Source organism: Arachis stenosperma, chromosome 8, assembly GCF_014773155.1.
Source record: "Arachis stenosperma cultivar V10309 chromosome 8, arast.V10309.gnm1.PFL2, whole genome shotgun sequence".
In the NCBI taxonomy this organism is placed as follows: domain Eukaryota; kingdom Viridiplantae; phylum Streptophyta; class Magnoliopsida; order Fabales; family Fabaceae; genus Arachis; species Arachis stenosperma.
The window spans coordinates 374,378-446,466 of NC_080384.1; the positions used below are offsets into that span (position 1 = coordinate 374,378).

General features: G+C 34.0%; 5 protein-coding genes across 11 annotated transcripts; 4 read left to right on the forward strand and 1 right to left on the reverse strand.

Annotated features, from left to right (window-relative positions):
• The first annotated feature begins 966 nt into the window (after positions 1 to 966).
• Positions 967 to 10,601, forward strand: LOC130943863 (multiple C2 domain and transmembrane region protein 7-like). Of its 7 annotated transcripts, none has more exons than XM_057871920.1 (10): positions 967 to 1,041; positions 1,367 to 1,592; positions 1,953 to 2,157; positions 2,362 to 2,635; positions 2,905 to 3,918; positions 4,190 to 4,315; positions 7,780 to 8,626; positions 8,749 to 8,791; positions 8,883 to 8,934; positions 9,387 to 10,601. In XM_057871920.1, the coding sequence occupies exons 7-10, from the start codon at positions 7,824 to 7,826 to the stop codon at positions 9,665 to 9,667; spliced, it is 1,179 nt and encodes a 392-aa protein (XP_057727903.1). In that variant the 5' UTR covers positions 967 to 1,041; positions 1,367 to 1,592; positions 1,953 to 2,157; positions 2,362 to 2,635; positions 2,905 to 3,918; positions 4,190 to 4,315; positions 7,780 to 7,823; the 3' UTR covers positions 9,668 to 10,601. The 7 variants fall into 7 exon arrangements, with proteins under 7 accessions (XP_057727903.1, XP_057727904.1, XP_057727900.1 ...); XM_057871921.1 differs by lacking the exon at positions 967 to 1,041 and having other exon boundaries at positions 1,064 to 1,592; positions 2,362 to 2,435; positions 2,582 to 2,635; XM_057871917.1 differs by lacking the exon at positions 967 to 1,041 and having other exon boundaries at positions 1,064 to 1,592.
• Positions 9,717 to 12,218, forward strand: LOC130944389 (uncharacterized). Its single transcript, XM_057872699.1, has 5 exons — positions 9,717 to 9,763; positions 10,012 to 10,162; positions 11,511 to 11,614; positions 11,769 to 11,911; positions 12,072 to 12,218. The coding sequence occupies exons 1-5, from the start codon at positions 9,717 to 9,719 to the stop codon at positions 12,131 to 12,133; spliced, it is 507 nt and encodes a 168-aa protein (XP_057728682.1). The 3' UTR covers positions 12,134 to 12,218.
• Positions 12,219 to 19,805: 7,587 nt separating this feature from the next.
• LOC130944391 (uncharacterized) lies at positions 19,806 to 20,585 on the forward strand. Its single transcript, XM_057872703.1, has one exon. It carries the CDS (start codon positions 19,806 to 19,808, stop codon positions 20,583 to 20,585), a length of 780 nt encoding a protein of 259 aa, XP_057728686.1.
• A 36-nt stretch (positions 20,586 to 20,621) lies between these two features.
• LOC130944392 (uncharacterized) lies at positions 20,622 to 21,790 on the forward strand. Its single transcript, XM_057872704.1, has 2 exons — positions 20,622 to 20,871; positions 20,964 to 21,790. The coding sequence occupies exons 1-2, from the start codon at positions 20,622 to 20,624 to the stop codon at positions 21,788 to 21,790; spliced, it is 1,077 nt and encodes a 358-aa protein (XP_057728687.1).
• Positions 21,791 to 21,829: 39 nt separating this feature from the next.
• Positions 21,830 to 22,369, reverse strand: LOC130944393 (protein MAIN-LIKE 1-like). The gene has a single exon (XM_057872705.1). It carries the CDS (start codon positions 22,367 to 22,369, stop codon positions 21,830 to 21,832), a length of 540 nt encoding a protein of 179 aa, XP_057728688.1.
• Positions 22,370 to 72,089: the final 49,720 nt, after the last annotated feature.

Genomic DNA, 72,089 nt, shown 5'->3' on the forward strand with positions numbered 1-72,089 from the left:
TGTTTCCCACCTCTTCAACATATAAATTGTATATAATTAAACAAATGTTTTACATAGAAACTATATATAGGATAAAATTACATAGAAACTATATATAAACACACACGATCCATGTTATAGCTTTAGCAAGATGGCATGCATGAAGAAGAGGACTAAGAAGTTGGAAAAGAAGAAGAAGAAGAAGAAGAAAAAGAAAAAGAATTTAGATTAAGATCTATTCTCACAAACACTGACTAATTAATAGTAATATATTTTTGTTGTAATAATAAATATTCTTAAAATATTTTTTTTAAAGATACTTATATATTACATTATTATTGAATGTATTAATGAATCAGTTATTTTTGAATTTTTTAATAAATTAAAATAAAACCAAATTTTTTATAATAATAACAATAAACCTAATTGTTATTAGATTCGGTCGAACTGATCAATTATATTTGTTATTATAAAAAAATTAAACATGATTCGATTTAAATTATGTAAATCCATCAGATTAAATTAGGTCTAATAATTACAATGCGGACAATTAAATTTATTATTTGTTATTATAATAAATCGATTTTATTATGATTTATTAAAAATTAAATTATTAACCAATTTAATAAAAATGTCTAATAATATCATAATATATGTAAATATTTTAACAAAAAATGATATTTTAGTGTTTTTATGAAAGTACTCTCCAAAATGTATTATATGTACTAGTATTTAAACCCTCTTTTATGTCTTAGTAAAAAACTGAAGTGAAAAGAGAAAGTTACGGTTGGAAGAATGGGCAGAAACAACAAAAATAATTTGTCCTATATTATTTTTTACTTATTTATTTATTTAAAACATGAAACTAAAGTGGGCCAGGCTGTAATATAATAGTTAATAATATAAGAAAAGAAGCAAAAAAAAAAAAAATAGATAAATAATGTGCAGAAAGAATTGAATTAAATTCATAAAAAGAAATTCTATAACAATCCTTTAAAAGAAGGTTTATGCGTTAGTGGAAATTCAACGTGGCTTGCTCCAGATTTTTTTCAAATTTTTAATGTATGATCTTTATTACAATAACACCCCATTATCAAACCATCCTCATTCCACATTTTCACTACTCTTCTGAACATTGTGTCTGAATTTTTTATCCTCTTTTTTCCGTTTGCTTTACATGTACACAACCTGAAATTTCAAAATTCGAATTTTGAATTCAAAATCAAAATTAAAAAAAAAGGGAATTCTATCCATTCTTTGTTTTCAGTTTTATCTCTTCCTCCTCTTCTTCGATTCTTCTCCTTCATCTTTTTCACCTTCAGTTCCTCTTCTTTTTTTTTGTCCTCAGTTCACTGATTCTGTTTTTGTATAATCTTCTTAATTTAAGTTGGAGGTGGAGATTATAGAGTTCATGTACGCACCAAGGAAGAGTTACGGCGGTGGATGAGGTTGCAACCGCTATGGTTGTGGATCATAATATGGCGGTGGAGTTTGTGATGGTCATCCATGATGTGATGATGGATACGGAGGAGGCAGCGGCGGAAGAAAGCAAATCGATGGAAAGTACCGCCACATAGAACACATGCAGTGACGCTATGAAAGAGAGCACAACAGTAATATGACATTTTTATATTTTTCTTTATCTTTCTATCTAGGTTATTTCCCCTGTTTATCTTTCTATCTACGTCCTTTTACAATTTTTTCAAATTTTAATTCCGATTAAATCTGCATGTAATTTGAAATTGAAATTTGAATTTTAAATATGCACAACCTTATCAAGCATTCAATCCATCTCTCGGATAATCAACTTTCGATTTTCTTCTTACTATAACCATCTTTCTTTCTCTATCTTCTCTCATGTCTTTCTCTCCTAGATCTATATATCTCTCTGCATCACTTTTTTTTCTTTTATTTTTTTTTCTCTTTGTCAAGCGGAGAGTTCTTGATGGTATTATGGCACGATTTTGTTGCAGGGAAGCAGAGGAAAGAAGTAGAGACACGACATGGAGGAGCGAGAGATGCATACTGGAGTCGACAACAATGGGCATGCAATTTGGTGCGGCTGAGATGATTTCGATGGCGATAGATGCCATGGAAGATAAGTCACAGTTGCAGCGCCGGAAGCGGCCAGCAACGGTCTTGGTGCGATGATTCTGTATACTCTGCTTAAGTGCTTATGTAAGTAGTAGTGGTCTTCTTCAAATGAAAGTATATATAAGATTTCTAAATTTATCCCTACTCATACTCCTCTTTGTTTCCTTTAATATTATTTTTTATATAAACTGTACCTTCTATGATGAAGTTAAGTGTGTTCTTTATTATTTGATCTGATTTATATGTTCTAATCTCGGTAAGATTTGAAATGTTATTGTTGTTGTGCAGAGGCGTCTTTGTCTGGTGTGGAGCTGTTAATGCAAAAAATCCAGAACCTCATTGTTGTTGCCGGGATTCTATTTGTATTTTGCTTAAATTTCATTAACCTCTTTCCCTCTTATATTCAATTTACATCCAATATACAAAACTAAATCAGATTTCAAAGTAATGCAGCATGAATTATTCATTTTTCCTTTAGTATTTGAAGTCCTGGCTTTTGTATTTTCAGAGTAATTTAGGAACTAAGGCAAAAGAAGTTCTTCCTGTGTAGCTATTGTGGAAGGTTTGCATCCACCCACTCTATTGTGTCTTTATTAGTTCTCTTTTTGTTCAATTGCTTAAATTTGTTCTTTGCTTTTCCTTATTATTATTCTACTGCTTATTATTACCTTATCCCTCCTCCTTCCTCTCAAGTTTGGCTATGTTCTTCACTCTTCAAGGGAGGTAGTTTCAATTCTCGATTTTTGGGTCATTTCCTCTTCCTCTTCAGTCCGTTTCTCGGTTCACTGATACTATTTTCCAATTTCTTTTTGTTCCTAATCTCCCCTGAAGGTGGAGATTATAGAGTTTGAAGGCAGTTGATGTCACTGTACCCGATGGCTCCAACCTTCAGCGAAGTCGTCGCGGTGGTGGTAAAGGTTACAAAGGTTGAAGCGGTGGCGACAGCGGCCATGGTGGTGGAGGAGTCTAAGGCAGCATGGCTCTGACTGGTCGCCGTGGAGTTTATCACAGTGGTGAATAAGGGGGAGGATGTGATGACAGTCCTGCATGCTAAAGCACATTGTGGAATGGGTCAAGGTAAGCAACCAGGGAGGAGGCGGATGCAGAGGCAGGTTCCGCGGCGGCATTTGTGCCAGCGGCAGATGCTACAACCATAGGCATCTGTGGGCATTTTGCAACAGGCTGCCCAACGTTAGTGAGTTTCAATTCTCGATTTTTTGGGTCTTTTCTCTTCTAAAATTGGGTCAAAATTCTTTTTTCTGCGACCCATTTCAGCTTTGTTGCTTTCAAAGGAAACTTTGTTAATTCTATGTTTATGTTAACCCGTCAATACTGAATTAGTACATGTCACTACTAGCCTCTATCAAGTATAAGAGCGATTTTGTTGTCGTTGATGTCATGTTTAATATAAATTTGAGTTGGTTCCAGGTTCTCCTTCCTCTTAGGTGAAGGAACTAATTAGCTTTAGGGCAATTTGTACCTTAGAAAACTTTGAAAATTCCACATATACGTTAACTTTACTATATGATTATGTTCTTCTTTCTGTGCTTACTATTGGGTCCATCATATTTTGAATTAATATTGTTACAATATAATATAAAATAGGGAGGAAACTATTCACATAATATATGATTATGTTCTTCTTTCTAGACTTGGTGTGTGCTATTATTTGGGAGAATCATTGGGCAGGTATTTTATTCAACCATATTTCTTTTAGGTTTTCAGTTTACTGTTAGAGTTTTCTTGCTGTTGTAGATTTCAAATGAAACGATTATTTGCTGTGGGCATTGGGCAATCTATTAGCATGTTTCTTTTAAGTGTGATGTAGCCCGTTTTCTTTATGAGGTACGGTTGTTGGTAAACATGATTTATATGTTCTTATATAAATCACAAACTCAAATTTCATTATCACCTTCCTTCTAATGAGGTACTCATGTCAATCTGTAATGAAGATCATCAAGTAATGCAAAAAAAGAAAAAACAAAAAAATCTGTTAGAGAAAAGTTTCTCAAGGTTGTGTTTGTGATGTACAACTAATTTAAAATTAGTGTGTAGCTGATCAGTTTTTCCTCTTTTAAATTTGTTCTTCATTTGGTCAAATTTTGTTCTCCTACAGATCGCGCATACCCTTCCAGTTTCACTTAATAACGTTGGAGGTGTATTCGTGGGAACCTGTTCCATATTAATGGGAAACTTTTGGGATGCTCATAGTACTGAAACTCTGTTGGAGTCAGATATATCGGTAGGATATCTTTTGCCAATCTGTTATTTTCAACGGAAATTTAATTTTTTGAGTTTTAAGACATGGTTGACTTCTTGGTCTCATATATGTGTTAGGTAGGTAGCATTGTATTAATTATGATCGCTCAGTTGAGTTTACGTTAATTTTCAGTAAGTATAGATGATTTGTGTGTGAACTGCTTTCATAAGAACAATACCTTGAGGTAAAGTCTAATTCTTTGTGTTTTTATGTGTTTGAATTAAGAAACAACAGGTTGAAAGCCATCTTTTCTAATTGGAATTCTAATTAGCCTTAGACATATATTTCAGCATCTATTTGTTGTGATGCTACGAGAACATGATTTAATAAGAAAAATGACATGAGTTGGATGCTACAAGAACGTGATTTAATAAAGAAAATAACATGATGTCGAATAATAAAGAAAATGACATCATGTCAAACAAAACGAGACACTTAAATGTTAATAATTTTAGAGATAAAATGGTCGGAGATGTTGGATTTTTCTTTGCTTAATTCATTTGAATACTACACCTTAAATAATAGTTGGAAGACTTATTTTTCTAATATATTTTTGATATACAGATTGATCATTTCATTATTAAAAATTTAAAAAATGAATAGATAATTTATATTACTATAAAATTTATTTTTTTTGTATTTAATAATAGAGTTCAAGTTATATAAATTTTGAAACTAAATGTTTGGAGTTTAAAGCAAGAACAACTTAACTGAGAATAATATAATAATATAAGATATGTTTAAATATTAAAAATTTAAAAAATGAATAGATAATTTACATTACTATAAAATTTATTTTTTTTGTATTTAATAATAAAGTTCAAGTTATATAAATTTTGAAACTAAATGTTTGGAGTTTAAAGCAAGAACAACTTAATTGAGAATAATATAAGATATGTTTAAAGAAAACATAAAATCTTAGTATTTTTTATTTTTATTAGTTTATGAAATTACATAAATTAAATTATTATAAAAAATAATTTATGTATTATAAAAATTAATTATTATATATATTAGTTAATAGTTTTTATTATTTAAGTTATCTTTAAGTTTTAATTAACATATATATATAATATATCTAATATTTTATTATTATTTTTGTGCCATCCCGTGCAACGCACGGGTCGATGCACTAGTAAAATTAAAATCTAGGTTCTGAAAATTCAAGAGAAAATAGAGAAAATTGTAAAAACAAAGTTGTAGTAGAAAGGTGGGGTGTGGGCCTGTGGGGCACAGGCATCCAATAACATGTGTTGTGTGTTGTTCAGAGTTTTTCTCATAAATCATAATGCTTGCTGCCGCATTTCCCTGTTACAACTACCGGACAAATCCAATACATCATACATCCTCGTCACACACCCCACACACTATTTTTTTTCCCCTTTTTTCCTAAGTTATCTTATTTTTAATCAGATTAATTTATCATAATCATAATAATAATATCACCACATACTGCTTCATATGCTAGGTATGATACTTACTCTCTTCGTAAAATTCTCATTCGATTAAAATTTAGATGATAATAATCCTATTAGATAAATAATAATAACATTAAGAATTATTTTGTGATAAAATAAAATGATAAAATGCTACTTTCTCTATATGGTATTTCTAAATTATTGTTATAATAAAAAATACTCCTATCATTATAGAAAATAAAATAGTAAAAAATAAATGATAATTTAAAAAATATCAGACAAGAGTAGGAAAATAGTATCAAATTTAGAAGTTATAATTATCATCTTTCTTTTAGAACTATATATAATATAATATAATATAATATAATATAATATAATATTTTTGGGTGTATTATATATAATAATAAGATAACATAAAAAAATTAGTGAAACTTAAAAGGAAAAAAAAAAAGTACACAGAAAAAATGCACACATATTTGTGTGTTGCCATGGCAAATGTCTCATGTCAAGTGCTTGACTCCTTTCCAATAACTTTCCTTTCTCTGACTCTCTACTTTCCCAGAAAGCCAATTCTTATTCATCTTTTTCTTCATTCTCTCTCTCTCCTTTGTTATTTATAAATTATAAGTTATAACCCTCTTTCTGCTGTTACTAAACCTTCAAGCTCCAAAAGAAAAAGAGAAGGAAAAAAAAGAAAAAATATTTTTGCCATTTTGTTCTGTTCTTCTTCAGCTTAATCAAAAGCTCAGGTACGTTTCCAGAATCACCATTTTCTTGTTCGTCATCTTTGATTTTGGTCTATTTGCAACCTTTGTATGATTTTCTTATCTGGGTATGTGGTTTGTTTTTCTGATATTCTGTTTTGGGTTTTATTCAAGTTTTGATAAAACCTTTCTGTGTCTTAAAAGTTATAAGCTTAAACTTTTTTACTCAAATCTGCTATTTTCATTGGAATTTTGGCCATGCAGATACTGTTTTCCTTCTGGGCTTCTCATAAATGAGCAAATAAATTCTCTCTTTTTTTGTATGGGAACTTTTAGGTGAAGTTTATCAAAGGAAAAGGCTTCTGCTAGCTTATTATCTATTTTTTTATGTATAAATTTTGGAAAAAGTTTTGTATAACTAGATCAGCTGGGAGTACTAACAATAATATGAACCTTTGGAACTCAGATCCTAGAATAACATAGAATAGTGACCCTTGGGGATACTGAGATGGTGACTTTCACAAAAAAAATAATGTTGGTATACATCAGCCTCTACTATGATTAAGTGTTCTTTTTTAGCAGAATTTAGGGAATACTTTTATCATCTGTTTGTAGAGTTGAAAGTATCCAGTATGTTCCCTTTTGATTCTTGTATTGCCTTTTTTTTGTTCATGAAGGGAAAAGGACAAATTTGTGGGACTGGTAGGTTAAGGTTTGATGCTTTTGGAGTCTACCTCTTTCTTGCTTGAACTTTACGAATTACTCTCTTTCTCTCTCTGATAATATCAACCTCCTTTATTTTTATGTTCTGGGTCCCTTTCATGCTGCCCTTTTGTCTATGATAGGTAGGTAGGAACCAACTGAATCATAATTGTTGACTTATATAGCTTTACTTCACACTGGCAAAATACTTACACTCATTCACTCACATGAATTCTTATGCTTTTAGCAAGATTTTAGTTTATATCTACATATTTGAAGCAAAACCTCTTGTTATTCAAGGACTTGTTTTATCCATTGGAAGTGTAAAAAGAAATTGATATTGATACTCTAACTTAAACAATTGTTTGCTTCCCCTGAATGATAATTGTGAATTCTTCTGCCCCTTAGCTAGCTATACATTAATCCGATTCCTTAAGCCAACTAGAACAATCAAAGTCTTACAGTTGCTATGGATGCTTGCTATTTCATTACTCATTAAACACATTGCTAGTGGCAGATAGTTGAGAATGTTGTGCAAATACATATATATGTAATATTAGGGTTATAAATTTATATATGAGACTATAGACTTTTCAACCTCATCTGTTTATTTCATTTTTAGGTATATAAGGTTGTCATAATTTTAGTGGAAGCTGCTAATTGGAGATGAGCAATCTCAAGCTTGGGGTGGAGGTTACAGGTGCTCATGACCTTATGCCAAAAGATGGCCAAGGTTCATGTAGTTCCTTTGTGGAACTTCACTTTGATGGTCAGGAATTTCGAACAACCACTAAGGATAAAGATCTGAGTCCAGTTTGGAATGAGAAATTCTACTTCAACATTACTGATCCAAGCAGATTGCCAAACCTCACTCTTGCCGCCTGCATCTACCACTATAACAAATCCACCGGTTCCAAAGTGTTCCTTGGCAAGGTCCACCTCACTGCAACATCATTTGTCCCGTATGCAGATGCTGCTGTTCTTCACTACCCTTTGGAAAAGAAAGTTGTTTTTTCCCGCGTAAAAGGAGAGCTTGGCTTGAAAGTATTTGTTACTGATGACCCTTCAATTAAGTCCTCAAGTCCTCTTCCTGATTTAGAACCAGTTACTAATACAGATCAACACACTGTTCAAGATCAAACACCATCATTCACAAGTTCAATACTGAATGTGTTTTCTCGAAAGAAAAATGACTCAAGGCACACATTTCATACAGTTGCCAAACCAAATGAAGAAAAACAGCATCAATCTTCTTCTTCAGCAGCTGCCAAGCCGAGTTCAAACTATATGATACATGAGATGAAATCTGGAATGCCGCCTCCTTCGAAATTCGTGTATGCAGGTTCATCTCCTTTTGATTATGCATTGAAAGAGACAAGCCCTTATCTTGGAGGGGGCCAAGTTGTTGGTGGGAGAGTTATACGTGGGAACATGCGCCCCAGCACCTATGACCTTGTTGAACCAATGAGGTACCTTTTTGTAGGAGTTGTGAGGAGGGGTGTTCAAAGCCGATCCGGACCGAACTAAACCGATCAACCGAACCAAAAAAACCGAAAATCAAATTAATTTTTAATCTCAATTGCTATTTCAGGACTATGGCTCCCAAAAGAAAGAAAACTGTCATGAATAATGATGTAAAAGTTTTTTTCTGATATTATTATTGTTTTTTCCTCTTAATGATATTTTGAGAGAGATATTAATTTTATTCTCAATAACATACTACAGATCAATAATTGGAAGGAAGCTTCAGAAAAGATGAGGAATCAAAAGGATTGCCGTAAGAATTGTATTATATTGTTTTCTTCTTCGTTTTGTTCTGAATAGACATTTGATATATTATTGATGATTCTGCTGAGTTTTGAGATATTAATTTTCTTAAGTTTTATTTGAATTCAGTCGGTTGATGTTGAATTAATTCTGTTGAGATGGAATTATAAAATGAACTTTTTTAAGTTTAATTTATTAATTATGCTGAGAATGATTTTTGCTGAGATTGATATGAATTAAATCTGCTGAGATTGAGTTATAAATCCAATCTGTTTTACTTGTTATTTTGCTGTCATTGATTCAAAAGAGAAACATGGCTGAAATTCTGCATTGGATTTTCTATATTGGATTTTCTTAAGTTTTATAATAATGATATTATTTTTTAGAATTTTATTTATTTTAGTATGGTTAAAAAGTATATATATATAAAATTACTTATTAACTATTAACTTTTAAATTTAGTGTGCTGCTGGGCTATAGTGGTAGCTGCTGCTATTGAAAGTCGGTACAATATAATTGACAAACCCAGTGGTGAAAATATTACTGTTTCACCACAGGATTTGTTGGATAATTATTTGACGGATGATCAAGCAGAACAACTCGGGAAAGACGGCACATGCCTGGAAGAAATGGGAGTTGGTGCAGTGGGTCCACGTGGTTGTTTTTCAGCAAGACCTATTGAAGTTTTAAGATGGGTGATTAAATATGGGTGTGTAATTGGTTCACGGATGATGTTTTCATAGCCATTCTTTTTCCTTCACAACTCAAATTCCTCCACAGCTTAAGACTGAGATGAACCAGCTTCCCGGGATGTACCAGCCTGAGATGTACCCTGGGATGTACCAGCTTCCTGGGATGAATAATGATACCAAATACACTCAAAATATGGATAAATAATAATTATAACTGCTCTAAATAATAAATTAAAATACAAGATACACTCCTCAAAATATGGATAAATGATCATACCTACTCTTCTATCTTAGAAACATCAATAGGAATTACTCCATGTGTCAATATATCAGTAGATATTGTGTTCCCTTCTAAATCCTCGTGTGTAATTGGCTCACGGATGATGTTTCCATAGCCATTCTTGGGGAACAGTATGGGGAAAGAATGGCTATGGAAACATTATCCGTGAGCCAATTACACACAAGGATTTAGAAGGGAACACAATATCTACTGATATATTGACACATGGAGTAATTCCTATTGATGTTTCTAAGATAGAAGAGCAGGTATGATCATTTATCCATATTTTGAGGAGTGTATCTTGTATTTTAATTTATTATTTAGAGCAGTTATGATAATTATTTATCCATATTTTGAGTGTATTTGGTATCATTATTCATCCCAGGAAGCTGGTACATCCCAGGGTACATCTCAAGCTGGTACATCCCGAGAAGCTGGTTCATCTCAGTCTTAAGCTGTGGAGGAATCTGAGTTGTGAAGGAAAACTCTGATGCTGTTATTTGAAAACTCTGATGCTGTTATTTGAATTGTGATTTTTCAATTAGTTGTTTTGCTTCTGATATTTGTAATTTAAGTTGGAGATGAGAAAAATTGGTGCCAAAAATTGTTTTAATCAATATGTTCTGTGATGCGGTGTCAATTATTTTGTTTTTGGCACCCTTGACAAGATTTTTTTATATAAAAGTCGCAATTCTATTCTATAAGTGAGAGTGGTTTTATTAGTGAGTGATTTTATTATAATTTTATCATAAATGGAGTTTATTACCTCAAGAATTTTAAATGTTATAAAAATTAAATACTTATAAGAAAATGCTTTATTTTGAATTAAAACAAAATATTTATAAAATTTACTTAGATTTTGCTGAAGTTTTTAGAAGACCATTTCTAGTTTGAGGATTTAAAAAGTAAATTTTTCTCCTCAAATATTCATTTAATAATAATTTAGTATTTGCTAATTTTGTGAAGTGTTTTAAATTTAGATCAATAAATCTTTTCACCCTATCACAATTTATATCCAAAAATATTAAATTGTTCTACCAGTACTACAATGGTTGAACATGAGAAAAGATATTAATTAACGTATTTGTTATGTTTAATCAAATTTTTTCCTTGAGATTAACTGTGTGGCCAATAACAAATATTTTACCTACATTTTTTTACTAACTCATTTTTTGTCCTAAAAAAATTTTGAACCAGTCATGTTGAGATTCTCTCAATTTATTTATATAGAAAGCTGCAGATAAATTAAAGCTAGAAAGATAATGTAAGACTATTTGAAGAGATATTTGATTTGTTCAGTCAAAATTTTAAAGTTTCAATTAACTCAAATTGGACTAGCCAATAATATTGAGCTAATCCATATGTATCAATGGGCTTTTTTATATAAATAAATATATGAGAAACTTCATTTCCAGAAATACGCATGCGTTGAAATATTTTTTGAAATACGTATCACCAATTCAAGGGCATCGCCCACGAAATGGAGTTACCCTTCATGTCAACCATGGCGCCCGCGAAACGGAGGAAAAAGCTGCAACCCCATTTCAGCTGCGTCGGACACGAAATGGAGGAGCCCCCAATTTGTAGCTGCCATCCACGAAATGGAGACATCAGGGGCGGCGGACACGAGGTGGTGCACTTCTTGTGTACCGCCCACGAATTGGGACCGAAATTTGCCTATATAAACGCTCTCGAATCATTCCCGACGGAACCATTATGTACACTCTTCTCCTACTCTCAAAAATTCCTCTGAACCTCATCTCCTTGTTTCTTTGTTAAAAATTTTTGGGTCTTAGGATTGGTTTGCTATTTGTATGGCTTCGGAAAACGTTTACATGATTATATATCCTAATGGAGAAATTTCTCATACAGCAGAAGGTATTACATTCGTTTGCGACGATCCACTGTGGATAATGATTTCGCCACAGACATCATTGCAAGTTTTGAAGAATCTGATTCTGATGCAATGCGGAATGGTTGGAAAAAAGGAAATCATGAAGCTGGCTTATTGATGCGTGAGCATCTTGTCTATCTTTTCCTAGTGAATTTGCATCTAATTTGTTGAGTTTAATTAAGAATTAATTATATTTTAGTCACTATGGATGCTATTTTTAGTTTTGTGCAATTTTATTTATTTTAAGTAGCATTCAGCTGGATTTGATGGAGTTTTTGCAGAAGAAGAGATGAAGGCGAATGATGCTGTCAACCCTGACCTCTCTGTACTCAAACCTGAATAACTCGAGCTACAGAGGTCCAATGGACATGATTTCAGTGGCTTTGGAAAGCTAACTTCCAGAGCTTTCCAACGATATATAATAGTCCATACTTTTTCTCCGAAATCGCGGCCAAGGCTGCACCTAACTTGAGATTTTCCAAATTAGGCGCAAAACACAACAACAATACGCGAGATTGGTCCGGCCCATCTCAAGTTAGGCGCACTAAAGCCCAAATTAGGGGCAGCTTCACTCAACTAAACTCCAATTCATGCTACCAAGCCTAAGTTAGGCGTGGATCAGAGTGAAGGAATCAAGTGGTCCCCATCCATCAATTGAAGACTTGATGATAGTTAGTTAATTCTGATTTAAATTCAAATCTTATCTTTTAGGAAAAGATATTATCTTAATTTTAGATATTAGATTTTAAATTAATTAGGATTAGTAATAAATAGGAACTCTGTACATTTAGACAGAGAGACACACAGATTAATTTACAATCCTTATTTTCTACCCTGAACCATGAGCAACTAATCCTCCATTGTTAAGGTTAGGAGCTCTGTCTATTTGTAATGGATTGATTTTCTTACTTTTTCTATTTTAATTTATGTTTTGGATTTATATTTAAGAATTATTTTCGTTCTTTATCTTATGAATTTGGGTGGAACGGAAGTATGACCCTCTTTCTATTTGAGTTTTTGTATAACTTGGAAAAGCTCTATACTTGAACAACAGCTTGAAAACATATTCTCTTAAATTTTAATTATCTGGATTTAACGGGATACGTGACATATAATCTTTTTATTTTTGGGTAATTAGAGTTTTTTTGGCATATAAACTGAAATTTGATTATCACCCTCTAATTGGAATTAATTGACCAAGAAATTGGCAGTTAATGAATTTTAGAGGAGACTAGGAAGGTCTGAGGAATTAGGGTCTAGTCACATATAGTTTGCCATAAATTAAATCCTACATAATTAAAATAGTTAGTAAGAAAAGTTAATCCAGTTAATCCAGAAAAATAGATAATTCTAAAGCCTTAACTATTTTCTCCATATTTTATTCCCAAGCCATTTATTTTACTATTTTAGTTTCTGTACGATTGAACATCCAAATACTCTTTTCTGTTTGCCTAACTAATCCAATCAAATACTATTGTTCCTTAATCCATCAATTCTCGTGGGATCGACCCTTACTCACGTAAGGTATTACTTGGTACGACCCTACGACCCGGTGCACTTGCCGGTTAGTAAGTGTGGGTTGTAAAACATCACACCAAGTTTTTAGCGCCGTTACCGGGAATTAACTGTGATTAACAACTATCAGTTGTTTGATTGCTTAGATTAGGCGTTTTATTTTTAATTTTATTAAAATCTATTTAAAAAAAATATATTTTCAAAAAAAAAAATTCGCTATTTATTTTTTTTCCTTTCTTCCGTTTTTTTTCTCACTTTCGTTTCCTGTTTCCTTTTACTTCTTTTTAATTTTTTTTCTTTTTTTTTTTTAAAAAAACTGTACGTCTCTTTCCCTTTTCGTTTAGTTTCTTTCCCCCCTCCCCTGATCGTTTCTTTTTTTCTTTTCTTTCATTATTTAGTTAAAAAAAATAAATAAAAAAATAAAAAATAAAAAAATATACAAAATTTTTTTTTCTTTTCTTCTTTGCTTGGTCTTTGTTCGTACCTCCCTCCCCTTTTTTTCATTTTTTTCTCTTTTTTATAAAAAAAAAAAAATAAATAAATAAATAAATAAATAATAAAAATATAAAATAATAATAAAAAAATTTATAAATAAATAGGACCAATATTTTTTCTTAATTTCTGAAATTAAGTTTGATATTATCTATTTATTTATTTATTTTATTCAATATTTTTATCTCTTTACACAGGTTACTTCACTGGGAATTCTCTGCACTCTGACGTAGAGATTCCCATTCTTTCTTATTTTCTGTTTGTTTATGCGCAGGAACAAAAACAAAGAACATCTCTTAGACTTTGATCCTGAACCTGAAAGAACTTTCAGGCGACGTTTACAACAGGCAAGACTTTACAAGGCTGCAGAATCCACTATGGATGCTAACAATGCTGATAATGCCAATGTGGCAAATCCTAATGCGAATGAGCAACAAATGGGAGTCCTTGGCTCTTATTCTACTCCTACTATAGATCTTTATGAAAAAAGCATTGTGGTACCTCCTATAGCTGCAAACAACTTCGAGTTGAAGCCACAACTGGTCACCCTGGTACAACAAAACTGCCAGTATCATGGTCTTCCCCACGAAGACCCATATCAATTCATTTCAAGTTTTCTGCAAATTTGTGATACTGTGAAGACAAACAGAGTGAACCCAGATGTGTACAAACTAATGCTCTTTTCGTTTGCTCTGAGGGATGGAGCAAAGCTATGGCTAGATTCCCAACCCAAGGAGAGTTTGGATACTTGGAACAAGGTGGTTATTGAGTTTTTGACTAAATTTTTTCCACCAAAGAAGCTGACTAAGCTTAGGGTGGCGGTTCAGACCTTCAAGCAAATGGAAGGTGAAACTCTTTATGAAGCTTGGGAGAGATACAAGCTACTGACTAGGCAATGCCCTCCGGACATGTTCTCCAAATGGACTCAACTAGATATCTTTTATGAAGGCTTGGGTGAAATGTCCAAGATGTGCTTAGACAATTCTGCAGGAGGTTCATTGCATAAGAAGAAGACACCGGAGGAGACTATTGAGCTTATTGAATTAGTTGCTAGCAACCAATACTTATACTTATCTAATAGGAATCCTGTGAACTCTGAGGCTCCTCAGAAGAAAGGTGTCATGGAAGTAGAAACTCTTAATGCTCTTATTGCTCAAAACAAGCTTATGTCTCAGCAAATGAGTCTACTTACTCAACAGCTGCGTGGCATGCAAGTCTCAGCTATCAACACCCAAAATCTACCTCAAGAGGTCTCTTATGACATGACAGATAATTTTGTGCAAAATGATAATTATGATTATGCTCAACCCTCTTCTGAACAGGTGAATTACATGGGGAGTGGTCCTAGGAATCCCAACAATGATCCATATTCTAAGACATACAATCCGGGGTGGAAGAATCACCCAAATTTTGGATGGAGGGATCAACCTCAGAGACCTTAGAACTTCAACAATAGTTCTCAGGGCAGTTTTCAGCAGAACAATGATTTGGAAGCAATATTGACAGGTTTTAGACAGGAAACCAGAGCATCCATAAAAAACATGGAGATTCAAATGGGTCAAATAGCCACCAGAGTTAATGAAATCGATCAGAGGACCACTAATAGCCTTCCTAGTAACACAATTCTAAATCCAAGAGAAGAATGCAAGGCTATCTCCGTGATAAGTGGACAAATGGCAAGTACGGAAGCACAATTTATGCAGGAAACCAGAGCCTCCATTAGAAATTTAGAGGTGCTAGTAGGCCAACTGAGCAAGCAAATACTTGAGATGTCTGCAAGTACATTTCAAGGTAATACAGTGGTGAACCCAGGAGAAGACTGCAATGTTATTCAATTGAGAAGTGGTAAAGTAGCTGGCTCTGAGACCAAGGTCAATGAAGAGTTAGTTGAAAAAGAAGCTCCAGAGGAGAAGAAGGAAGACATAGAGCATGCCCCTCCAAAGCGTGCGGACAATCTATTCCCAGACTCTCTTGACACTCATCCTACATTGCCAAAGGCTCCTGAGTACAAGCCTAAAATGCCATATCCTTAGAGACTTCAAAAAGAGACCAAGGACAAGCAGTTCTCAAAGTTCTTGGAAATCTTCAGAAAGTTACAAATCAATATTCCTTTTGCTGAGGTTTTGGAGCAAATGCCTATCTATGTCAAGTTCATGAAGGAGCTGTTGTCAAAGAAAAAGCGTTTAAAGGGAGATGAGACAGTAGTCCTGACTAAGGAATGTAGTGCTGTCATTCAGAATAACTTGTCAAGGAAGATGCCAGATCCAGGGAGCTTTCAAATTCCATGCACCATTGGGAGAACAACCTTTGAGAAGGCATTGTGTGATCTGGGAGCAAGCATCAATTTGATGCCCTTGTCTGTGATGAAGAAGCTGCAAATCCAAGAGGCACAACCCACAAAGATAGCATTACAGATGGCAGGCAAATCTATGAAGCCTGCATATGGATTAGTGGAGAATATCTTGGTCAAAGTGGGTAAGTTCTTCCTCCCAGCAGACTTTGTGATTCTTGACACAGGGGAGAATGAGAATGCCTCTATAATTCTAGGAAGACCATTTCTAGCCACAGGAAGAGCTCTGATTGATGTAGAAGAGGGCGAATTAGTGCTTAGAGTGCATGATGAGAAACTAGTCTTCCATGTTTTCAAAGATGTACATTTAGCAGGTGAAGAAGAGAGCTGCATGCAGACTGAGCTTATTGATCCAATCCTTCAAAAACCCCCTGATGATACACAGCAGAATCTGTAACTCAAACCTCCCTTGGTAACAATCAATAAAATTTCTCCTGATATCAAACCTAAGTTTGGTGTTGGGAATGCATCATCTACCAAGGAGGAGGTTCCCAAAAAGAAGAAAGTACCCAGAGGATGGAGAAACAAAAAGATCCCCACTGAAGGTTTCTCCCCAGGAATGAAGGTGGTGTTGACCAGCAATCCAGCATGGATTTATACAGTAATTAGAATCCTCTCTCTGGAGCATATTGAGCTACGTTATGGAGACACAGGAAAGAAGTTCAAAGTAAGGGGTGAAGAGTTGAGCCCCTATGATCCTCCTCCTTAGAGGAGCTGACTGTCAAGCTAGTGACGATAAAAGAGCGCTTGTCGGGAGGCAACCCGATAATTTCGTATCCTTAGTTAATTTTCGTAGTAGTAGTTTTTTTACTTATTTCTATTGAGTTCTTACTAATTTTCTGATCATGCAGCTATTTTATCACAGAAACCGGACACCTCAGTTCTTCTTTGCTTGAAGACAAGCAAACCTTTAAGTTTGGTATTGACGCTTCGCTTAAAGGTTATCTGTTTATTCCTATGGCACCAAAAGGGAGGCGAATCATCTTCACTGAGGAGCACAACCTGAAGAATAAAACGACTGCTAGGATAACTAAGGTGGTTGAGTTCCTTTCATATTTCTTATTCCTCCCCTCTTTTTCTATGTTATGTTCCAATTTTCTGCTATTTTGCTTTGTTTGTTGCATGATCATTTATTAGTTAGAATCCTAGGACTAGTTTAGTTTTCTTTTAATTGCTTTAATTCTGAAAAGATGTTTCATGTACCACTCACTGAACTTAAATCTAAAAAGAAAAGAAAATAAGTGATGTATTGCATGAGAAATTGAGTTAATATGAAAAAGTAGTCTTATTTACTTAAATGTGGTGGTATCTTTTGTAATTCTGAATGCATGATATGAACAGTGCATATTTTTTATAGTGAAATTTATGAATGTTAAAATTGTTGGCTCTTGAAAGAATGATGAAAAAAGAGAAATGTTATGGATAATCTGAAAAATCATAAAATTGATTCTTGAAGCAAGAAAAAGCAGTAAAAAATACAAAGATTAAAAAAAAAACAACAAAAAAAACAAAAAAAAATAAATAAAGAGAGAAAAGCAAGCAGAAAAAGCCAATAACCCTTTAAACTAAAAGGCAAAGGGTAAAAATGATACAATGCTTTGAGCATTAATGGATAAGAGGGCCCAAAGGAATAAAACTCTGGCCTAAGCGGCTAAATTAAGCTGTCCTTAACCATATGCTTGTGGCGTGAAGGTGTCAAGTGAAAAGCTTGAGACTGAGCGGTTAAAGTCTTGATCCAAAGCAAAAAGAGTGTGCTTAAGAACTCTGGGCACCTCTAACTGGGGACTCTAGCAAAGCTGAGTCACAATCTGAAAAGGTTCACCTGGTTATATGTCTGTGGCATTTATGTATCCGGTGGTAATACTGGAAAACAAAACGCTTAGGGTCACGGCCAAGACTCATAAAGTAGCTGTGTTCAAGAATCAACATACTGAACTAGGAGAATCAATAACACTATCTGAATTCTGAGTTCCTATGGATTCCAATCATTCTGAACTTCAAAGGATAAAGTGAGATGCCAAACCTATTCAGAAATGCAGTTGTAAACCCCACTATAAGAAGAGACACGAGCTTAATCTAACTCTCATTCTCATGCAAATTCACATCCTAAGCTTATATTAGTTTTGGTTGCTTGAGGACAAGCAACAGTTTAAGTTTGGTGTTGTGATGCGTGAGCATCTTGTCTATCTTTTCCTAGTGAATTTGCATCTAATTTGTTGAGTTTAATTAAGAATTAATTATATTTTAGCCACTATGGATGCTATTTTTAGTTTTGTGCAATTTTATTTATTTTAGGTAGCATTCAGCTGGATTTGATGGAGTTTCTGCAGAAGAAGAGATGAAGGCGAATGATGCTGTCAACCCTGACCTCTCTGCACTCAAACCTGAATAACTCGAGCTACAAAGATCCAATGGACATAATTCTAGTGGCGTTGGAAAGCTAACTTCTAGAGCTTTCTAACGATATATAATAGTTCATACTTCTTCTCCGAAATCGTGGCCAAGGCTGCGCCTAACTTGAGATTTTCCAAATTAGGCGCAAAACACAACAACAATACGCGAGATTGGTCTGACCCATCTCAAGTTAGGCGCACTAAAGCCCAAGTTAGGCACACTAAAGCCCAAATTAGGCGCAGCTTCACTCAACTAAACTCCAATTCATGCTACCAAGCCCAAGTTAGGCGTGGATCAGAGTGAAGGAATTAAGTGGTCCCCATCCATCAATTGAAGACTTGATGATAGTTAGTTAATTCTGATTTAAATTCAAATCTTATCTTTTAGGAAACGATATTATCTTAATTTTAGATATTAGATTTTAAATTAATTAGGATTAGTAATAAATAGGAACTCTGTACATTTAGACAGAGAGACACACAGATTAATTTACAATCCTTATTTTCTACTCTGAACCATGAGCAACTAATCCTCTATTGTTAAGGTTAGGAGCTTTGCCTATTTGTAATGGATTGATTTTCTTACTTTTTCTATTTTAATTTATGTTTTGGATTTATATTTAAGAATTATTTTCGTTCTTTATCTTATGAATTTGGGTGGAACGGAAGTATGATCCTCTTTCTATTTGAGTTTTTGTATAACTTGGAAAAGCTCTATACTTGAACAACAGCTTGAAAACATATTCTCCTAAATTTTAATTATCTGGATTTAACGAGATACGTGACATATAATCCTTTTATTTTTTGGTAATTAGAGTTTTTTTGGCATATAAATTGAAATTTGATCATCACCCTCTAATTGGAATTAATTGACCAAGGAATTGGCAGTTAATGAATTTTAGAGGAGACTAGGAAGGTCTAAAGAATTAGGGTCTAGTCACATATAGTTTGCCATAAATTAAATCCTACATAATTAAAATAGTTAGTAAGAAAAGTTAATCCAAAAAAATAGATAACTCTGAAGCCTTAACTATTTTCTCCATATTTTATTCCCAAGCCATTTATTTTACTATTTTAGTTTCTGTACGATTGAACATCCAAATACTCTTTTTTTTTTGCCTAACTAATCCAATCAAATAATATTGTTGCTTAATCCATCAATTCTCGTGGGATCAACCCTTACCCACGTAAGGTATTACTTGGTATGACCCGGTGCACTTGCCGGTTAGTAAGTGTGGGTTGTAAAACATCACACCACTTATAGGATGCCGGTTGCAGTGGCAAACTCGTTTGCGTATCAAAAAATGCAGATAAAATCTGATCAGCATGTGTCAATGATGTTTTCTTATCATCGTAGCATAGGAACCATATATTCATTGGAGCTTTGTCTGAATCTTCAGGATATTGGTGGAAGCTCGCCCAGTTCAAATAATGTGGAGGGTATCAGAAATAGTGAAGCTGCTGATTTTGTTCCGACTCGGGATAACAGTAGGGCCCCAAGTCCAAGCTTCAACGCGTTCGTTCCGCGGGATCAAATTGTTGGTATTCATGAAGCACGCCCCGCCCCTTCTACACATGTCGGGTTCGATAGGGTTCCTGATGCTGATATTGCAAATACGTCCGACGAGGATGAGATTGAAGATTTCACCGGTGATGAGGCAGAAGTCGTGCCTGAGACGCAGCCTCTGCTTCGCGATGCTGATCCTCCAACACGGGTCGAAGCGGAAGGTGGTGGTGCATCTTCCTCGACACCAGCACACTACCTGTCCTTAAATCTTGGAGCAATGCATTCGAGTAGCGTTGAGGACAGACCGAGCAGCTACCCTTTGTCGGGCGAGATGGAACTCGAGATTGGGTTAAAATTTCTTAACCGGGAAATAGCGATGCTAGCAGTTAAAAACTACAACATCCGTAGGAGTGCAGAATATAAGGTGGTAGAGTCAGACCAGAGTAGGTATGTTTGTCGATGCAAGCAGTTCGGAGATAACTGTCGTTGGATGGTACGGGTTGCGAAGATAATGTCCTCTAGATTTTGGGAAATTTGAAAGTACGAAGGGCCTTATAGTTGCTTGTCAAGTTCAATGTCTCAAGACCACGCTCAACTCGATAGCAATGTCATCTGCCAGCACATATTCCCGATGGTGCATGCCAATGCGACAATTTGTGTGAAGGTGTTGCAAGGATCAGTAGAGTCAGCGTATGGTTACAAGGTGTCATACAAGAAGTTTTGGCACGCGAAGCAGAAGGCAATCGCAAGGATCTATGGCGATTGGGACGAATCATATAACCAGCTGCGTAGATACCTAAATGCTCTGCAGGCTTTTGTCCCAGGTATTACTTGTACTTTACTATCGAATGATCCTTGTTAGTAATTGTCCGTTTAGTCCGTTACATGTTTCCCTAAGTATGCATTTTCGCACCAGGCACAATTGTTGACCTCCAAACGCGGCCGTACTATGTCGGGAACACACTAGACCGTGATAGTGTCATGTTTCACCAGGTATTCTGGTCGTTCCCTTCATGTATTGAAGCTTTCAGGCATTGTAAACCGCTGGTGTCAGTTGATGGAACACACCTGTACGGTAAGTACGCAGACACCCTTCTGATGGGCATAGCACAGGACGGCAATAACAATATTCTACCCGTCGCTTTCGCACTTGTAGAAAGAGAGAACACCGATTCGTGGTACTTCTTTCTCACCAACTTGAGGAGGCATGTCGCAACTAGGCCAGGAGTTCTGCTAATATCCGATAGGCATGCGGCAATAAAGGCCGCATTGGAACGTGAGAGGTGTGGCTGGGAACACAATGTGTACTGTGTACGGCATATTGCCTCTAACTTCGCAACCAGTTTCAAGAGTAAGGAAGCCAAAAGACACCTAGTGAATGCTGCATATTCGAAGACGCAAGAACAGTCGCAGTACTACCTGGAGCTAATCAGCAGTGAGGATCCAGTGACATCTCCGCATATGATGGAATGGATCCGAGGCTTAGAGCCACTGAAGTGGCTGCAGCACCTTGATGAGGGCCGACGATATGGTCACACGACGACCAATCTTTCTGAGTGTATCAACTCCGTCCTCAAGGGCACTAAAAATCTACCAGTCTGTGCAATTGTGAAGTCTACTTACCATCGCCTGAATGAGTTATTTGTCCTCAAGAGTCGGCAAGCACAATGTGTGGAATACCATCAAGGGTCGGCAAGCACAACATGTGGAATACCACCTGTTGAACAACAACAAACTAAATAAAAAATTATATTTATACCATCAAAGGAAGCTTGATAAAAGTCACAACGTGTGGAGACCAATAACATACCTCGTGGCTAAAGAAAAACTATACGGTGTCGTGATATCCGGGGCCCAGAACGGTAATCTGTAGTATATCCACGACATGAGCAACGTATGACACCCTCCCATACCCTCCACATTGTAATCTATTGCTGGGCACATAGCACGATATAACCAACAGAGGACCGCACTACCCCAACTGTAGGTATCGATGGCATCATAGTCAGCTAATAAAGGCAAATATCGAACATGGACTGTGTTGTTGGCCTTGTCCAGAAGAAGCACGCCTCCCAACATGTAAAGTATGTAACAATGTGCATACTGCATGAGGCTATTATCATCTAAGTCAAGCGGCATCTGCTGAAGACGGGTTCTGAGCCACTTCAACTTGATGTTGTACTTGGTTGTCCCCACGCGGCCGGCAGGAACCTTACCTAGAAGTTCATGACACCATTCCCAAATATCTCTTTGGTGAAACTTACTCCGTGACCTCAACGTACCACTAACAGGCTGACCATCAACAGGTAGACCTAACTGCATGGCTACATCCTCCAGGGTTATGGTACACTCACTCCAAGGGAGGTGAAAAGTATGAGTCTCAGGTCGCCATCGTTAGACAAAGGCACTAATAAGTGGATTGTCATACTCGAAGCGCTTGATCAAAGAGGCATGATAAAATCCGGCTCGTCTCAAGTAAGGCTCAAGCCTCTCCTGCCTAATTTCCATGGTTGGATCCGCGGCCTCTACCATAAAAACATCAACGAGCGTGCCATGAGGAGTAAGAACACGTGTGGGCTACAACAAAAGAAGCCAAGAAAGACAATAGTAAAAAATAATATATAAAAATTTTAAATACCGAAAATATTTGGACTATCAAACCCTAAGTACGGCAATCGGATTAATGACGTAAACTAACCTTATGGAATAAATGTGCCGCTATATGAAGTTTATCCAACCGGTTCAAGTTCTCCTCAACATTAACTCCACCCCCACTCATATTAAGTTAACATTTTTTTTAAGACTCAGCTCCACAAAGTCACCTACTCTCACCTTACATTTACCACTCTAACAAATTTTTTTTTACCCCCTACTCCAAGTGAACCGTGAATGATGTCCCTCCCCACATCCTTCCTTTTTATACACTCTTGTCTCTTTTTCCCACTGTCCCCTGCCACCCAGCATAGCCAATGCATGTGAGGTTGCTGCTGCTGCCCGTTGACCAGCCAATTCGTGGGCGCCGGAAACGAGATCCCCCGATTCGTGGGCGCCGCCAGCAAATTGGCCCATTTCGTGGCCGGTGGGCTTGAGATGGCCCATTTCGTATGCGCCGACCGCGATTTGCTTCATGTCCTTAGTGGCAGCCACGAAGTTGGGAGGCCTGCAGTTATGCCCTCCATTTCGCAGGTGTCGGAGTTGAGGTGATGACCAACTCCATTGCGTGGGTGGCTGCCGTGATTTGGGCATGTGTATTTCTGTAAAATTTTTCTTCATTGTGTATTCTTGGAAATAAAGATTTTCATACACTTATTTCTATAAAAAAGCCCGTATCAACGTAACGTACATAATAATTGGACTCGGATATAAATATTAAATTTATACGTACATGATAATTGGACTCGGATATAAATATTAAATTTATACGTGGAAGTGTACAAAAACTATATTTTTTATCCAATAAAATTGTGGTTTAGCTATTATAAAAAAATACTTGATTTAGTTGTCAATAAAAACTATTCAGTCCCAAAAGTTCATTGAAAATGCAGTTAATTTTTTATCTAAAAAATTCAATAGACTTAATCTTATTTTTTATTCGTCAGGAATTTACTAATATAATTTATTGAATGCTACTAAAAACGTGTTACCAGCCTTAATTTTCTGAATTTTCTATTTCAAAAGAATAATATTCTAGCCACGGGTACGTGGTGGTTAGATGATACTTCTTTTTTCTTTATTTTTTATCAATAAAAAAAAGAGTTTAAATATTAGAATTAGAACTTACGTGAATTGAAGTTCTTCTGTTAATTTCCAACTCTCTCTCTCTCTTCATTCTTTTTTTTTGTTTCCCACCTCTTCAAATTATAAATTGTATAAAAATAAACAAATGTTCGGATAAAATTATGTAAAAACTATATTTAAAAAGGTAAATTTTATCATATCCTTTTTAAAATGACATGTAAATTATCCTCTGCAAATAGTATCTTAATCATAGTTAGATTATTTTATAATTAAAAAATTATTTAAAAGAAGGTAAATATATAATTTGATAAAATATTAAAAATTAAATTCTAATTTTTTTTTCCAAATCAATTTTCCAAAAAATATACTCTAACTCTCTCCTAATGGCTGTCACTCCTCCTCCATTGTCATCACGCCGTAGAGACATGACCATTTCATTGTGTGTTCTGAATTTTTGATATTCGAACTAGAAGCAGAGTTTTTTGGTACAAACTTTTTAGTTCATCTATCTTTGTCATTGATGCTGAACTTAACCTTAGTTACACCCCTGAGCACGACGTCAATAATGGATGCCCTTCAAAATACAACTAGAGCGAAGAGGGACTGATGATTTGGGTGCTGCACCTCCTGTATGTACAATGCTTCAAAAGAATGTAGATTAAGATCTACTCTCACAAACTATGACTAATTAATAGTAATATACAAGTATAATTACCCGTGCATGGTACGTAACAAATTAAAATTATAATTTTAAGTTGTTTTGTTAAAATTAATTTGAATTACAATAATTTGATTAATAAAAAGTAATATGTTATGTATTGTTTGTTTTTTTAATCTAATGTTAATTGAATTAGCTCTAAAATAGTTATTAATCGGTTTTAATAATATACTTTATTCAATAAATTAGACATATATACTGAATGTGACAATAAATAATCTAGTAATACTTAAATTCACCAACAAATTTTTATATGTTGGTTTATTGTAAACTAAGAACATATTAAAATCAGCTCAAAATTAACATCAAATCATGGGAGAATTTTAATGCAGAAAATTTTTTAATAAACAATAAATAATTTAAACTCACTGAATGACAACTCAACACTATCTTTTGATATCTACAAAATATATACCTGAAACAATATTATATCAATATTAGTATATAAAATTATATGATTAACGTAATTATAAAATTGTTTATCAGAAAATTATGCAGTTGATGAAATCATGGAATCTAAAGGAGCATAAAGGGTGGAAGCCTTGTGCTAACAAAAGTGTTCCTCAAACAGGTCTTTGCTCCTCTGAATGAGAAGTTGTGTAATCCTGAAATTTTGTTTTCGTTTCTTGTTGCATAAAGAATCAATTTATTCACATTTGTATCTTCTGTATACTGCCTTTCTTGTTTATTTTGTTAACCATTAACCTTTTAGATCATGAGTTTCCATCATTTCATCTAATGTGTTTGTTATCTTTGTTGAAGCAATTATCTAACTTTTTCTTGTCCCCGACCCCCCTCCCCCGCCCCCCCAATTTTTTTTTTTAAATTTTAGAATTGCCAAAGTCAAATGGGTTCCTTATAATTGAAGCAAACGGTGGCTTGAATCAGCAACGCCTTTTGGTATGCCTATTGATGAAACCAATTTTTTTTTTTTCAGAATTTTATGTATTAACTCACATCATATGTGGCGTGCATGAATGGTGATTCCATTCCGTGTAATAAGGGAAGGCCATTTTGGCTATAGAAAGAAATGGTAAATCCACATTATTCCTTGGTTTACATAGCCATGTATGGAGCATGGAAGCACCTTTCCTCCTACAAAAGGAAGGATTGAGATTTCATGCTGTATGAATTATGAAATGGAAACCTGCATTAGTTTTTAAGGAATGACAACTATCGCCCTTGTTAAATTTCTATACAATTCAAATTTTTAGTTCTGAGGAGCATCTATGTTTATTTCGATAAACCTTGATTCAGTTCCACTTTGATTCCATATATCAAACTAGATTACAGTTATATTCCATTCTTATTACATTAAATCACTGTTCTGTTTATCAAAGTAATGGATGGGTGCAATGCAACTTTAATTCCTGTGCATAGGAGAGATTGAGAGTGCTATTAATGATCTACAAAAATGATTTGGTTTTGAAAATCTATGCCCAGCGAGTTATGCTCTATGAAGTTGCTGAATGTTGTTCTCTAGGTCATTTTGCTTTGAATGGAAGTATGGTGTACTCTGTTTGGAATATCAGATAAAGAAACTAGACAAACTGACAAAGGACATTAATACTGGGGATTGCTGTTGCCATGCATCATATTTCCATATTGCCTTTTATCAGAAAATTCAAATTTTCATATTGTCTTGGTAGTTACTATACTGACTTTCATACAGATATGTGATGCTGTTGCTGTTGCTGGACTACTAAATGCAACTCTTGTTATTCCAATATTTCATTTAAACAGTGTGTGGCGAGACAAAAGGTAAACTGCTTTTGTTCCACTTAATTTCGAATTGGCAACCTGAATACATTGGTTATTTGATTATTCATGTTAATTGTTGTGAAATACTAGCCACTAAGTTTTTTTTTTTTTTTGGTGGGGAGGGGTGGGGGGATTTAGCCTTCCCAAAGAAAAACTCTGAAACTGATGTATGACCATATTTGTATCAAGGGTATAAAAGTCCATAGAAATGTGACCAAAAGGTAGTTAATGAGGTCCAACAACTTTATAGTTTATACAGGAGTAAAGATGTTTAAAATCTCTAGTTTGATAATTTTCCATGTTTTCTCATTCTGCTTCCTATATGTCTACCTTTAACTTGCAAATAATACTGGTGACATAGGGTAGATGGAAGATCATCTTGTTCTTTGATTGCCCTTCAAATAAAATCATTGACATGGACTTCAAATTTGAGGATTGAAAAATGTTTGCCTCGGAAGGAACTATCCAAATAAAACCAACCTTTAGTAATGGAAAATCTTTCACATCTGAATCCTTTATGAAGCTAAGTATTAGTTAGAGCATCCTTGTATTTTTTTAAGGTGAAGTCTAGGGTGTAGAAGGAAAATATTTTCTATACATGTATGTTGTTGCTGTCACCTTAAGATTTTGACAAATGTCTAAATAAAAGTTGGTTGAAGACAAATATTGCAGAAGCAGCTGACATAAAGAACATTTTCTCTGCTACTGGCACGTGATCACCTATGCTAAATTATGTTAATTAGTTTAGTTTAGCGTGAGTAATTAATTTAGAAGATATTGGGCTAGGAGTGTTTGGGCTTTTTAATTGTCAGTGTGATTGTTTTTTGCCATAGTGGGATTTGGTTTTCTGTTGTCTGAACTTGTTTGTTGGCTTGGATCCTAACCCAAAAAAAATAAAACACGGTAACATTGGTTAAAAAAAATAACAGCTTGACATTATGGGATAAGGAAATGTTATGTGGGTTTGGTTTAGGATTTTGTTGCAGGTTTTGAATGTTGGTGCAAGTGGTTTCACCATCCGCCCAGATCGGAGTGAAATTGGGGGATTTCGGCGTTGTCATTGCAGAGGGTTGGGAGAGGGAGACCGGTTTTTTCAGCTGTTGTCCATCTCGTATGCGGCGAAGGAATGGAGGTATGTGTTTCTTGTGAACTCTATTTATTCTTTGTGTGCATTGATTTCCATTATGTATCGGTGGAAGAAGAAATATTTTGAAGTTATAAAATTTTGAAAAAGTTAAAAGGTTTAACTTAAAGGATGCATACTATTAATTTGGGTTGTGTCTTTGTTTTTTAATTTATTTTGAAAATGACGAAAGAGAGGGTTTGTCATTCCCCTCTTTCTCTAGTGTTAAAGCATGTGTTATTTGTGGGTGTATATTGCAAAATTTATTTTATTTATACATTCCAAAATAATGGGTTGCCATGTCTGAAGATTTACACATAATAACATTATATATTTGAATGTATCCACATATTATTTAGTTGTGTCATATATTTAAATAATTAAAGCACTTATGTTTCTAACCTGGACATAACGATTAGACTTTGGAAGGTTAATTGATTTTTTATTTGGAATGTGTAAAGTATGAATGATTAGATTAAATATTCATTAGGAAACTCCTTTATTGTTAATGTATGTGAGGTTTGTATGTGTATCTTGCATAATTGGTTGTGTCATAATATATAATATTTAAATAATTAAACTATTTATATTTTTAATCTAGACAAAATAATTAGACTATCAAAACATGATTTCTTTTTTATCTGGAGCTTTTAAAATATGAATGATTAAATTAAAATGATGTGTGGTTAAAGGGGTTGGATAATGTTCTGTTGAGTAATGGGTGGTTTGCTAATAAATGTTGTGGCATGGTTAGTTGAATTTTTCTATTTGTGAAGTAGCATGTTTGTGTGGTTTCCACTTAAGAATAATTTTAGCATGAGTGTATAGCAGATTCCCAAGACTTTGCAATTGGTTTTTATGTTCTTGCAATTGATTTTAATCAGATGGAATTCACAAAAGGAAATAAGGGTTGCGACACGATGGAAGGAAGCCAAAGGGATGAGGGGTGTAGGCCTGATGAGGAATTGGATAATGCATGCGGCGGTGACAACATGAATGGAGTATCGGATGAGTATCCATCCGATTATGCTGATGTATTCGGGTTGTCAGAACATGATATAATGAGAAAGGTCTTTCGAAGTGAGGAAAGAGCATATAATTTTTACAGTAAATTTGGCAGATGTCATGGATTCGGCGTGCGCAAGGGTGATTATGGAAAGGATGAAGAAGGAAATTTGATAAGGAGAAGGTTTTTTTGTAATAGGGCCGGACTGAGAGATGAGAAACACTTGAACAGGTTGGATAGAAAAAGGGGACACCGTCCTGAAACAAGGACTAATTGCTTGGCGAAGCTGTCGATTTATCTGGATAGGGAAAACTCAACATGGAAGGTTCGCAAAGTAATCTTGGATCACAATCATGAACTGACACCTCAAGGGATGGTGCACATGATTCCAAAATTCCGTCGTATATCGGATGCTGCAAAGGCAAACATAGATGGCATGCGTGGGTATGGTGTTTCAACATCAAAGATTTTGGGTTACATGGCTGGGGTTGCCGGAGGGTACTCTTTGTTGGGCTTTACAAAAAAGGATGCATACAACTACATTGATCACATGAGGCGGGCCAAGGTCGTTAATGGTGACTCGAATGCCGCTATTGTATATCTAGAGGGAAAGGCAGCGGCGGATCCAATGTCAATGGCTAGGTATAATGTTACAAATGATGGAATGTTGGCGAACATGTTCTGGGCTGATGGACCTTGCAGAGTAGACTATCAGTATTTTGGGGATGTGGTCGCCTTTGACTCAACATACAAGAAGAATAAGTACCAACGCCCGTTAGTGATATTCTCTGGGTCAAACAATCATAAGCAAACCACGATATTTGGATTTGGATTGGTGCTAGACGAAACAATAGAAAGTTATACGTGGATGTTGGAGAATTTGTTGGAGGTGATGTGTAATAAGCAGCCTTCTGTTGTTGTAACTGATGGCGATGATGCGATGATTGCGGCAGTCAAAAAAGTGTTTCCAGAAGCTACTCATCGGTTGTGTGCATGGCACTTACAGAAGAATGTAACCTTGAATGGAGGCGAGCAGATGTTTCGTGAGATATTCTGTAAATGGCTTTATACTGACATGGAGGTAGATGACTTCGAGCTTGAATGGGAAGAAGCTTCTGAGGAATTTGGTCTACACGAAAAATGTTGGGCAAACCAAATGTACGAGAAAAGGCACATGTGGTGTAATGCGTACCTTCGTGGCAAGTTTTGTGCTGGATATCGCACAACATCTAGGTGTGAGGGAATAAATTCTCACATAAAGGGATTTTTGAACTCAAGACATAGTATTTTGGAATTGGTGCAAAATTTGGAGTTAGTAGTCCGAGAATACCGCAACAACGAGCTGGTTGCGCAATTCAATTCAATATATAGCACCCTTGTTCTAACAACGTGCCTGGATCCTATTGAGAGGTGCGCTGCAGATGTTTACACGAGAGCTATTTTTATACTAGTTAAGAAAGAGATTGACGGTGTTGGAGCGGTTAATTTTGTGAGTAAAAGGAGGGTCTCCACAACAATTGTATACACAATGGAAGAGTATGGTCATCCCGGCCACAACATTGTTACCTTATTTGATAGGACCATGACCAGAATGGAATGTCGGTGCCGATTCTGGGAGAAGGAGGGCTTTCCATGCAGGCACATGTTCTTTGTCATGAAGCACGAGCATTTAAAGGATATTCCAAATCGTTTAATTCTGAAGCGGTGGAGGAGGGACGCCAAGGCAATTGAAGAGTATGGCGATAAGTCCGACGACATGTTGAGCGAGAGAAGTTTTCTATTGCGGCATGGGGCACTCCATGCGGCATCACAGTGGATGTTATACCTTGGTTCAAAGAATCGAACTGTATTTAAGACTGCAATGGAGGGAATTCGCAGAATTTGTACTGACATCCATGCAATTCTTGGTCAACCGAATGAGGGAAGAAAAGCAAATGCGAACGAGGACATTCGGGATCCTGTTGTTGTTAGAACTAAAGGTGCTCCACGGTCCAAAGGCAAAAAGGGAAAGAAGAGGAGATGTACGTTCTGCAAAAGGACTGGCCACACAAAGCGGACATGTGTTGATAGGGTACGAAACCGATCCAAATGGGGTTTGCAAGAGGATGAAGAATCTGTCGAAATACCAGGGGCCAATGAGGTTCGTGCTTTATTAAGTACAATCTGGTTTTTTTTTTTTTTTTTGCAGAATTTCATGTAATTTTAGAAAAAATGCAGGTTTGAATATATTTTTCAATATGGAATTTCAATATTGCATCTTGGCCCTTCGTTTTCTTAATTCCTTGTTGCAGCATAATTTTTTAATTAGGCCTTCTAGTGACATAATTGAATGTTTGGATGAAACATGTCTCACAGTTTCTGTATGGGGTTGTGGGGAATGTGGACATAATTTGATATAAAATCTGGCATGTATTTTTTTTCTATATAATCCCATGAATGCTAATTTAAAATTGTAGGTTTAGGGTATATTTATTAATATGGAATCTCAATAGTGCACCCTTAGCATTTCATTTGATTGATTTCTTGTTAAAGGAACCTTCGAGCGACCTGATTTAATGTATGGATGAAACATATATCATACTTTTTGTATGGGATTGTGGGGAATGTCTCCCTCAACTACTTATGCTGGGAGAATTAGCATTACTTTTGCCTGCTAAGTGAATGAAATTATGAGATAATGTTTTGGGGTGTGAAGTTGTTTTATAGCCAGCATATCTGAATTAACCGTGGTGAATGATCATTTGGGTTGACGTTGCAGAACTTTATGGGGCTACATGAAACAAGTCTGCCTCCGAGGTCAGAATCGGTGTATTCACGAGATGGAAAAAATGTTTTGGCAGAATTAAAATCCGTGGGAACTCAGGAGAGGATCGTCGGAACTGCACAAAGTGAGATTCTAGCATCTGTTGCAGATGCAGGCAGTTGCGACTATCACCAACAGGTACTCCCCTCGATTGCATATAATATTTATCAATTAGATTGGACGTGTTCCATTTATTCATCGGTTGAAGGGATTCGCAGGTACTAGATCTCCTGAAATCGCTGAATGCAACAATAGGCTCAGATGGCATTGAGAAGTCCCAGTGATGCTTCAGTTAGTGATTTTGTTTGTTTTTCTCAGGAGTCGGTGGGTGTTTAAAAGACTCTTTTCAGCTTTCTGTGCAACAATGTTGTTTAGGTGCAGCGCAGTTGAATATGCTAAGTACATGAGTTTTATTATTTGGCTTTTTTTGTAATTACGTTAGACTTTCAATGGCAAAACTTTGCTTACTGAAAGCAGAGATCATTATAGCCTTTACTTTAATTCACCAGCCGATAGATATTGGTTTTTTATTTTTTTTCCCCAAGGGTCAAGTTATGATCTAATGCTATTTTTAATAACAAAGACAAAAACCCACATCCACCGACTGATTATGAAGGTCTTTTAGTTATGTTAACACCTAAAAGTGAGAACTACTAATGTAATTAAATAACCTTTATTAATACAATTTAGTCTTTACAGTACTGGATTAAGTTCTCTGAATTACAATATAATCCAATAATTTCAATTAATCAGTGGAAAATTTTTTTTGCCTTTTCATGCTAATGACTACTGCAAATAATTCTAAATCTCTAAATGTGCATTGCAAGAATCTTTTTCCTTTTAAAATTAAGATTCATAGTAACTAATGAATCAAATAATGTTACTTATTCCAATAAAGGTATGCTAGTAATATTAAAACTGTTATACACATTATATTTTGGGTTCTGTCAACAACATGATAAAAACGATTTTTTAATTTTGGACATGTTATATGTGAAGTTTGAATATCTAAAAATTAAAAATCTAATGCTACTTTCAAATAACATAATCACTTCGTTGAAGTTACTTAATCCGCAGGACGTTGTGAAATCTTAACAATTTGAAACAGCAAAGTTACAAGGTTAAACATTGTTGTTCCGTGCCAAAAATAGCCAGTAATTAAATACCCAAAAGAATCTCATACCCATACGCCCATGATCAGGAGAAGCGCACAAATTCCCAAAAGATACACAGCAGAATCCATGATCTTGTGCTGATCAAGACGGATTCCAATAGTAATATATACTAACACAAAGTGTAGCAATTTCTAGTATGATTATATACCCCTAATCTAACCAAAATGCATCATGTGACTTGTCCCAAAAAGAAGTACTCCTACGTAAGCATCATTCGGCATGGAACATGACCGTGCAATCCCTACACATTAGATGGTGATGCTTTGGCTGCTGCTGGTGGCCAGTGAAACAACTTCGGCGACAGATTCCTTCGCCGACTTCGTTCTCGTGGTGCTGGATTTTTGATCATGCTTGTCCCAATAATCAATAGCAAGTTTCACCACTTCATCCCTCTTTTTGTTGGCTTTTGAGAAGAAAATGTCTAGTGCTAGACTCATTCGGGTAAGGTCAGTGACACCCTAAATTAGTGAGCAAACCATTGGTGACCATATCAAACAACAAAGTATGAAAATTGACTATCAAAGGTGTCATAGTTGCTATTTTCTCCCATGAATGTGTAGTGCTCACCTGAATATCATACGTGCTCCACAGATGGGAAAGTTGCATCCATTGGGCTACAAAGACTCCGCAATCTTTTCTGCATTTTGGTTAAAAGAAGACCCAAAGTAATTTAAAATACAAATTAGTTTGTGTCCATGAAGTATTCTTCGAAGTTGATGAAAATAAATTATGTTTCAAATAGAACTTACGAGTTGTCCTTTTGTTGTGTGACGAGAGGTTCTCTCAGATTGAACCGCGACACCAGCGGTGGGATACTTGCTTGGTTTTCATAAAACCTCTTGTCCGTCAGCATTGTCTCCAAGAAGAAAGCCTGCATCCACTTCCCAATGTGAGAATACATGACATTGGACGTCACGCCAAGAATAGAATAGTCCATAAGGGATAAAAATTTTGCACCGTACAACGTATGTCATCATCTGAACTCTGTGCGCCCGATCATCTGGGTCCTTCGCAGAGTCCAGGTAGATAAGGTCTCCCGAGTCGAGGTCAACGATCATGAGAAACCAATGCCTATCCTTATTGAGGGGGATGTAAATCTACATGGTAGGAGGAACATTGTAGACCCTTTGTTAGTGAATAATACATATACAAGGGTACAGAACAATATGGAGTTCTCAGTTCGACTAGCCTTTTTTATTTTGTCAGCTTTCTTAATCATGTAACGAGTTCGTATGAACTCTAGTGTGTCCTTGCAGTATGTTGTTGGGTTAAGGGCCAGTTGCTGAAGCAATAATTAGACCAAAATGTTATACACCTGATACGATTAACTCCATAAAGAAAGTAATTGCAGTGCATGGAAAATGTTTGTCAGGAATAGCATGCCTTACCGCAAATGTTGTGGGTAGCCACCATGCTGACTCATCACCGCGCTCCACAGTCAGCATTCTCACCAGTAGGTTAAGGATCTACGATTAAAGGGGATGAAAGGGTAAGCCCTAGTTTGAAGATAACAAAATACAAGGAAAATAATGAAAAAGAGAGGACAATGGAAATGCGAATCAAAGGAACTGACGTCGTCCACTAACTCGTGTTGTGGTCTAAGAGTCCAAAGGGCACATCGATCTCCTTGGCAATGCTCCTCTGGGAACAAAATCTCTCTTTGGCGAGGACACGGCGCAGCAAACGTTACACACACCAAAAAAAGGAACATATTAATTCAAATTTGCACAGAAGTTGCGCAATTAGAAGATATAACAAAGCATGTAGTTTCTGCAAGTGCATGTCTAAAAAGGTAAGAAAGATAATACGAAACAACACAATGCCAACATCATGCACAAGCAAGACATAAAACCCTCGGCCCGAGATAATGTTTTGTGGAGGCCCAAGATATTAATTTAAAAAAAAAATCAGTAGGCAATGTAAACAGTACCGTTAAACCTTGTTTATTTTTAAGTCTTGGACATGTACGTTGTCACACCTGAAAGAACTCCATAATGGATCATGTAGACCCATGAAGAAAAAAAAACTTCCAAACCATAAAGCTCCCAAAAGGCCTAAATAATTTCGAGCCAAGACAACAAGCCCAAAAGATGGCAATTTTATTGAACAACAAGGACATATGCAGCGCGTAAGAGAAATGATAATTCCATTTGCGGTTCCATGGAACTCACCTCTGATCCAAGTCAACAGCAAATATATATGCAGCAACCGCCATTTCGGTAGCCCCAAATCGATTCCCTTGTGGTGGCCGAAACACGACTTGGAAGAACTGTTGCAGTAAAATAAAATAGTTACACAATAACCACATAACCCACTACGAGGATGTGACAACATGCATGTTAACATACTTTACAGGAAGTGTTAATACCTCAGGTAGCTCCCCAGAATCCATATACTTCCAATGAGCAAGTCTAGTTGAGAACGGGGATCCATCCTCAGCAGCACCAGGGCCTTCAACAAAGGGCTTATGCGACCCCTCACCTGAATCATAATCTAACTTCCTCTGTCGTGAAGTAGGTAAAGCAAAATGACATGCATAGATGTTAGGAAGCCTATCGTCACCAGCATTATACATAGAAAAAAAATTGGAGAAACACTACTAAAACCATCAAAGGAGGTTCACCTTCAAAGGTTGTTCCAGCCTAGAACTCCTTCTTCTACCAGCATTTTTTATGCCACTGGTCTTGCCTTTTCTAACCTTGTCAACATGCAATAATGCATGGACGTTCCAGTTAGCCTTAGTGGAGGAGCCCTGCTTTTTCTGCTGTTTCTTTCCAAAATGGTGCACCTGTGGATCCAATGTCTTTGCCTCATCATGGAATGACCGAGTTTTCTTCCTCTCAGCATGGGAGGCGCACAACATCTCTAATATTGTTGTATGGCCACCAACAATGGCCATCAGTTTGTTGATTTGTTGTGCTTGGGACTCCAGAATGGACCTGCTCACGTTGGCGTTCTCCACAACCGACTCATCCACCGATGGGAGCTTCCCATTTCCTCCTTGATCACCTTCTTTGTTTGGATCCATGTTTACCAACCTTTAGGCGATGGGTACTGGCGCCAAAGAAAACTACAAGTGAAGGATTGTGGATCAAACACTTGGATATAAAATACCCCCACAAAAATCAAAAGACATCGAAACATGTTTATGTATTGGGTGGGCCCACATGCATTCAGCAGAAGGAATGGGAAGGCAGAAGGAAATACCAACCCACATCATAAAGTGACCTCTTATGCTAGTGAGTCGTAAATACAAATTTTATGTTTTGCTATATTCCACAAATCTTACCGGGGAAGCCATCCCTGATGTGAAGAAGCTTCAGAGGCGCGCTTCGATATCTGCACCAATGAAAGGACAGCAACATTGCAGACTTGACCCTACAAAAATGCAGCGCCGATTAGGTAGCCGTTGAAAAAGACCAACAATTTCTATCACAAGTACTACATTTATCATAAGTTAATGCCCAAAATTAATTATTAAACTGTACATGAATAAAAATTGATTCGGAACATAAACGTTACTAAAATAAAATCTGTTATAAAGACACTGTATCCTCCATCATTTAAATATTAAAGGTGGTCAATGCCTACCTAAAAAAGATACACCATTTTAGATTACTCAATGCATATTAGTGATAATCATTCATCCACCTCATCACATAAATCAATGACAAAATCGTTCATCCACTTCATCACATAAATCGTTCAATTTTTTAAACCCTTATATTAATAAGCCATTTAAATTTAATCTTGTACATGATGCGTATTCTAAAAAAGACTCAAATATAAGTACACTATGGTTATGGGACTACATCATTCACATAAGACACACCAGATTGTAATTTAAATCGAAAACTTCGTTAAAGGCAATGACAAATATAACTACATGCTTTATGAACTATAATCCATACTGGGCATATAAACTGAGATTTCTTTCCAGTGAGTTCTTCTAACTTGTGACTGCCGTAAACTACAAACACCATCCTACATCCCACACACAAAACAAAACACAAAATTCATATACAACGAAGCACCGATACACCACATACCTTCCTAAGCAAACCACGCATTAATCACCTTCACCCTTAATCACCCAACATTTCCTCAATCATTTTGACCTGGTGCCTCAGTTCAGCGTTCTCCTCCTCAAGCATCCGAATTCGCTCAAACATCGACTGTGGCATCTCATCCTTCATCTGGTGTTGCATACGACCGAGGACTCGATAATTATAGTCACAAATGCTCTTTCCACTAGCATCGACCAATTTCTCCAGCATGGCGAAAGAAACTTCTTGCGTAGCCACCTTTTCCTCTTCAGACTCTGGGCCATATGCCACAAGTTGTAATCCTCTTGCATTGCTTGGAAGGAAAACAATGAATCGAAACATCACACACCCTCTGACGACTTGCTGTCTTGAGGCACGAAGATTGGAGCTCCAATTGCAAGAGTCGAACAAGCTCGCATGAGCATTAGTTCAAAGTCCTCCACATACAAAAATCCAGGATCTTGGGTCTCGGAGACCACTTCTCCGCCTACGAAGAAAAAGTTCCACTTGAAATTGTACAACGGCCAAGAAAAACATTATAACTGTTATGTAAAGAAGAAAAAAACTACCTGACGATGCGGATGTGCCATGACTACCACCACCAACGAAAACACTGCTAGGAGAATGGCTCAAGTATTGCACTTTTTGAGAAGAAGGGCTTGCATATACAGAAGCCAGAGGTAGATGTTGGGAACACCCACCACCTCCAAACGCGTTCCCTCCACCTCCATAGAAGCAACCTCCGCGGCGCATATATTCTTCAGCCTCTGCACGAACATGAAACCCCTTGTATTCGTTCTTTTTAAACCCGTTTACTTGTGCGCTGCATTCCTCCCATGGCAGGTAAATTCCTGGAATTCGTCCCTTTTTGACGGCATAAAACCTATACCTTCCATTCTCCATGGAAGTCACTGCAAGTTCCAGAACGGCAATGAAGACTCTTCGAAAATCCAACCAACATGAGAAGCACTCTCCCACTTAGTGAATCTCAATCGATGTGGGTTATTTTATATTTAAAAAATCAAAACCCCACTAAAGACCTATGAGTCTATGACACATGGACTGATGACTATCCTATTTTTTTATTTTCTATAATACAACTTTATTATTTTCGGATAATACAACTTCATGTAACTATATACATACGATTATACTTTTTACGATACGCTTTTATATATATAAGCCTAATTAAGATCATATTATATTCCATTTTTTATACAAATAAAAATTTAGATTGTGCATGCATCTCAACATACATATTAATAGGAACTTTTAATTTAAATTTATTAAATATTATGTTAACTAAAATCTGTAATATGTTTGAGATTTACGCTTTTAAATTAGCAATTTAAATATTTTTTTAATTACAAAGTTAAAATTTATATATATATATATATATATATATATATATATATATATATATATATATATATATATGTGTGTGTGTTTTGGCAAAATAATATTCTTCGGTTGTTGAATTCATTTTTATTTTTTTGCTTTTATCTAATTTTATTTAAATACTTTAATATTCCAAAATTATAAAATTATAAAACTGTAAATTTCAAATCTAGGTTATCATTATTTAAATTAACGATTTCATTTGATCTTATTTTTAACTTATCTATATATATAGACAGCGACATATACATACATAAAAATATACGTATATGAATAAAATATCTATATGTATATCTTAACAACACGTATATAATTTTTTCAACAAATTATGAACTTGAATATAATCGTAGATTAATAAAATAAATAATCCAGATATATATATATATAACTTTTAAATATAATGAAATTTTGAATATTCATACTTGTTGATCAATCGGTCAATTTTAACGCTGCAGCATGCTTACTGTAAACTCAAAAAAAAATATCTGCCATCAAATCATGTCATACCTACTCTTTGTGACCCTTGTGAACTAAACTCTACTGTCCCACCCACATCAACCCTATAATATACATCTGGCATTTTCACAGTAACAATCTCACCCAACCAACATGTGAATCATAAGATTTTCTATTTAAATAAATTAAATAAATCTTTAATTTATTGAAATAAATATTTTTAAAATTATTACAAAAATAATTTATTTAATCAGAGTAAATGAGATATATCTTTTTTCAAATTTCATAAACCTTATATTTTTTATCAAATTTTATAAACATTATTTATAGTGTAAATAAAATACATACAAATTTGGTGTAAACGAGATGTGTATTTATAAATATAAAAATATAAGTTGTAAAAATAATAAAAAATATTAATAATTTAAATTAAACAAAACTCTTAAAAGTAGAACATTTCCTATAATAAAAAAGAAGTGCAGTTTTAAATAATAGAGAAGCTAGACAATTTTAAAATAGCACATTATTTAAAAATTAGGACGCCACGTGTCACTTAACATGTAAAAAGGTTATTCATAATCAAAATAGTCCCTGAAAGTTCAGACGTAACTCATTTTCATCCTTAAAATTTTAAAAATGAGCCAAATTAGTCCTTATATGATTTTTTTTATGTTGTCTTCATAATATTAAATCGAAAATTTTTTTGTTAGTACTAATTTGAATATTATTTTTAGACCTTAATAAACAATTTTTTTACATAAAATAATAAAAATAATTAAATTATTATACAGTTATTTCACATATATTTTAAAATTTTACCTTTTCGAATTGTAAATTTTTTATAATAATTTTTTTATTTAAACGAATTTATCAAATTATTGTTAATTATATACTCAAAATTTAATTTTTTAAATCTCACTAACTAATATAGTAGTTATCTTAAAATTTAAATCTTTTAATTTGTTGAAAGATCTTTTTAAAAATTAAAATATTTAAATTAAAAAAAAACTACTATATTATTTAGTCAAATTTAAAAATTAAATTTTTGAATATATAATCAACAATAGTTTCATAAATTCATTTAAATAAAAAAATTCCACTATAAAAAAATTACAATTTAAATACATAAAATTTTAAAATATAAATGACAAAATAACTTTATAATAATTTAATTCTTTTAATTATTTTATATAAAGAGAATTTTGTTTATTAAGGTCTAAAAATAATATTCAAATTAGTACTATGAAAAAATATTTTAAATTTAATATTATGAAAAAATTTAAAAATATATAACGACTAATTTGACTAATTTTTTAAATTTTAAGGATGAAAAGACTTACGTCTGAACTTTTAGGGACTATCTTGATTATGAATAACTTTTTTACATGTCAAGCGGGGGCGGCGTGGATGTTCCCTTCCGCCTTCCCCCTCTCCCCTAGAAACAACACTCCCCGCCATCCAATGAGCGACTTTCCCCGAATCCCATCCCCAACCCTGCTTTCCTTTTTTTTTTCCTTTTTTTAATTTTATATTCTTTTAGTTAGGAGTAATTTGGTAATAAAAATAAAAAATTTCGTAAAAATGACGATTTTAAAACTAAGTTAAACCTTCCAGATCATTTTGTAACAAAAAAAAGTCGACAACGAAATACATTTTCGACTTTTACGTTAAGAACCAAAATTGTATTTAACCCTTTATAATAATAATTATATATATTTTTTATTTTAATCTTCTAAAAAATTTATATATTTTTATTAATTATTCTATAGAGTACACAGAGACATACACTAGTATATTACAATAACAGAGATGCATATTTAAACATTATATGTATTATATAAATTATTAAAATAACTCTTTTTCTCTTTATCTCTTTACTTTACTCTGATTACTCTGTTCTCTGTGTTTCTCTACTCTGCTCTGAAACAGTTTAACTTTTCATATTATACCTAACACTAGTCGCAACTCAAGTACTAACTAAGTTGCCCTAGTTCGTTCACTAGTCTCTGTCTGTTTTTCTGTTATTAAAACCTTACAGACTTTTCTTTAATTTTATCTTTTCTTCAACTTTTTATCTTTCTTTTATCTTTGCCTCACTAATATGTTCTTACCACTCCCTAAGTGTTTTATGAAAGTAATTATGAGATTCTGCACTTAAAGTTGTCTTTCTAAAGCTTTTACAGAAAACTGCCTTTTTCGCATTATTTTATTATTATTATTAAAATATTATTTTTAATTAAATATTATTATGTAATATTTTATTATTATTTATTATTTTATTATTAAATTTTCGAAAATTACCTTGCCTTTACCTTTTAACCTTTAAAATTAACTTTTTACTCCCATAACTTTTAATATTTCTACTTTAACCATCCTAACTTTCAAAAATTACCAAATAACCCCCCAAACACCAAATTAATTACTTCCTTGCCCTTTTATGAATCAAAAAGGTGTTCTTCATTGTTCTTCACCACACTCAAAGTGTTCTTCGTGTTCTTCGTAAATTCTTCAAATTCTTTCTCTGTTTTTACCCGTTTTTCAGTCTTTTCAGCAAACGATTTTTACCATAATTCATAACAAATTAGCAGCCACTAAAACCCCATCTTTTCTACATGATTTTAACACAAATTGAACCCCATCTTCAAATTTGTAGGGTGAGTTGTGATTGGTTGGCTTGGAGGTGGGTTAAAATAATATTAAAATATCTCAGGTGTATAACAACTAAAACTAAGTGTATCGGAACACTTGTAAAAATATCTCTAAAAATTATTTTCTGAGCTACTAGCATAAATGACACTAGTAACATATTTAATATGATAATAGAACATGTATAATGAGGCCTTAGCATTGTTAAAGTCATCAGAGAGTGCTGGTGCTAAGCTGCACCAGTAAACCGTAAATCCGGTTAAACCGATTTTCTGTTTTTAACAAAAATAGACCAGGTAACCTTATAATATCATTCAAGCATTTTATAATACTAATATAATGATAATATTATACTATTATCTCTCTCCTCTCATGAATCGAGTCCGGTTCATCAAACAGAGACTATTTACGAAAGTCAAAATCAAAACTACCAACCGATACGGTTCAAAAACTAGGTTCTTCGCGATCGAGCTTGCCTCAGAGGAGGTTCTAGCTTAAGGATGACATAATGATAATGAGGATTGAGATGCTTGATGATATAACAGAGGTGTTCCCTTTACTGATCTTCCGGAGAAATTCGTACCTTCAGAAAAGATCTCGCATACTCGAAAATCAGGGTTGTTACACTGAATTAATGACTGTGCTGTTTGATTGTGCGGTTGGTTTCTGATTGAGATTTGCTTATGAGAAAGAAAAGACTTTGAATTTCTGAAAATGTTAAATACTGCCTCTTTGAAAAGGTTTTAAACGATTAGCTATTGGATTTTAGAAGTGTTTTTAAGACAGTGATAATCACAGAATCTGAAAACAGTTTTCTTATTGAATATCTTCTTATGACAACTTTGAAACTTCGTGGTGAGACCGTGTGGTTAGGTTCTCACCCCCCTACAGCTTTACCTTTTCAAGAACCGGATGAAGAAGCGTTAAGAAGAGTTATACTGCGTTTGGTTGATATGTTGTTGTATTAATTAGATTATTTTATTCCCTCGTCTTTGTTATTACAAATTTGTAAGAGGGATAGGAATTGTATGTTTTATATGTATATTATATTATGAGTTATTATGTAAGGAGTCTTGTATATGAATCTATGCCTGTTTGTATTTTTATTAAGATATAGTGTTTATTTCCGGTTTTCAAGGAAATCAGTGATACAGTGTCGAGTCACAGGCTCCTATTTTAGTATTTAGTATGTAAAGTAGTCGTAATACTCCTTGCTATCAGAGTAGCGCAGCTGGAAGCGTGACTTCTAATAGTGAGGGTGTTACATACGTTATATAAAATACAACAAAAAATAATTAAATAAGAATATTAATACTTTATTTTCGGATAAGTTACTTAATTGAATTGTTTGGAATCTAAAATTATCAGAATATAAGTTTTTAACATTGTAGACGTATTTTTAATATTTACATATCTATAGAAATCATTAGACGGTGTAGTGGTTTCAAATTTAAAGTGTAGCAATCGATGTGAGATTGAATGCTAACTAGAAATTGCTAGAGGATGTAGTATTTTTTAAAGAACATGAATTATTAAAAAAACTGCGAGAAGTTATCACTATTATGCAATTACATATAAATTGTTATAGGATGTATCGGTTTACTTTCCAACTTGAAACCACTACATCCTATAGCGACTTCTATAGATATGTAAATGTTGCAAATTCGTCTGCAGTATTACAAAATTTTTATTTTAGTAATTTTCAATTTCAACCAATTTAATTAAGTAACTTGCCCTTTAACTTATCATAAGAATAAATTTATTACTACTATTTTTTTATTTAAATAATACATACTTTAAGTTACATATATATAAATGAAAGTATTAACGTGATTTTATTTCTAAATTCAAAACCCTAAATAATAAAAAGAGGCACCAAATTTATTATTGTACTATAAACCCTAAATAATAAGAAGAGGCACCAAATTCACTATTGTACTATAAACCCTAACTCTTGACATCAAAGCACAATTTTCAGTGCTACACTCAACCTCTTAAACCCTTAAACCCTAAAATCTTATCACTCGGCACTACACACTGAAGTCTAAATCTATAAACTTTAAACCGTAAATCTCAAACCCTAAATCTTAAACCGTCATTACTCAACCCCAAACACTAAATCCTAAACTATCAACTCTAAACATTAACGTATAAACCCAATAGCACATGCCTATTAATGTTAAATCTTACGTCCAAAATTTTAAAACCACGCCATTTACCTTTTAACACTAACTACTAAAACCAAAACCCTAAATCCTTCACCCTAAATCCTAGACCTTTATTCCTAGACTTATACTCTAAATCTTAATCTATAACCCTTAACATTACTATAACCTAAATGTTAAATGAATTACTCTTCATCATCAACCTCTAATTAAACTTCCAAAACTCAAGCCTAAAATTTAAACACTAAATCATACGCCATAAGTAATAAAATATACAGCATAAAGATTAACTGTTAAATCTTAAACTATAAATAATAAATTTTTAACTCTAAATACTCGATTCATATCATATCCTATTATATACCGTTAATTTTATTTTATTGTCAAATAACTCTAAATTATATACTTTAACCCCTAAATATTAAAATTCAACCACTTAGACCATGCACTCTAAATCATAACATGTATATCCTAACCCTATAAACTGTATAAATCCTCAATTCTATACTCTAAATTCTACATTAAACTATAATTCATAAACCTTATATTTGACTAATAATAAAAGTAATAGTTGTGGACAATTTACCATAGTTATTATTATTTTTGTTATATTATTCTGGTATTATTATTAACTTCTAACATTATTATGAATTTACTATGTCTATCAATATTATTTTTATTCCTTTTAAAAAGTATCGTTAACTTTTTAATTTTATTAATATTTATTGTTATAAAAATAAACAACCATATAGCGTGAATTAATTATTATACCAATTACTGTTATTATTATTATACATTAACACCATATACTAAGAACTACTCATAAATTATCGTCAAATATGTTTTTTATTTTTTTTTTTGGTTTTAACTTTTCTTTTTATGTCACTTTTTTTTGTATTCTTTTTTGGACTAAAGTCAAGATCCATTACCTATATGTCTCATAATCCAAAAAAAAAAAATTAATACCCAATCAATAATATTTATAAACAAAGCCTCATTCTTGTAAAAAAAATACTAAATGCTCAAATAAACTTAACTGGCCCAATCCATAATTTACAAAATTCTATGAAAAACAAAAACAATCATTTTTAACCAAGGCCCATTCTCATGTCACATTAGTACTAATCAAATCTAATTCAATCAACTTTACAAATTAAGCTGAGCACATGCATAAGGGAACAATATACTGTAGCTTACTGAAATAGTTCAGAAATTGTCTTTGAAATTTTCTCACTCTAGACACTTGTCATTAATATACTTGGACAACACATTAATATATGTGTAGAAAATTTTTTTTGTCTACACCATAGAATTCACCTTTTTTTAAAGTAGATTCTTTCTTACTTATTACAATATTACTACATATGCAAAGCTTCTACCACAAGGATTAATCTTAGCATACAAGTGATTAACCCTTAGAAGTATTACAAGTGCTGAAGTTGACTAAAACCCTAAACGCGCTCTAACTATTACGTACAAGTTACGCATTATATAACAGAACATTATATCAATCAAAATCAATTAATGCGCGAATAATACTATTTCCAATTTTCAAAAGATTTCGTTACCTTCTTCGAATCTCTTTCCAATTTTCTTCGTTCTCCTTCTTTGCGTTCTCTCCTTGTATTTTCGATCGTTCTTTCTTCTGCAATTATCGCTGCTTTGTTCGTCGTCATTCAGCTCAGTTTATCTCACTGTCACTGTAGCTTCGTTTTTCTGGTTTCTGAAATCAAAATCTGAACGAACCTTGAAGATAATGGATGATTCATCCTCAGATTGTCAGCTCAATCAGGGCGAAGTGGATTTTGAATTTGAATCGGATGAAGTTCCTGAGGTTTGATTTAGATTCAGCTAATTAAGACTAATCTGAATTTGATGCAGTTATTCGTCTATGATTGTCTAGCTGAATATTTCGCGAACATAGACTGTGAAATTAATGCGTGAACATAATCTGTGGATTGAATCAAATGTATTAGTTTTGATTAATTATCTTCAATTTATAGCAGACGCTCGGGTGTAGATCAAAACTTTTTGGGTGTATTTTTAGGGAGGTTTGGGTGTATTTTAGGGAAGTTTGGGTGTATTTATAGTTTATGGTTTTTCTTGTTATTTTTAATTGACTTGTTGTCGTTCAGGTGTATATCAGGAGTCGTTGGGTGTATTTTACTTTGATTGTTATTTTTTTATGATGTGCAGAATTTCTATAGTATTTTCTTATTTTTAACATGTTGTATTTTGCAGCCCCTCTCTGTTGTTGATGAGCAGCTTGTTCCCAAGGTTGGAATGACTTTTAAAAACCTTGAAGATGCTGCAAAATTTTACAAGGACTATGCCAAGGATGCATGTTTTTCTACAAGAGTTCGAAGCACAAATAAAAAGGAAAACGAAATTAAGAATCAATTGATCACATAAAGCAGAGAAGAAAAATGGAAATCTAAAATATCTCCGACCGAGAAGACAAATCCCACAGCTGGTGTTAATTGTCCTGCAAGAATTTATATACACACATTGAAGGATGTTGGTGCTTAGATCATTTCGAAGGTCGTGCTGCATCATTCACACCCCTGCTGTCCTACTCAAGCAGAGATGCTCAAACAGCACAGGAAACTAAGCATGTCCGTTCGTCGTACAATAGAGAATAACGAGGAGGCCAGTATCAGACCAAGCAAAATATTCCAATCATTCGTTACCGCAGCCGGGGGTCACCGCGAGTTAAATTTCATTGAAAAGGATGCGAGGAATTACATCAGGAGAGAAGTGCGGAATGTTTCGGAACAAGAAGATGCAAAGAAATTCGGGAAATATTTATTGAGAATGAAAGAGAAGAATCAAAATTTCTTTTTCTAGCTCGAGCTCGAGGACAATCAATCGATTAAGCTTGCTTTTTGGGCCGATCCAAGGAGCAGAGCTGCCTTTGAGTATTTCGGAAATGTTATTTCATTCGACACCACCTACAATACAAACAGGTAATAATGCTGTTATTGTTTATGCTGCTACATTAATTTTGTTCTTGGACTCTGCTGCATAGGTGTATATTGGATGTTACTTGGGTGTATAAATTCATTATATGGGTGTACATAATGATTTTCATTCTGCAATGTCGTAATTTATTTTAGGTATAATCTGGTTTGTGGTTTTTTTGTCGGGGTGAATCACCACGGTTAGTCAATACTTCTCGGATGCACTTTGATGAAAAACGAAGAAATTGAGTCGTTCAAATGGTTATTTCAATGTTGGCTTCGTTGCATGGGAGAAAATGCTCCAAAAAGGTTTCTCACCGATCAATGCGCGTTAATAAAAAGGGCTATAGAGGCTTGTATGCCAACAACAATTCACCGTTGGTGTATTTGGCACATCACGAAGAAGATTCCAAGCAAATTAAACGGGTACAAGGGACATGCTGAAATTGAACAAGAATTGAACCAAGTTGTTTGGAACTCTCATAGTAAAGACTCATTTGATAGGAATTGGAATGATTTTCTGCTGAATTTTGGTCTTGTGGACAACAATTGGCTGTCAGGTAATGTTGTTTAAAATCTACAGTAGAGGTGTAAATTGCATGTTTTGTTGGGTGTATTTTTTAGTCTATTTTGGGTGTAATGTGCAGATCTTTATAAAGACCGTCATATATGGGTTCCAATCTATCTGGACACCACTTCTGGGCAGGAATGAGAAGCACACAAAGGAGCGAGAGCATGCATTCATTTTTTAACAAGTTTATTACCCGGAACAGCTCACTTATTAAATTTGTCAAGCAATATGATAATTGCCTCGGAAGTAGGGAGCAAGCAGAGAGAGAATCAGATGCTGCAGATTTTCATACGGTCATACCGTGTGCAACCAAATCCTCCATTGAAGCTCAGTTTCAAGATGTGTACACTCATCAAAAGTTTAGGGAAGTCCAAGCACAATTTAGAGGAAAGGCGAATTGCATAACTAGATTAACGAATTCCGCTCTAGGCTATTCAGTATACGAAGTTGGAGAACAAGTTTCCAGCTCAATATTCAACAAGTTTGTGGTTACTCACGACTCAGTAGCAGCCGAGGTGAAATGTCAATGCTTATTATTCGAGTCAAGAGGGATATTGTGCCGTCACGCACTAAGTGTGTTAAGTTTTGAATGTGTAAGCCAAGTGTCATCGAGATATATATTGGACCGATGGAGCAAGAAGGTAAAGAGGCGACACACACACATCAAGAGCAGCCACGATGAGCCATTGTTGGAGCCAAGAAGCAAGAGGTTTGACGAATTGGTTTTTCGTTCGCAAAATATTTGCGAATTTGCATCAGAATCGGATGAGTTGACTGCCATTCTGCACCGTGCGTACGATAAGGTCATGGTTGAGATGGAAGAATTGAAAGCCAAAAGGAAGGGGACATGTTCTTTATCTCACGAAGATGCGAACTTGGAATCCGTTAATGAGCTTCAAAGCCCTCCAAGAATTCGAACAAGAGGATGTCCAAAAAATAGGCTTGGTTCAAAGTTGGACAAACAGATTGCAAATGCCTCAAAGAAGAAGAAAATAAAAGATGTAAACGAGGTAAAAGTGATGTTCTTTAAACTTGTGGTGAATGATTCTAATTTTCTTGTTAATTGATTTGCTAATATGTGAGTTTATTATATCCAGTTAAACCTCTTACATGCTGCATCAATGGTGCATCCAAATTCCAGCCAATATCAAGGACGTGTCATGAATTATCAGTTCAGTGAACCAGCAGCAGTGGATAGTTTTTTGGGTGTATAGTTATAGAATATGGGTGTAAACCATAGTTTTTCTTGGGTGTATTTCTCAGATTTATTGTGTTTGACATTTTACATATATATACATATATTTTCAGAATCTGCTGTTTATGTTATAAATTATTATTTTTTTATTATGGGTTTAGGATTTTAGGGGATTAGGAATAAAGCATCATGGGATAGATGTTTGGGTGTATAATCGACTTCTCTTGGGTGTAAAATGAGATCGTATGGGTGTAAAGCATCAGTGTATAGTAGTTTGGGTGTATATTCAACTCCCTTGGGTGTATATTCAACTTTCTTTGGGTGTAAAATTTTATGCTTTGAGTTTATATCTCGTTATATGTTTTCCTTCATACTTTACCACCTGTAATACAGAGCTTTTGAATACAGCACAGATAGTTAACAGCATGAACAGTTTAAGTATGGAAAAAAATTTCATTGAATAGAAGTTGTTTATAAATACAAATTTTTACAGCATGTGTTCTATTTACAAGACTACCTAACAGTTACATTAATCAGTGTCAATATCATTAGAACCTATCTGACAATATGTACTCAATAAAAATGAGGATGACTTGAACAGTCTTATTGCATTACTTCCTCTAATTGCTTCAGCTTTGTCTTGATTCATTTCATGGAATAGAATCCGGGAAGCATATTCTACTCTAAAGTGGTCCACCTCGTCCTATAGTTAAAAAGAATATTCTGTTTAATCAACCATGTTAATTGATAAAGTAATACAGAGTTATTTAGTTTTAAACACATTTACCTGGGTCCAATTGTCCCACTCATACTTTAACCTTTTTAATATTTTCGGGTTGAAGTATCTCAAGCCACTTCATTATGTAAATAGCACAGTCATAACTGAAAACCAAGAAAATAAATTACAAATTACATATAAGAAAGTTTAATTTTCAGAGTCAAAGATTTATACCTTGTCTTTTGGCCTGAGATGTTAATGTATGGTGGGTCAATTTCCTTGTCCTTGTCCCTTGTTTTCAGAGGTACCCCCAGCATATACTCTAATTCGTGAAATTATATATCCATTAAACACAAAACAAATCAGTAATACATGAATAAATTTAATAAAGGAAGACACCCAAAGGAGCACAAACTTAAACCTTATATTGAACAGAAATACATCCAAATATTAAAATACAAAACACAGAACCAACTTACAATGAATGTATTTAGGACTGTTCTCTTATTGGACAGGGATTTCGTGTGATGTGGGTCGACTATATAAAATTTCCGCTTTGTTGTATCAGCCAACCATAACCACCAATGTTCTGAATGGCAAACATGTGCAAAAATCTGAAATATGTTTAGATTGAACACTGTTTTAATATGTTTGTCACATAAGTAAAAAATGGTAATAAGAAGTTTTAGAAATGAAAACTTACATAACGATGCGATGCTAATTTTTTAAGGTCCAAGAAGAGTATAAACATTGGGTAGTCTTCCACCCTGAATGGCTTATTGGTTTTAGGCTGTAAGAATACCCCTTCTGGATGATTTACAATGGCCATATTCTGCAAAAATTGTGAACCACCAAATGAATACAGAAAATACACCCAAACAAATGCAGAAAATACACCAAAATGAATACACAACTTACACCCAATTGAACACAGAAAATACACCAAATTTAAGACATAAAATACACCCAAAGGAATGCAGAAAATACACCCAAAATTCGTTGAACAAACCCTTACCACAATATTAGGGGGGAGACAGTATACTTCTTCTTGAATCCTTTTAATCTTTTGCTGGTTTAGGATGAGGCACATGGCAGACACAATCTAGAAAAAGATGCCGAAATAAATTTACATGAATCAGCATTGCAGTTAATTTTGGTGATAAAAACATTTATGTTATTGTAATATTACCTTAGCTTCTATATGCGTTTCAGATGCGAGTGATGCAAGGTGGACTTTTGACAAAATGTATTTATCTTGGGCTTGGAATGTGCACACGGTGTCAAACTCATTAGTTAGTCCATTTGCGTATGTCTTCACTTGTATGGCCCAGAGGTTGCATTTCTGTTTCATGTCAGTAGTATCTTCATTCGTCCTCGCAGAAGTTTCAAACTTCTTGAAACTCTGTCCACCACTCTCCTTTCGAATCTGTGGGCTTTTTCCTTTTGTTGTCACCCCACCACTTGCTATTTTTTCTACCAGATCCCCTAATTGTTCTAGCAGTTTTGGGGTTTCAGGAGTTTTTGCCTTCTCTTCATCTTGTGTTGTCGCCCCCTCCTGTGTTGCTGATTCTTCTTGGCTTGAATCAGTTAAGCCAAGACTGAATGATGACATCGGATCTGTTTTAGGAACATACGATGCTGTCAGTGCCATCATCATCAGCGTAGCAGCGTCTTCTGGGGATGGATTACTGCGTGATTATGTATAACATATATTAAGAATAAGAATATACGAATGATAATGAAACGTTGATTTTAATTTGATAAACTTACATTTTTGATAGAGCTGGTGGAAGCGCGGGTATGCTTTCTTCAGGTTTTTGGGGTGATCTGGTGTGCTGCAGGGGGTAAAATTAATCGTGTTATAAAAAAACTAGTTAGGAATCAATCGTGAAAATATATACACCCAAACAGGGACAATATACACCCAAACTGTAACCAAATACACACCCAAGATTATTTCTTACCTTTTTGTAGTTCCTTCAATTTTTAGCAAAGGAGTTAGATCATTTTCTGTCAGAGGTGTTTGTTCAACTTCCGGAACTGTGGTTGTTTGGGACAGGGGTAGACAAACTTGAATCGGAACTCTAAATAAGAAGAAAAATAAAAGGTTAACAAAGCACACGAAAATAAAAAGGTTATAAGGTTGAAATTTTCTTGAGAAACTCACATTGCAAGCACTTCGGACTGTGTTTCTTCCCTCACAACCATCATGTTCTCTTCAGCTGGCTCACTGACTGACTCTTCAACTAGACTAAACCTAAAATACACCCTAAGAAAGTCAAAAAATACACCCGAAGCATTCGAAAGAAAGACAGGCTTTGTTTTTTGAGAACTTACATACTTGCATTTTTTGCTTTTTTTTTCCTGCCTTTTTTTTCCTCGAATAAAACATTAAAGGGCTTTTTTTTCTAAAAAAAATATACAAAATTAGAAGTATAAGGTAATAAAAGAATAAAAGCAACGGTTATTAGAAATAACATGCTCTCTGCCGGTTTGTTTACGCTACTTTGATCAGTGTGTCCTTGAGACAAAGGATCATCACTTCCTAAGTTTACGTCCGGTATTCTAAACATAATAGAGTACATATTATTCACAAAAATACCATACTGTTAAATGAGGATAACAAGATTTTATCAAATATAGCTTCTTACATTTCAGATGAGACATAGTGACCTTCTGTCGATCGCAGGTCAGCTTCCTTCTCCCTGGGAAATAAGAAACAATTACTAGTAAAGAAAAAACCTTAAAATCTGAAATATACACCCCAATAAGACATACCCCAATGCAGCATATTTTTCATTGTTTTTCTTCTTCCTAGATTCCCTTAAGATTTCTTCTAATTCTTGAGTTTCAATTTCAGATCTGAGAGGACATGCATAAAAGAACATGTTAACAAATATAATTTTGATGATAAATGGTAATATAGCTAACAAAGTACTCTACCCATCCTCTTATTTTCCTTTAATTCAATTTGAGTTTGATTTCTTTTATTGTTGATTTGAATTATTGTTGTTAATTTCTTTCAATTAGTAGTTGTAGATCCATATTTCTTGCAATTCGATTTTACTTTCCTTTTATGCCTTCCAAGTGTTTGACAAAATGCTTGGGAGAATGCTAGAGTAGATTTCTCTCCTCTTGGCTTTGGTTGAGTATTTAGTGACTCTTGGGTTATCAAACTCTCTTGTTGATTAATAATTGAAAGTTACTATAGTTGATTTGAATTCCACTAAAGCTAGTCTTTCCTTAGGAGTTGACTAGGACTTGAGGAATCAAATTAATTATTTCCACTTCACTTTCCTTCATAGTTAGAGGTTGACTAAGTGGAGCAATGGACAATTCTTGTCACAATTGAGGAGGATAATGAGGATAGGATTTCTAGTTTTCATACCTTGCCAAGAGCTTTCTTAGTTATTAGTTTATTTCCTTTGCAATTTACATTTCTTGTATCTTGACTCAAAAATCTCAAAACATACTTCATAGCCAATAACAATAATACTTCCCTGCAATTCCTTTGAGAGACGACCTGAAGTTTGAATACTTCGGTTTATATTTTGGGGTTTGTTACTTGTGACAACCAAGTTTTTGTATGAGAGGATTCTTTGTTGGTTTAGAAACTATACTTGTAACGAGAATTTATTTGTGAATTATTTACCGACAAATTTCTTCTCATCACACATCTAGTTTCACTTTGTCAACTTCAATCTTTAACATTAACGTCATTCAATAATTTCACTCACAAAATCACAAACTCACAATTTACACATTCAATACCAAATTCAACAATTTTCATTCATCAATTAACCAATTCATGAAATTCAAACCTATCTTAAAGGCTACTAGTTTGAGTTTCACACAGCATTATATATTAACTACAAGAAACTAAAACCATACCTTAGCCAATTTTTTCCAAGATCAAAACACCACAATTCAAGTTTTCAAAACTCCAAATTAAATCCAATAAGTTCCAGCCACCAAAGCTTTATTATTCCAACTCCAATTCACTAATTTAACTCCAATTTACATTTATTCAATCTAATTTCATACAATATACCAAAATCAAACACTAGAATTTACTAATTCATCAATTTACAAGGGTTTAGTAGTTTCTTACCTTACCCACCGATGATTAAGGCAAAACTCAACAATTACCCAATGCTAGATTGCACCTAAACCACCAAAATCATGAAAATATCTCAATACCCAAACCAAATTTGCACAAATGAAAGGAATGAAGAATTAGGCACAAAATTCAGAGATCCTTACCACTTTGTTCAAATAAAATTGAAGAGCTTGACGAGACGAATGTGTGACCGCAAATAATGCGGCAATCGAAACTTCGAATTAAAAGTTATGAGCAAAGGAAATTTGGAGTGAATAGTGTACAAGTGTTTTGTTCTCCCTTCAGTTCTCTTCTCCGTGGAACACAATAAGAAAGGGGGAAGAGAGGCTGAAAGCTTGCTTATGTTGGGGTTGGTTATGTGGGCTTAGGTCCACTTGGGCTGGTTTATCCAATTTAGCCCGTTGACCCAATTTTGAATCAAAATCTTTAAAATTAGTGTTTAAATTTATATTTTAAATATTTTTACTCCTTTAAATTATAAAATTTAATTTTTTAATTTCTGTAGTTCATAATTAATTTATTATTTATTTATTTATTAATTTACATAATTTTATATTCTATCCACCTAATTATGAATTTTGCCCCAAAATTCAATCATCTGAAAATAAGTGTGGTCAGCTCTTCCTCATCTCCAATTCAAGTTCCCACATATGTTCCTTGATTCCAGTTTGATACCAAACAACCTTTTCTAACGAGACTTCTTTTCCTTGGAGTTTTTTATACTGACATTATCACTCTTGACTGGAATCACTTAAAACATTTAAATTTTCTTTCAATTGAACTGATTCAGGTTATAAGATATGGGTTGCATCAGATGTGTACTTTCGAAGCTACGAAATGTGGAGTATGTTGTGTAGATTTAAAAGATATATCAGTAAAACTATTTTGATATGCCACTGGCCACCAATCCTCTTCAGAATTTGGGAGGAACCAATATAGCGGAAGTTTTAAACTTCTTGGTTTTAATTACTTTTTCGATCTCAGTTGTTGGAATAACCTTCAAGAACACTTAACTTTCTTTTTCAAACTCTCTTCATTTTCTTTTTTTTTTATTCGCATAACTCTTCTGTCGACTTACTTAGTTAAAATCTTAACTCGAATTTGCTTAATCTGTTCTCTGCTGTCTTGGCTATCAATTCAAAACTTAAGACGTTTGACCTTTTGAGTTCATATCAACACAAAAGCAATTAGCACATCGTGCAATTTCACTATCTTTTTAATGTACAGTTTCACCAATTTTTTCAATGAATAATTCATTCGAATAAACAAAAAGTAAGCAAACTTGATCAATCAATCTACAATAATCCAAATAATCATATTGTGCCGACCAGGGATTCACAACCAAACCGCCACACAAAACTCGACGTTGCAAATATTATTAATTCGAATATATTTGATCAAATGCTTAAGCCCCGTAGCAGTGGATTCTATTCCTATATTGCTTTCATAGAGCTAAAATTGATATATATATATATATATATATATATATAAAGAAAATAATTGCAAATTTCGATATACCCGTCACTTTTAGGGTGTGTTTGGCAAATTCGTCTGAAAAGAAAAAGTACGTTTAAACTTATTGAAAGTTTTAATTTTTTGTTTGGCTAATTTTTGGTTTGGCAAACGTAGGAGTGATTTTGTAGTCAAAATCACGTTTATCAGAAGCAACAATTTCTAGCTTCTGCATTTCACTAACGGGCTTTTAGCCATTTACACTAAGCATCTATTTTTTCTTTACCAATTTTATCCTTTAGACATGTTATTATATTATTTATAGAATTCTTATTATTTCTCTTTATATGAGCTCTCTTTTCTATTATTTATTATTTTTATTTTTTTGTTAAATTTTTATTTGACATTATACACTCTTATAATTGTGATTCTTGTATATTATATTTATTTTTATATTTTTATAATATGATTTATTGATCACATTAGGTAAAATAAATTAAACAAAAAATTAACCATAAATAATAATAATAGTAAAAAACTATAGGTACTAAAAAAAGTACTAAAAGAACTAAAAATATACTATATAAAATACATCATCAAGAACTTTTAGATTTATTTTCATCACTATCAATATAAATATTTAATTTTATTATTTTTAGTATTTTTTTATAATTATAATTCTAGTATATACAATTTTTTATTGTAATTTTTTTATAATATAGATTATGATCCTATTAAAAAAAGATAAATTAAATAAAAAATTAATTATATATATTAATAAAATCATAAACGCTGAATTCCAAAATAATATTAAGAATAAGATTATTGAGAGTATTAAAATAAAAATACGATATAAAAAAATACTAAATTAACATTTTCATGTTAATATTTAAAATTTTAAAAAATATAACATATTTGATTAAATAATCTTATATATATATATAATTTATATTTCTTATTTTTAATATAAAAATATTTTACTAATTTTTATATGTTATTTTTATTTTAATAAATAAATATTAATTTTATTATAAAATTAATTAATAAAATTATTTAAATATCTAAACTAAAATGATAGGATAATATAAAAAAAATTATTTAAGTTGATGCCTATTTTAATAATTTTTCATCTAAAAATGTATTTTAAGTAGTATAATCCAAATAATATTTAATCCATTTTAATATAAAAATGACTAAACATAAATCGTTGGATACAAACTTACTTTCATTAAAATTAGGTTTACAAAATCAATTTTATACAAATTTTACAAACCGAAACACACACATAGTCTTTCATCCATGTGCGTTGTTTCCTTACTCTAATGCTTCTCCGCTCTGGGGCTTGGTCATTCGGCCCAACTGTTTCAATCTCACTCCCCACCTTATTTGTTGGGCCAGAATCACTGCTTGGTATAATTGAGCTCGTATTATTATATGTTCTGACCAAAAAATAAATAAAAAAGAAGCAATACATTTATCTAAAAGATATATGAAAAACGTAAATGTTATATATATATTATAAATGTCATTCTCATATATGTGTGCGAGAGAGATTAGAAAATGGTCGTTGAATACTTCAATAATTTTGAATTAGTATTACATTTTTAGTATTATTTAGTCATTTTTGGTTACGTAGGAAATAAGGAATTGACAGCTACAAAAATATAATTTCAACCATAAGAAAATTCAAAGACCCTCAGTTTCCAATTCCACCCTTAAAACACGGCAAAAGAAACTAGTTATTTTTCCAAATGTAGTAACGGATAAATTCGTATAACAATTAAAAAAAAAAAAACTATCAATTTTCTCTATCATGAATTTTGATTGTATAGATTTTAGATTTTGAAGTTATAATTTTAAAAATTTAAATGTGTAATTTTCTTTTATTAGCTGGTTGATATGATATATGCTAATAAAAAATGTTTGATATACTAGAAATCAGTTTTTAAATTAGAAATTATATATTTATATATTTTTAACTAAATAACAAATTACTAAAATAATCAAATATTTTATACCAAAATAATTAAACTAGTCATAAACGAATAATACTTTCAGTAGTATCATAAAAAAATTGAGATATCCAATTCAATATATTTCTATGCACAATCACAAATTAATAATTAATTTTTTATAAATATATGCCGCCATTGATATGTTCATTAACGTAAGATTATCAATAAATTATAGTTTAAATGACATAATTTTTTTATATTTATCTAAAAAATTGTGGGTTCGATTCTTTCTATTTTTGTTAAAAAAAATATATATATATAGTTTCTAGTTTGTGCCCGCAAACTATGGCACGATTGGGTCGGCATTCATTTGTCTTAACATATAGAATAAGCATCGATCCAAAAGATTGTGTATATCCTTTGTTGATCTCATGTTCATCAATTAATTCTTCGGCTTTTACTTCTTCAATGTAACATGGACTACTCCCTCCGGCATATATAATTATCAAATAATAAAGATTTTCATATTGGCATACAAGTGTTTTTTTTTCTTTTCTAAAAAATTAGACTAGTTTTCTAATATGATTAATTTTATTTTATCTAGAGTATTTTTGAAGAAGATCGTAAATGTTAAGAAAAAAAAATATATGTTATTTTTGTATTAATTAGTGATAAAATATATGTTATTCATGTGAAGTTGATGGCTAAGAGTCGTTAGATGGAAATTTAGTCAAATTAATCAAATTATTTAACCACTTTCAGCCATCAATTTCAGGTAAAGTCAATTGTACATGAGTTTCCACTCTATAACAATTAGCATATAATGTACATAATACATATGATTTTGGAATGTTTTTTTTTTTTAATTTGCTATTCTGTACTTTGTTTTGTTCTATTCTAAATGCTTGAATAATTGATTTTTTTTTTTGGTCGTGGTGTCTAGATCTAATCTAATATATTTGTAATACAAATTTTACTTGGAGTGAAGAATGACATCTAGTAATTTAGTTGTTTTATTTGTTATTTGAATTTAATTAATATTGTTATTAGTGGCGGAGCCAAGTTATAGAAAAAGGGGGCATTGGCCCCCCAAAATAAATAATATGTATGTATAAGCCTCAATTTTTTAGTTTAGTTCCTTTTTAATTTTTAATTTTCCTTTCTTCTTAACTTATATTTTTCATGTTGGCCCTCCCAAAAAAATTTTTAGTTCCGCCCCTAATTGTTATACTGTATAAACTATTGAGTTGTGAGTTGTGATAATTTATGTCAATTATTATGTGTGATTTGACTTATTTAATACTTATTCATAAAACTAATTTCATGTTCTCAAATTTTTTATATTTTTATAATTTATGAATTATATTTATGTTTTGTTTTATAATTTTATGAATTACGATTTTACACCAGCTTTCCGAGTTAAGGTAAAAACTAGGAATTTACTTAATTGATTATAATAGTTAATCTTACAAAGACAGAGCAGAACAGTAACGTAAATTCAAGATAGTCTAAGCTTAAAGCACTACTCATCACACTACACTAGTGTTAGTGTGTATTGTATATATAGCTTTAACATGGATTTAGCGGCCATGCCTTTGTTAGGACTTAAAACTTAGAACCATAGTTTAAGACTTTAAGCAATTCTCCTTCACTGATCGATGTTGTTTGGACCAAATCAAAATAGCCGATACCTTTGTGGTTGCGGTGATGGTGGCGATCTTGGTGTTTTAGGATAATGATAATGTGGTTGTGGTGGACTGGGAGGTGGCGGCGAGAAGAAGTAGAATGCGGCCGGGGGTGGCGGCGGTGGTGGTGGAGCCTTATGAGGCCTATGTTTTGGAGGCAGCTGCGGCGGTGTGCGGTGGTGGCACCCAGGTGGTGGTGGTGGTGCCCGGTGGTGAGGGTGCAGTGGAGGAGTGTTAGGGTAAATGGTGTTGGGGTATGAGTAGACTAGTGCACATGAATTGAAGAGTAACAAACATGAGAAGAGAAACACAATCCACATTTGAAAGCTACACATCCCTTGTTTTGTTGCTTTTATCAATTTCCTTACCACACTGAAAATGTAACATACAGTTACGTTACGACTTATATAGGGAAAATGGTCAAAAGTTGTAGCATACAAGTCCACACGCACTACCGTATTGATTAATTTAGTACATAACAAAGGGATTCGCGTTAATGATGGGTTTGCCATATATCCTAAAACTGGGGCGTGTTTGGTTGCGGCACAGGAAGAAGAATAATAATTTATTATGAATGTCAATGAAAGCACCAACCGACCACCAAACTTTATAGGCGTGTCTAATATGTTTCTGCTTTTTTGCATTAAGGTATTCACTTCTCACCGGCGCCTCTACTTATTACTACTCCTAATTCCCACCGCTCCTTGTCCCCACTACACCATCTAATTTTACAATAAGAAATCATGATAACTAGTTGAGCTATATTGTTTTTTTCAAACATTATTTTCATATTCAAATTAGTGTATACTAGTATTTTTATCCGTAATAATATTACGGAAATATAAATTTTTTAAAATTACGATTTATTTTGTTCGGACAATATAGATTATATATGACACAAAAGATTTATAAAATTAAACTACTTTTATATAAAAAAAATGTAGGTTGATAAAAGTCTTTAGCTAAGAAGATCAAAGTATCTTTAAATAAAAAATTAAATAATAATATTTTTAGTTATCATTTTTATATGAAAAAGTTTAATTTTTATTAATAATTAATTTTAACATTTGTTATCTAAAATTTAAAACAATTTAACGTGTATATTTTTATATTTAATTAGGTGTTAACTGTTAAGTCTGCTGCAAAATAGAAATAATTAATTTTTATACTTACTATTTAAAAATAATATTTTTTATCTCTATGTATATAAAAATATAATTAGATATTAGAATAAAAAAATTATACTGGTAGTTATAAAACTAACTCAAAATTAATTTTTTTTAAAATAATTGAATCTTGATTCTAACTTTTAATTATAACATTAGTATTCTCTCAAAATTATATGTAATAAATATTTGAAAGAAGAGAAATGAAAATATAAATTAAAAAGATAAGCAGTAAAAATTTAAAACTAAATAAAAAACTAAAAAATTATGTATATAATAACAATAATAATAATAATATTTTTATTTAAATTATATTATTTTGTTAATTTCATTTTCTGTAAAAAAAAAGATAGAAAAATAGAGAATGAGAGAAAAGAGAAAGAAAGATAAAGATGAAGAGAGTAAGAGTTTGTTAATTTTTGAAGAAAAATTTTTATTTTAATTGTAAAAAAAATATCGGATGACATATTTTGATTTGTCAAATTACTAATATAAAATATAAATTATATATAGAGTAAAAATAATAGAGAGAAATAAAAAAATGGAGAGAAGTAGATGAGAGAATTTAAGAAGGAAGTTTATTAATTTTGAAAAAAAATATTTTCTCTCAATTTTAATAAGAGAGTATTATGTAATGCATTTGATTATTAAATTAGATAGTAATATATGATACATAATAGAGGTATATTTCAATTTTAATTTTAATATTTCAATTTCAATTTTAATGCAATTATAGAATGTTATGTTGCACATTTTGATTGTCAAATTAGTATTTAATTATTGATATTGATAAAGATATATAAAATAGATAGAGTGATTGAAGGAACGAGAGAAATAGAGAAAGGAAGAGGGAAGAGGGTGGAGAGAAGAACTTTTTAATTTTGGAGCCAAAGATTTGATTTCAATTGCAATGAGGGAGTGACATGTGGCACATTTAGGTTGTAAAATTCATGGTTCTGAAAACCGGACCGGACCGGCCGGTTCAACCGGAAAAACCGGGAACCGGTCAGTTAACCGATCCGGGTAAGCTCAAAAACCGGCCAACGAAAAACCGGTAAAAAACTGGTTGAACTGGCCGGTTAACCGGTAAACCGGTCGAACCGGCCAGTTTTTTAACGGTTTTTTATTAAATTAATATATTTAAAATTATTTTTAGGTTTTTTTATAATTTTATTTAATATTTAATTAAACCGGTTGAACCCCGGTCGAACCATTAAACCATTGAACCAGTAACCTCACCGGTTCATTGACCGGTCCGGTTCTCGCAACCTTGGTAAAATTAGTAAGGAGGAGGGAATAATTCTTTAATTTTAGAGGAAATAATTTAATTTCAATTATAATGAGAAAGTGACATGTCGCATATTTTGGTTGTAAAATTAATAAGGAGAAAAAGAGAATTTCTTAATTTTAGAGAAAAAAATTTGATTCCAATTACAATAAAAAAATAACATGTGACATATTTTTATTCTAAAATTAGAGATATATAATAGATTTTAACATCTTTCGAATCCAAAGATAAAAAAGAAAAAGAAAGTAGATAATTGAATGAAAAATTTGGTCCATGTGATAGTAGTGCATGAATATAGAATGCATTTATTTTTGTGACTGAATATTAGAATGCATTTACTACGAAATAATTAAATCCTAATTTAAAACCACCCCCCCCCCCCCCCCCAAAATATGAAGAACTACTCTTCTTTATTGGTTTCATTATGGATAATAAACAGTAATAGAAAAGTAGTGCGTCTAATAATAATTTGTTTGAAAACTTTGTCCTTGTAATTGGTTATGGGCGACGACCTACCAAGAGCACTTTCAATGAACATCGTCTTTTAAAGTTACATAACATAGTCGAATTTAAGTTAATAAATAGCGTAACGACCAAAAGACTAAAGTAGTAAAGCTGACCGATAAAATTATAATGCTTATAAATTTGACTAAGTTGTAATCCTAAAAAATAGGTTTCAATAAATAAAATGATCTAAATTATAAAAAATTCTCAAACTCTAATTCGACTCCGCCTCCAATTTTTAATACTCTTCACCACCACCTCCGACCCACCTGCAAACCAACTTCCTGGTAAAAGTAAGCATGGTATAATCCTCCGAATCATCCCCTTCCCAAAGCCTCCCTTTTTTCTCTTCCAGATCAACAACAACGCTATTGCCATCACCTCCAGCATGTGGTTGGTGCCACTGCCATCGCCTTTGCCTCACTGACCTCCATCTCTAGGTTAGTGTGTGCTTCCATTCTTTGCCTTCAAGCTCAATGGCAGTTGTTATATCTAACTCTGCCATTGTTAAGCCTTCTTTTTCTGCCTCTTCTTTGCTGTTGTCTTTAAGCTCCTCTTCTGCTTTTATATTCATTTTCGGACTCTTGTCTTCTTACTTCTTGTCTTGAATTCGAGTGTTTGTTAAATTTTTTAATTTATGAAATTGATTTATTTCTGTTTATAAAAATGGTTGATGTTGTCGTTAATGATTGATTGTGAAAAGTTGGACGAAGGTGACAATGAGCGAAGGGCGTTGACATTGATGTGGTTGGGCTAGTTCAGGTGGGGTTGGGATTGGGGTTGGGGTTGGAATAGGATTAGGTGGCTAGTGGAGGTGGAGGTTTGTGAAAGTTTTCAAGTGAGTTGACAACGGGGTTGACTCAATAAAACATAAATGATTAATATTTTTTTTTTATTATGCAACAAAATTGATAAGTAAAAGATTATTTTTGTTTTTGTCTCTTTCCGCAATAAGAGAATAAAATAAAAATGCAAGTTGTAAATTTTGGGAAAAAAGAAGAGTAACATCACAATATATCTTAATTTGGTTATAAAGTGTAATGTGACATACGTCTAGTCTCTATTATAATAATGGTAAAATTTTTATTATAATAAAGATTAATTACAAATCCTAATTTTAAGAGACTCACACTCTTGTAAATTACATGTTTAAACTATTCCAAATTTAATAAATCACTTAAATACTAACCCAAGCTAGTTAATAAGGAGAATCAAGTGCACTCTAATCTAATACATTTTCAAAATCAAAACTCTCAATCAAAGGTTTAATGACTTTTGTGTGTACTACTTTCTTTATTTATTTTTTATATCTTTCAAAATAAGTTTAAATCTAGATAAAAGAGAAATAAAAATACACTCAAAAATAAGAAAAAGGGCTGTTTTTATAGTTTTCAATATGCACGAAAATAGTTACCTTCTTCCTTGATGATTCATCAATATATAGAACTTCATATCTCTTCTTTAGTGTAAAAATAATTTTCCTTTTACATCAACTAGCCGTTGTACAATTTATGCTTGAGGTCGTTGGCAATTGAATGGGAATCCATTCCTTGTTTAGCTTGATAAAAATGCAACGGTTATTCGATCCATATATGAACTTATTCTTGCTTATAAATTAAAGAATTAATCATGTGTTGTTTTTACTTGAATCATGAATTACTTGATTGTGATCTTTGATTGCCAATCGGCGTGTAATTTTTGGATGAATTTTAAGATAAAATTGAGATTAATTTTAAACAAACTAAAGACAAAATTTTTGTTTAGAACAAAATTTAGACAAAATTTTTTATCTCAAAAATCCTTGTTGCTAATTTATATTTTGTTTGAAATTTCATCTGAAACTTAATATAGACAATTTTGTAACAAATTTTGAATAGACATTTATTTGTCATATTTCTAACTATTATGATATATTTTAGATGGATTAGTCAACATAAAATACAATATATTTCGGACAAATTTCAAACGAAAAATATTTTAATTTAGACAAATTTCTAATGAGTTGAGTCAAATATAACATTTTTTCAAACAAATTTTAGACAAATTGATTTTTTTTTTCGATTAAATTTCAAACAGATTTAATTCAATATAATTTACGTATTTCAAACAAATCTCGTATAAAATAAAAAATTATTTTCACAAAAATTTTCTACAAATTTAATATAATTTTTTAAATAATGATCATACAAAATAATTTACTATTTAATATAAATATTTTAAAAAATAATAATTTTATTAAAAACTTTGTATACGATATACTTTTTATATTAAGACTATTATAATAAATAAATTTTTTATATTATATCATTAAAATTATAAACACATACCTATAATAAAGGCATGAAAAAATTAATTGCAAGAAAAGTTTTAATAAAAGACTTATTATTAAAATACTTATATCTATAAATGTAAACAAACTAAAATAAGAAAAAAATAATTAATCTAAAACAAAGAAAGTCTTTAAAAAGATCACAAATCATGAATATATTAAAATGTATTAACTAATTCATCTAAAAAATCTTTAATCTAAATCAAAAAGCATATATTCCTGACATCAATGACTCATGTTATCATCTTCATCATCACTAAAGTCTGTCCTAAACTCATCTTTTGCAGGAATAGACAAAGTTAAAGAAAGTTGGAGATTTAACATTTTATATAAAGTATGAAGTGTCTTTTCAGTAAAATCAATTCTTTTCCTGTTGAACTTTTAGTTGACGTCTTTAATCTTTTATCTTTTGTTTAGCACCATCCAACTTAATCTTTTGCTCTTTATTGATTATTTCTTGTTCTTTTGTCATTTTTTTCACATGTGAAGTTCTTGCGCAATATTTAGATTGTTTTTAGATGTCTCTGGATAAACTTTGAAACTCAATTTTCATATTCTTCCAATGAATGATGTGAATCTAAAAATATGCACAAATAATAAACTATCAATCTGGTACTATAAGTCCCTGGACGCTTGGGGTATAAAACCTGAATTTATTACCCAACAATTTGCCAAGAATAACAAGAAGAAAGGTAGCAAGGAACTCAATGTAGGTAACAACATCACCAATAAATGTGTTTCTCGAATCAAACTTATGTTATGTAATACATCACTGAAGGCAGTAACTTATAAGTTTTTATTCCAATTAGAGTGCTATATTGTCGTTCATATGTATAGGGCCATAAAACAACATAAAATGTTCAATTCATATGGTACTGACACCATTTTGTGGTAGATGAAACCAAGGATTAGGTGCATAGCTTCCCGTGTATTAAAATGGCCAATGGGTAACTAACTACTTGCCTTATATCATATTGAGTATTGACAAATAATCCATCATGTAAATAATCAGTTGGGAGTATGAAGCAAAAATCTACACACCAGCATCTCATTGGGATAACTTAAATAACTTAAAGTTGTATGCATTTCTCCAACTAACGCAGATATTCTTAATACCAAGTCATAAAGTACTTTTTACTCCTTTCTTCAAAGAAATTTATGATTATATCGTAGTTTTTACTAAAGTATGTGTATAGTTTTTACTGATTATCTCTGAATTGAAGTGGGTAGAACTTGTTATCGACTCCCGCTTTTATAAAAGGAAACTATACAAAAGATACAATAAAAAAGGCAACAAAAAAAATTGGGAGAATCACTGTAATGTAATTGTAACAAAAGGAGAGTTTTCTTTTCTTTTTGGGTATAGTAAGATGTCTTATGTCAAGTATATATTACATAATCTCTGAATGCAAAATCATCAAATACCCTTATAATTTTCGAATGACAATTTTCTTAACACTCAATTGCAATTTTGATTAACAATGTAAAAAGTAACCAAAATAATTTGTAAATTCACCAACCATTCACAATATTTTCTATCACATACTGTACTGGATGTCTCCGGTACGGGTTGAGAGATGGATCGAGAACTTGCGGGTCGAGGCGGATGCCGGATTACTTGACTGGAGCAATGAGAGGGGAGGTACCTGCAAAGACACTCCGACGCTCAAGTCAGAAGGGATTTAAGAGGTAGAAGGTGTGAGGAATGAATGAATAGCTGAGGGGACCTGGGTCCTCTATTTATAGGTGATGGTAGCTATCTTATCTTATCTTATCTGGCTAAGATAAGGAAGACATTTGAATTCGAAAGTCGGTTAGGAATTCTAGAGGGCCGGCTTTTGGGCCTTCTAGGAGAGTGAGGCGGGTTGGACCGGGGAAGCCGGGTTTGGGTTCAATCTCAGGTCATGGATCCGTGGGCCGGATCCGTAACAGTTGCCCCCGCAGCGGGAGAGCGAGCAAGGTCGGTCTGTCGCTGGGAGATGTGGTTTTGACCGTGAGCTAGGTCTTTAGTTCTCTTCGGATGGTCGTTTGATTTTTTGAGGGGGAGTCGACGTGTCGGCCCTAGTCTTGATGGTCGTGTCGAAGATTTTGTCTGGCCGTTTTGGTCATGACGTGTCTCTTCCGTGCCCAATGCGCCTGTTGCGTTTTTCAAGGCGTACTTTATTGGTTTCTTTTTTCCAAGGGGCATTTATTGTGAGGGGACGTTTTAGGTGTCTTTTTCCTTATTGCCCCTATGCGCCTTTTTATTATTTAGGGCTATTTGCGTCTTTTCCTGCCCCTTTTGAAACCGTTTTGGCTTTCCACCTCACTTCCCTCGTTCATTTCATTTTCCTTTCGTTCTCTCTTCTGAAAAAATTCTCCTTCTCTCTGTGGTGCTTTCTGGTGTTTCTTCGAGCTACTACTTCTACTTCTCAGCTTTTTCCAGGCTCTTTTCCTGCATTATCAAGTTGGTATGCCTTCGTTTCTTTCTTGCTTTCGTTTTTGTGGTGTTTTTGTGGCTTTGTATTTTGTCATGCATTATTCTACTGTTTTTCTTTCATGCTGCATTTGTGTCTTTTGGGGTGGTGGTATTCGTGTTTGAAGGGGCAGAACACCGCCGTGTTGGTTCGATAGTGGGTAGTAGATTTTTATCTTCCATGCTTCTGCGTAGGGTTAGTAGGCTGATGGAGGTGCTCCTCCCTGTTTTAGGTATGCACCGGCGGAGGAGTGAGGGTGTGGGTACTCTGATAGCCCCTTCCCGGGGCGTCCCCGCTCGTTACGCTTGGGTGACTAGCGATGTGTGAGGCGTTCCGTCACGGATGACGGAGGCCGATCTTCAGAGGCTCCGTGATCAGGGGGCGATTTGTGGTGGCGGTGATGCGGAGCGGCAGTACGAGCTTGCCCTCCCGGATGCCGATGAGCGTGTTTGCTATCTGAATCTTGATTCACCCACTGTGCCGGATTGGAAGTGGGTTTATGAGTCGATGTTTACCCGGCTCAGCGTGCGACTTCCTTTTTCGCCGTTTGTTCAGGATTTGCTGAGTCGGTGTTCTGTGGCGCCGTCTCAGCTTCATCCGAATAGCTGGGCCGCCGTCTGGTCTTTTGAGCTGGTGTGTTAGTATCTCGATCTTCCGGCTTCTGTTCCTGTGTTTCTCTTTCTTTTCTTATGTACTCTTCCGACTAAGGAGGGAAAGCATAAGAAAGGGTATATGTCGTTCCGGACTCAGCCTCACCGCCGTATTTTTGGTTTGTTTAAGGATTCTTTCCACCGTTTCAAGAGAGAGTATTTTAAAGTGTGCCCTGTCCAGGGGCATCATCCATTTTGGCTGACGTTAGAGGGTGAGCACCAGTTTCCGACCTATTGGAACTTCGGTGCCGGTCCGTCGGTTTTGACTAAGGTCACCTATGATGGCTTGTCTCCTGAGGATAAGGATATTGCTAGTGTCTAGTGGCATTTGTTCGGGGAGCGCCCGTTAAATCCTCGGGATGTCATGGGGGATCTTGAGGCCTGTCGGACGTATATTGGTGTGTGGTTGTTTCCTTCTTTTTCATGTTTGTTTTCCCGATTTAGTGCCTTTAGTTGTTTTTTGATGTTTTTTCTTCGGTTTCTCTCAGTTGAGATGGCTGGTGGTTTGACTTCCTTGTCGCGTTTGAAGGCAGCGATGGATCAGGAGGAGGGGTCGTCGGCATCTCCTGCTAACCCTGCCTCCAACCCCACTGTGGATTCCTGAGCTGTTTCTCAGGAGGTGGTTTCGTCGGGAGTGAGGGTTGGTGCTCGGGCTTCACCTGGTCCTGTGAGCTCGCCTGAAGTTGTTGTGGTGACGGCTGCCGAGGCTTCTTGGAAAAGAAAGAGGCCTGAGGAGCCTAGTAGTGAGACCTTTAGGGAGGAGGGTGTTGTGCCTACTGTGATGGACCGCCGTTTTGATGCTTCGGGGTTCATAGATCAGCACTTGATGCCTGGAACGGAGCCATTTTTTGATGAGTGTGATATTTCATTCCAAGCTAAGTCGGTGTATCATGCCTTCCTTCGGTCTGCTGTTATCGTTCGAAAGGCTGAGCCCGTGATGGCTCAGGTCGATCTGTTGGACAAGAAGCTCCGTCATTCTCAAGCTGAGGTGGCTAAGTTGAAAGAGCTGTTTGAAGCTGCCGAGGTGGCGAGGGAGAAGGCAGTGAAGTCTTCGGAGGAAGCTGGGGCGGAGATTCTACGCCTTTCCGAGGTCGAGACTTCGCTTCTTTCTCAGCTGAGTGCGGAGCGGCAACGGGCTTCCGATGCGGGTTCTCAGGCTGCCGTGATTCTTGACGAGCTGGAGGTTTTGAAGGCCAAAGTTGCTGCTCTAAAGAAGGAGAAGGCGGAGTTGTTGGTCGACGCGAAGGGAGCTATCATGGCCACCGAGAAAACGATGAGGGCTCAAGCTTCGGTGCTGGCCCCGGGTGCGGATGTGTCGGTAATGGGGGCTTTCAAGACTGTCCGCGATGGCCAGATTGTTGACCTTGCATAGTTTTATTGTTATTTGTTTTATTTTGGTTTGTTTTAAACTTTGTTTTGTGTTGGATATTTGGTTGGCCGTAGGCCGTGTATTTTGATGCTTTTTGGACTCTGAGTTGTACCATCGTGGTCGCTCATAACTTGCTTTCTTTTTAGTGACTCGTGCGACTGTTTGGGCTTTTTATTTTAAGCCGTTGTGATTTGGGACCTTTGGTAGGCCGTTAGTGTTCGGAGATATCCGTGTGTTAGGCCCCGAGGGTGATCAGCTCTCGGTGTTTGTGGCTGTATCTCTATTCCGTTTTGGGATGTAGAAGGGGGAAGGGTAAAACATAGTGAAATTTATTTGGGCCTCGTTAAAACCCTCCGTTATAGCGGGAAAGAGTACCCGTATTTAATACTTTAAATATAAAAGGGTAAAACAAATGTAGTACAGAAGTAAAATCTGAGTTAAAAAAGGAAAAAAAAAAGAAAAAGACAAGGGATGAGCGGATATTTTATACGCTTTTTGGGGGTAATTTCATATAGATTTTAGTATGTTTTAGTTAGTTTTTAGTATAATTTTATTAGTTTTTAGGAAAAATTCATATTTCTGGACTTTACTATGATTTTGTGTATTTTTCTTTAATTTCAAGTATTTTCTGGCTGAAATTGAGGGAGCTGAGCAAAAATCTGATTTAGGCTGAAAAAGGACTGCTGATGCTGTTGGATTTTGACCTCTCTGCACTCGAAATGGATTTTTTGGAGCTACAGGAGTCCAATTGACGCGTTCTCAATTGGGTTGGAAAGTAGACATCCAGGGCTTTCCACCAATATATAATAGTTCATACTTTGCGTGAAGATAGACAACGTAAACTGGCGTTCAACGCCAGTTCCATGTTGCAATCTGGCGTTCAGCACCAGAAACAGGTTGCAAGTTGGAGTTCAACGCCAGAAATAGGTTACAACCTGGCGTTCAACTCCAGAAACAGCCCAGGCACGTGAGAAGCTTAAGTCTCAGCCCCAGCACATACCAAGTGGGCCCCAGAAGTGGATTTCTGCACCAATTATCTTAGTTTACTCATTTTCTATAAACCTAGGTTACTAGTTTAGTATTTAAACAACTTTTAGAGACTTATTTTGTATCTCATGACATTTTTAGATCTGAATTTTATACTCTTTGATGGCATGAGTCTCTAAACTCCATTGTTGGGGGTGAGGAGCTCTGCAGCGTCTCGATGAATTAATGCAATTATTTCTATTTCACATTCAAACATGCTTGTTCCTATCTAAGATGTTCATTCGCACCTCACTATGAAGAAGGTGATGATCCGTGACACTCATCACCTTCCTCAATCCATGAATGTATGTCTGACAACCACCTCCATTCTATATTAGATTGAACGAATATCTCTTAGATTCCTTAATCAGAATTTTCGTGGTATAAGTTAGAATTGATGGCGGCATTCATGAGAATTCGGAAAGTCTAAACCTTGTCTGTGGTATTCCGAGTAGGATTCAAGGAATGAATGGCTGTGACGAGCTTCAAACTCGCGAGTGTTGGGAGTAGTGATAGACACAAAAGGATCAATGGATCTTATTCTGACATGATCGAGAACCAACAGATGATTAGCCGTGCTGTGACAGAGCATCTGAACCATTTTCACTGAGAGGATGGAAAGTAGCCATTGACAATGGTGACACCCTACATACAGCTTGCCATGGAAAGGAATTTTGCATTTATGAAAGTGAGGAAGCATTATGTTACAGGAATTCAGAAGACAAAGCATCTCCAAAACTCCAACATATTCTCCATTATTGCACAACAAGTATTTATCTTATGCCCTTTGACTTTTTACAATTAAAACGAAAGAACCCTATTGGCATCCTGACTAAGATCAACAAGATAACTATAGCTTGCTTCAAGCCAACAATCTCCGTGGGATTCGACCCTTACTCACGTAAGGTATTACTGGACGACCCAGTGCACTGTGGTTAGTGTGCGGATTGCAAAAGTGTGATTGCAATTTCGTGCACCAAGTTTTTGGCGCCGTTGCCAGGGATTGTTTGAGTTTGAACAACTAAAGGTTTATTTGTTGCTTAGATTAGGAATAGAGTATTGATGCTATAGAGTCATTAAATTTGAGTCCTTTAATTCTCTTCAAAATTTTTCAAAAATATTACTTTTCCTTATTAATTTTTAATTTTTCGTGAGTTAGTGTTTGTTCTAAGTTTGTGTCAATTGCATATTTTATATTTTCCTTTTAAATTTTCGAATTTGTGATCTTGATCTTCAAGTTGTTCTTGTTTATTTTTCTTGTTTGATTTTAGTTTTCTTGTTCTGTCTTTTCTTGTTTTTCTTGTCTTTTCCAAAGCATTAGTCTTTCAAATATATATATATACCTCTTCAAAACAAGTGTTACCTTTACTGCCCAATTGGCTAGAGCGTTGGTCTATGTTCTTGGTGATTGGGTATCTTCTTTTTAAAATCTTTTTCAAAAATAATTTTTCTTGATTGAATCTTGTGCCAAACTTTAAGTTTGGTGTTTTATTGTTAATCTTTTTATAATTTTCGAAAATTTTATTGAAGTTTTCTAAAAATTTTAAGTTTGGTGTTCTTTCTTTTATTCTTATTGTTCTTGTGAATCTTCAAGGTGTTCTTGAGTCTTCTTTGTGTTTTGATCTTAAAATTTTTAAGTTTGGCGTTCCTTGGTGTTTTCCCTCCAAAATTTTTGAAAAACAAGGAGGATTAGATCTAAAAATTTTAAGTCTTGTGTCTTTTGTGTGTTTTTCTCTTTCATCATAAAATTCAAAATTCAAAAAAATATCTTCTCTAACTATTTTTAAGCCACAATTTCGAATTTGTTTATAAAAATTCAAATTTCAATTTCAAAAATATCCTAACCACTTTCTCTCTCCTCACTTTTTCGAAAATCTTCATAAAATATTTTTAAATTCCTTTTTTTTCATTTTTACTTTTATTTTTATTTATTTTTATTTTTATTGTCGTCTTTATTTTATTTTATTTTATTATTATTATTTCAAAATTTTTATATATAATAAAATAAATAGAATAAATTCACATCAACTCCCTTTCTCCATCATGGACTTAAGTGGAAATGAACAGTCCAGAAGGACTCTGGGGTCATATGCTAACCCCACTACTGCTTCATATGGGAGTAGTATCTGTATACCCTCCATCGGAGTCAGTAGCTTTGAGTTGAATCCTCAGCTCATCATCATGGTGCAGCAAAGTTGCCAGTATTTCGGTCTTCTACAGGAAGAACCTACAGAGTTTCTGGCACAATTTTTACAAATTGCTGACACAGTACATGATAAGGAGGTAGATCAGGATGTCTACAGGCTATTACTGTTCCCATTTGCTGTAAAAGTCCAAGCTAAGAGGTGGTTAAATAACCAACCTAAGGACAGCATAAAGACATGGAAACAGCTGTCAGAAAAATTCTTGAATCACTATTTTCCTCCAAAACGGATGACACAGCTAAGGCTGAGCATCCAAGGCTTCAAACAAGGAGATAATGAATCTCTTTATGATGCTTGGGAGAGATATAGAGAGATGCTAAGAAAATGCCCCTCTGAAACGTTTTCAGAGTGGGTGCAGTTAGACATCTTCTATTATGAGCTTACAGAGAAAGCTCAAATTTCTCTAGACCACTCAGCTGGTGGATCTATACACATGAGAAAGACAATAGAAGAAGCTCAAGAGCCTATTGATACAGTTGCCAGAAATCAGCATATGTACTTAAATAGTGAACATTTTATCAACGAAGAGGCTAAAACAATAACTACTGAACTCAGTTCGGTAGAACAAGTTACTGAATTCAATCAGCAACTGGATTTTCTAACAAAGCAGCTGGCCGAATTCAAGGAGATACTACAAGAAATAAGAATGGCTAATATGAATATGGAAGTCCAGTTGAAGCAAACAGAACAGCAATTATCAAAACAAATAACTGAAGAGTGCCAAGCAGTTCAATTAAGAAGTGGAAAAATATTAAATACCTCACTTCAAGATAGCAGGAAGCCAAGAAATGAGCAAACTACCCAAAATCCCTCTGAGGACAGTAAGAGCCCAGAGAGGAATAATTATGGCGCTCAAACGCCAGAAAATGGGTGGAAAGCTGGCGTTGAACGCCCAAACCATGCTCAGTTCTGGCGTTCAACGCCAGAAACAAGCAAGGAATTGGCATTGAACGCCCAAAGGAAGCACAGTTCTGGCAACAGGTGAGGAATTGGCATCTAACGCCACTCCAGCTTCCACCCCTGGCATTCAAATGACAGTGGGAGATCAGACACATACTAGTGTTGATAATAACCCTTCTAAAAAGGCTTCCCAACCCACATCTGTAGGCAATAAACTTGCAGCAACTAAGGTTGAGGAATACAAAGCCAAAATGCCTTATCCTCAAAAACTTTGCCAAGCGGAACAGGATAAGTAATTTGCCCGCTTTACAAACTATCTCAGGACTCTTGAAATAAAGATTCTGTTTGCAAAGACACTTGAGCAAATGCCCTCTTATGCTAAGTTCATGAAAGAGATCTTAAGTCATAAGAAGGATTGGAGGGAAACTGAAAAAGTTTACCTCACTGAAGAATGCAGTG

Coding starts and splice junctions, on each gene's coding strand:
- LOC130943863 (XM_057871920.1), top strand. CDS start 7,824: ATGAGCAATCTCAAGCTTGGGGTGGAGGTTACAGGTGCTCATGACCTT. Junction 8,792..8,882: donor AAACTGTCATGAATAATGAT/GTAAAAGTTTTT, acceptor AACATACTACAG/ATCAATAATTGGAAGGAAGC. Junction 8,935..9,386: donor GAGGAATCAAAAGGATTGCC/GTAAGAATTGTA, acceptor TTTTAAATTTAG/TGTGCTGCTGGGCTATAGTG.
- LOC130944389 (XM_057872699.1), top strand. CDS start 9,717: ATGAACCAGCTTCCCGGGATGTACCAGCCTGAGATGTACCCTGGGAT. Junction 9,764..10,011: donor CCTGAGATGTACCCTGGGAT/GTACCAGCTTCC, acceptor ATGTTTCCATAG/CCATTCTTGGGGAACAGTAT. Junction 11,912..12,071: donor TGAAGCTGGCTTATTGATGC/GTGAGCATCTTG, acceptor GAGTTTTTGCAG/AAGAAGAGATGAAGGCGAAT.
- LOC130944391 (XM_057872703.1), top strand. CDS start 19,806: ATGCCGGTTGCAGTGGCAAACTCGTTTGCGTATCAAAAAATGCAGATA.
- LOC130944392 (XM_057872704.1), top strand. CDS start 20,622: ATGTCTCAAGACCACGCTCAACTCGATAGCAATGTCATCTGCCAGCAC. Junction 20,872..20,963: donor TCTGCAGGCTTTTGTCCCAG/GTATTACTTGTA, acceptor TTTTCGCACCAG/GCACAATTGTTGACCTCCAA.
- LOC130944393 (XM_057872705.1), bottom strand. CDS start 22,369: ATGCAGTTAGGTCTACCTGTTGATGGTCAGCCTGTTAGTGGTACGTTG.